The sequence below is a fragment of the Tachysurus vachellii genome, chromosome 14, assembly GCF_030014155.1.
Source record: "Tachysurus vachellii isolate PV-2020 chromosome 14, HZAU_Pvac_v1, whole genome shotgun sequence".
NCBI lineage: Eukaryota > Metazoa > Chordata > Actinopteri > Siluriformes > Bagridae > Tachysurus > Tachysurus vachellii.
The window spans coordinates 13788508-13860009 of record NC_083473.1 but is presented as its reverse complement, the minus strand read 5'-3'; the positions used below and the strand labels follow the sequence as shown (position 1 = coordinate 13860009).

Below are 71502 nucleotides of genomic sequence, written 5' to 3'. Positions count from 1 at the left end.
CAATCTTGCGTCTGGAAATGGATGGCAGTATCACATAAGGGTTGGCCCTAATTTGCATATTCATGTGAATTCATATGACTCCTCTGTTCTTTATGAAGGTAAAGGTATAGAAACATTCTGACTGTATGTTCTTGAAGATTAAAATAAGTTGATTAGGTATACACTCAGAATAATCTTTAATAGTAAAATTACATGTTCAGACTTGCTTTAAAAAATGTAGTGTTAAGGAGCTTTCTGCTTTGTGCTCTCTTTACTGCAGCACCAGCTGAAACTACTTGAGGCCCAAAAGAGGCAGCAAGAGCTCATACTGCGAAGGAAGACTGAGGAGGTAAAGCACTCTCTCTCTCTACACACACACACACACACACACACACACACCTACGCTTGTCTTACTATCCTCTTGAGGACCCTCTACTGATATCATTCAACTGAGTGATGCTATTGATACCTAAATTTAACCCCACTCTTAACCCTAAACTTAACCTTAGTAACCAGGAAATCTTGTGGTTTAAGTTGTGTTATGATAACAATAAAAATAATAATTCATTTATTTTAGGGATCTGACAAATTTGACCAGACACACAAACCAACACATGTAATAACTGGATGTTGTTGTGTGCTGTAGGTGACTGCTCTGAGGCGGCAGGCTCGGCCCATTTCAGGAAAGATGAACAGGAAGGTCCTCCTACCCGAGAGTGTACAGGACTCTGCTCACAGAATGTCCAGCACACGCGCACACACAGGATCAGGAGCTCCAAACGGAACCAGGTACGAGTTACCAGTCTGCATATACAGTTTGTGTGCAAATATGCATGTGTGAGTATGTGTTTTGAGGTGCTTATAGTAGCTGTTTGCATTCAGCAGACTGTACCATCGTAGACCCGTTGGGATTTATTCCACCCGTGTAGCACGCATTAAATGGCAGAGTCTGGAACGGCGTATGTCCGACATCATTATGCAGCGCATGACTATCTCCAACATGGAGGCAGATATGAATCGCCTTCTCAAGGTGAAATTTTGTTTTATATTTTTATCTTATGTTACAGCTATTTAGCAATTTGGCCTCTGTTCATAAATTCGGATGTAGATGTTTATTGTTATGTACTAAACTTGAAAATAAACTGGGTTAAATCATTAGAGCATACAGTATGTGGCAGTAAAGCATCCACTCTCATTGTGCCCATAGCAACGGGAGGATCTGACACGGCGGAGAGACAAGCTGTGCAGGAAGAAGGAGAAGATTGATGCAGAGGGCCCTGAAGCTGAAAAGGCCATCCAGACTCTGAACGAGGAATTGGAGTCCCTGTTGGCCAACATTGACTACATCAATGATAGCATTGCTGACTGTCAGGCCAACATCATGCAGATGGAGGAGGCGAAGGTGAGTTACCTCATTAGGAATCATTTTTTTTGTTTTCAAATAGACAAATGTTTCCACTATGAGGACAGGGATTATAGAGATATTTAGAAAAGCGTGTGTGCGTTTGTGTGTGTAGGAGGAGGGAGAGACGATGGATGTTTCAGCTGTGATCAGCTCCTGCACCCTTTCAGAAGCTCGTTTCCTCTTGGATCATTTTATGTCCATGGCTATCAATAAGGTACCAAACATTTGTATGAAATGATAAATGATACAGGAAATGATACAACACTGATACAACAATGATATTTAAAGAGCGATATTGACCTTGCAGTTTGGGTGAAGTATCATGGATATCTGTAAGCTCATGTATGTAGGGGAGATCAGTTAGTTCCTTACTGTGATAATGTATGAGCCTTAGGTTTGTGACATTTGTGCAGTGCCAAGATGACTGAGAGAAATGGGAAATCCATATATCTTATTGATGTATGAAATAAAATGTACCCCAATTGTTCAGTTGCCTGATGCAGATCCAATTGAGTTAAGCTTTTACAGATTCAACTACTTTTTCAACTGAATTAATATATTTACAGAAAAATATTGCATGTAATCAATACAGGCTAATTAAGATAGTACTTAAGGTTTCATGTCACAGATAATAAGTAGGTTACTGTACGTGTTCAATTCGTGAGCAAGATCCTTCAGCGTAATTTGTATTCTGCATCAACCAAATAAGCAAGCAATAATTTATTTTATACAATAAGTTCTTTATTCTAAGTATGCATTTAGAGTTGTACTGTTTCTTTTTTTTTGTAGAGTTTTTCAGCACTTTATTTGCAACCCAGGTTGCCAGTAAAATACTGTCAAGTCTAAGTCTGTATCCACTGTCTCAGGGGCTACATGCTGCCCAGAAGGAGTCTCAGATCAAGGTGATGGAGGGCCGGCTCAAGCAGACTGAGATCAACAGCGCCACTCAGAACCAGTTGCTATTCCACATGTTGAAGGAGAAGGCAGAGTTTAATCCAGAGCTGGATGCACTGCTTGGGAACGCACTCCAAGGTGAGTATCTTTGTTAATAAAGACTCAGAGAGATCCCTCATCTGCTCTGCCCAGCCCTGTAAACACGAAATTCTGGTTTTCTGCTCTGAAATTCTGATCTTTGCCATTGCATTGTGAACTATTACTTTCAGCAGGGCTGATCAGATCAACACACTGCATGACCTGATCACAAATGTTTTGAGTCTACTCCTGAACAGATGCTGAATTAATATTTAATTCAAAATGTGACATTAGTTGATTTGTTTATCAGCATCTCTTCAGCAGCATTAGGTTGCTGTGCTTTTTTGTGTTGGATTGGATTTGGTTATGTTTGTTACAGTTGGGGGAATGTGTTTTTGATTTGTGTGTTGCCTTTTTTTCTGTTCCTCCTATTTGCCTGAATTGAAACAGAGCTAGGTAACATGCCTGTGGGTAAGTACCGGATCCTCCCTGTACTGCCTTCTGAGAGCATGGGTCTCTAATGCTAAACTAACCACAGTCTAGCAGTTTCATCTGCAGGTGCATGAGGCATACTGCTATGAGGCTAAACTTCATCCCTCCACCCCTCCTTTCCTCCCTTCATGCCAGTGGCTCTTACGTGTGCATCATTCCACACAATAAATCACACATTAACCATTAGTACAAGCTGAAAGACCAAGCCCATGATAGGTTAAAGAGGAACCTTCCATATGAGCTGATTGACATTGTTGAACACCTAATGCATTGTATCTTTCACAAGACAACTTGTCCTAAAATTCCTTGCTCTGTAGCTTAGACATCATAGCTTCCTGACCCAGCTGGACAGTACGGATCCATGTTTCCAAGCTAAACAACAAGCATGGCAACACTGCGCTCATATTATCTTCATTTGCTTTTTCTGTGATATTAATACACAAACCAACAAAGATTTATGTACCAGTTCTCCTAACTCGAGATGAGAGTGACTATTGCATCTACTGAAATTCACTAAAACATCTGGAGTGACCAGAGTACTCAGACGTGTGTACATTTTAACCAACGTTTTGTTTTTGTCCTGTTCAGAGAATGAAGATGACAGTAGCAGTGATGAATCAACACAGAGTCCTGCAACAGACGGAAAGTAAGTCAACCATCAGGAGTTAGTTATTTTGTTGGTGTTTTTTTTATGCAAATCCTTTAATTTCACTCATTCACTTCATTGACGTGTTGCAGCACTATGGCCTCTGACCTCTTGAAGCTCTGTGGAGAGACCAAGTCCAGGAGTAAGGTAAGCTTTCTGGGTGTCTGCAAATACTTTCAGCCATCATAGTCACTGATTAGTCTAGAAGTAAGGCAAGGGAAATGGACCACTACTAGACCACTCCATTTTTTTTTTTTTAAATCTTTTTTTTTTTTATCCATCCATTCTCTATACTCCTATCTATCCTCATGTGCATTTACAGACAGTAATTTTAACAGAAAAACAATTTACATAAACTCACCTAAAATGGAAGTCTAAGAGCAGTTGAACTCTATCAATATACAAATACAAATGTATAAGGGCGAGGGTCCAGCGGTTAAGGTGCTGGGTTCCTGATCAGAAGATCGGGGTTCGAGCCCACAAGCTGCTTGTGGAACATTAACGTTGGGTCCTTCAAACCTGCTCTCTGACCCCATAACCTTGGATATGCGAAAGACCAGGGCAGTGGTGGCTCAACTGGTTAAGGCTCTGGGTTGTTGATCATAGGATCGGGGTTCAAGGCCCAGCACAGCCAAGCTGCCACTGCTGGGCCCTTGAGCAAGGCCCTCAACCCTCCCTGCTCCAGGGGCGCTGTATCATAGCTGCCATTGCACTCTGACCCCAACCTCCTCAGCTGGGGTATGTGAAGAAAAGAATTCCACTGTGCTGTAATGTATATGTATATGATTATAAAGGCTTCTATTCTACAAAGGCTGCCCATTCTATTCTATTATAACAGGAATTAAAAATTACTGCTTTTACACTCCAGCCTGGTTGTAATGAAAAAATTGCAACTACATTTTGCACAAGAAAAACGTCTTCTTTATTTTGACAGTCCTTGTGGATTTGTCTAGTGGATGAATCATCAAGCAGAAATGGAGGCACTTTTGTGTCTGTGTGTCATTTATCCTATCCCTAAAATATGGCTTATTCAAATGTAGTGGCTACTTTACAAATCAATTTAGAGTGAAGGTTTTTTATGAACTCAATCATAAGTGAGTTTCGAGTAAATGAGTTGTGTTTATTCCTCAGTATAGGAAAAACCATTAAAAGTCCTTGCTTGTTGTAATTGCGTAGATGCTACACTTGTGATTCGTAGAGATTAGACCGAAAACCACTGGAGTATTTGTTTGAAAATGAAATCAAATTATTTTTCTCTTTATTCAGTTGATGAGCCACCAGTTGATGATCTCATGTGAGTCCTTCTGCAGTATTTTCTATGACAGTTTAGATTTAAAAAAAAAAATGCCTTTGTTTACCCAGGCTCGCAGAAGAACCACCACACAAATGGAGTTGCTCTATGCAAACAGCTGTGAGCCTGACGCACCAAGTGGAGAATTCACCAGCCCTCTCCAGCCAATGGCTGAAACTCCTGAAGGTGGCACGGACGAGTCTTTGAGCAGTACTCTCAGGGACTACATGCTCCCTGCTGCTGCCTTATCCTCTAGAATGGGTGCCATGTAAGTCAGCTAGCAGTCTAACAAGTCAGCATGTGCATACACCAGGACCGCTGTTGCTTAGCCTTATGTTTGCTTGAAGCATTTGCCTAACATCTATGATTTTCTAGCACTTTTCTCAAGCTTATTTCCTCCATGGCATGATTTATTCCAGGAGTGCAGCAGCTAAAGTTTAGCAAGGGCTTGCTAATTTGCTAAAGAGTTTAATCAGGTATGAATCTAATTGTAAGTTCTACAGGACTGAAAGTCTATGTAATGATTTGGATCGCCATTATTGACTTTGATCATAATTTAACTTTGACTTAATAAGGAGCCTGAAATGATACTATAGCAAAAAAACAAAACTTCTGACATTCTGTAGTTGTGTGTGGGACTTTTTTTTTAGTTTTTTAATCTTTTTCCACAATTATTTTTGTTTGGATTTGCTTGTAACATTTTCTGACATCAGCCCAATACATTAGTAATTTATACCACCATGACCCTGAACAAGATCTAAGGGTTACTAAAGATGAAAGAATGAAAGCAGTAAATGCATATCACACGTTGTAGACACAGCATGTTGACTCTCTCATGTTAATGAGCATGATCTTTGTCATAAACTTCTGGTCAGAAGGAAGTGAACAAAATGTGCCTTTTTTTGTTGAGTCCCAAAGGATAATTCATTGGTCTGATTCAAAAGGGTTTGGATAAAGTAACATTCTTTACTAAATAAAACTCTTCCCTTCTACATTTTCAATATGTCAGTGGCCCTAAAAATGTATTTTATAGCAAGTAAGTTTGACGTTTATATAATAGTGGACAATTCAATTTTAAGCATCAAGTTATAATTTTAGGGGGGCACAGTGGCTTAGTGGTTAGCACGTTCGCCTCACACCTCCAAGGTCGGGGTTCGATTCCCGCCTCCACCTTGTGTGTGTGGAGTTTGCATGTTCTCCCCGTGCCTCGGGGGTTTCCTCCGGGTACTCCGGTTTCCTCCCCCGGTCCAAAGACATGCATGGTAGGTTGATTGGCATCTCTGGAAAATTGTCCGTAGTGTGTGATTGCGTGAGTGAATGAGTGTGTGTGTGTGCCCTGTGATGGGTTGGCACTCCGTCCAGGGTGTATCCTGCCTTGATGCCCGATGACGCCTGAGATAGGCACAGGCTCCCCGTGACCCGAGGTAGTTCGGATAAGCGGTAGAAGATGAATGAATGAATGAATGAAGTTATAATTTTATGTTGAGCTGTAAATCACAACATTTCTGTTTTGAAAACCAAGCATTTTCACTTAAAAGTCTACACACAGTCAACCTACAGATCACGATTTTATTTTATTTTTTGCTAAAGATCTTATTTGCTTCATAAGTTGCACACATGAATTCCTGGCTTCACTCAGCACCTTGCACCATCTGACTAATTTATAGGCATAACATGACAATTACTGACTCTTTTTTTAATCAGGTAACAGATTTGTGTGCTTGTTCTGTGTTGCATGCTAGCTTCCATGTCCCCTTTGTTTTTTTATGTTTAGTGGGTGCTTGTGTTTTATGTTATGTTTCTGTGTTTTACGCCATTAATGGAACTAAAACTAGAAACTCTGGCTCCAGACCTCCGTCAGGGCTGGAAAAGCGAGTGCCGGAAGCCTCCCCTCTTACCCGCAGGAAGACCTATGACAAGGGACAAGCATCAGCCGACAGGGCTAAAGTGCAAGATATCAAACAGTAAGCTCTAGAACCATCCTAGTGGCTGAAGGACAATCCTGCTCCTTCTGTCTGTGTGAACTAGATTTGGTGTAAATTACCTGCTGCATTTGGTGTTACGGAAAGCAGTGCACACAGCAGAATCTCAATTTGGATCTGAACGTTTTTTCTCCCTAACCATTTTCCCTTGCTTTTGAAGAAAGCATGCTGTTTTGCCTAGCCGATGTTGCCTGATATGAGCAGTCATGCACTGAATGTCTGACAACCTGAAATCAGAAAAAGGCTTATTTTCCAGATAGTGGGATATTGTGCCATGAATAGCACAGCGTGTTTTTAGGCCCAATTGGTGCCTGATTGGAGGCCAATTCATGCCCTTTATACACATGATCATGGAATATAAAGTGTGTCGCTCTGAATATTCAGTGTTCAACTTGCCCTTCAAGTCCAAACCAAATTTTCACCCATTTCTGATACATAATCCTGCAATAACACTCTGTAAAACGCACTATACATGATTCTCTGGATTTGTCCGGAACAGAGAGCTAGCTTGAGCTAAAGAAAAATGGCTGGACATGGAGGGTTTTTTTTTGTTTTGTTTTTTTTGTGAGAGTAGTTAGAAGTCATAGAGGATCTGAGTACGAGGTTCTACCTCATAGCTTGGATAATTAGACATTGCTAGTTAGCACGTGTGTGTCTGTGTGTTCCTGCTTGCTCAATTAGCACAGAGAGCAGGATATTTTCATCTGTCTGAAACAATGATTCATACGATCAGAGCTAGAGCACTACTTTAGTTAAACTGTATATCAATTAAAAATTAGAGTCTGAGTACTCCTGAGTGGCACAAAAGAAAAGCTTTCATCTCGCAAGATTATAAGTTATAATCCCAGTAATGACACAGCCATTCGAGGTCAGGAGTCCAAGAGTGCAAAACTGACCATGCTCCAAGTGGGAGGGGTGGCGTTTTGTCTGTCCTCTGTCAGACAGTGCAACATACCAGCCAATTACTCTATAAGAAGAGAGCAGTTAACATTGTGTTCAGCTGCACTGTGATGTAAAGTGAGTAACAGTATGAAAATAGTGGTGGTTGATTTTCTTCTGTCTGTGAGGAAGCATGTCCAGCCTTAGTTGGTAGCATGATAGGTAGGAGCTTTCTATTGTGAGATAACAGGACAAAAACACCTGAATCACTTGTTTGTAAATGTGAGGTACACTCATTTGTTTTGTCATAATGTAAACTGCAAACTGAGTATTTTGTTGGCATTACACAAAAAATTTACACCAAACATTAAAACCACTGACAGGTAAAGTTCATGTGTTGGAAGCAGGAAAAATGTGCAAGCATAAGGATCTGAGCGGCCGACAATGTCCAAATTGTGATGGCAGGAAACTGGGTCATTTACATATTTCGCATTTTGGCAGAGCATCTTATATTTATCTCTTTTATACAACTGAGCAGATGATGTTCAAGGGCCCAGCAGTGGAAGCTTGGGCCCTGGGATTTAAACTGACAACCTTCCAATCATCAGGTCAACAGCTTACCCACTGAACTACTAATGCCTCTGTCTGCCAGAGCATCTCCAAAATAGAAGGTCTCATGCCGTGTTCCTGGTTTGCAGTGGTTAATTCCTACCACAAGTGCTCCAAGGAAGGACAGCTGGTGAACACATGTTTTTCTGCCTTTTTAAATTTAGCATAGGATCTTTCTGGACCTGAGACACAGAGGTTGGCTCTTTTTCATGAGACGAAGGTCTGGTTTTAGTCATATCTTATTGTAAACCTGTCTGTTTTTATTTATTATTTTTTATTTATTTCTTTTGATTCCTTTTTCTTATGTTGCAGCATGTGGCTGAAATGCTGAACAGTGGTGCATGTTTATCCATGTATGCACTGTTATAGTGTTATCTTACAGATCACTATATTTAAATGATGGCTGCTGTTTGTGTGAAGAAACGCATGCAAAATGAATCACTTGCTGTGGATGAAATCAGCTGTGCTTCGTCCGCACTCACAGTCTGACTGTATGTATGTGTGATTCTTAGAGGAGTGATAAACCCAGTGCCTGTGTCGAAGAGCAATCGCGGAGGCACTCTGCAGTGTGTGCATGTGGCTGAAGGCCACAGCAAAGCCGTGCTGTGTGTGGACTCCACTGATGACCTCCTATTTACTGGATCTAAAGGTCTGACTCACTCATCTGGATTTGGTCCCAGTGACTGACTTTCACACCAACTCTGACTATCCTTTCATTTAACTTGATTTTATTGAAAACTCCTTTATATTCTCATCTCTTCGATTTTTTTGCTTTGTGTAGCTTCTGAGTTTGACATGATCAGATTACAAACTTTGTTCTCTCCCACAATGATTTAAATGAAATTATGAAGCAATTTTATATTTTATAGACAAATACAAATACATCTTTACGCTTAAAGAACCTTGAAGGAGAAATTGCTAAAATAAAATATATATAATACTAAAAATTATACTAAAGCACTTTCAAATAAGAATAAAGTATTTATAATTAACTAGAGCTTTCTTCCGTAAGATATTTACAGTGTGGGCAAAAATAAAAAATAAAAATGCACAATTAAATAAACAAAAATAAGGAAAATAATTATACTTTCTGAGCCATTTTTACACTTTAATTATATTGTTGTTGGGTTTTTTAACTTTGCACAGTGTTTTAAAATGTTATATATGTTTACTGAGACCCACCACTGTGCTGTTGTCATGTGTTTCCTATCAGACCGTACATGTAAGGTGTGGAATCTAGTGACTGGGCAGGAAATCATGTCTCTGGGTGGTCATCCTAACAACGTGGTGTCAGTACGCTACAGCTCCAGCATGGTGTTCACCGTCTCCACCTCCTACATCAAAGTGTGGGACATCCGTGAATCAGCAAAGTGCATCCGCACCCTCACGTGAGTTCTCTAAAGCCCTGCAGCACATACATTAATGCAGTGAGAGAGTAAATAGAGATTAGAGATATAGATCCAAAATAAAGTCCAATTCTAAATGAAGTCCAATACAGAAATCCATATCCAGCAAGGCTCAAGGAGAAACACAGCTCAGGGCTTACTGACTGAATCATCAAGTTTAAATAAGCTGCAGTAAACAAGGCTCACAGAGACAGTACCAGCACTGGGGCACGGGCTTGTCAGGGGATTACAACCTCTGCTGGATGAGTGGATCTGCTTGAATCAATCTTGATCAAACTGCTTTTAAATTCCCTTCTGGAAATTACTGGAACAGACACTACAGAAATCCATTACAAAAAAAGGTCACACTTTTTATTTATTTGTTTGTTTGTTTGTTTGTTTGTTTGTTTGTTTGTTTGTTTATAAGTAACAATGAAAAGCTAAAGAAGATTTCGTTGAGCTATACTGGAACTGTATTAGCACTATCATTTAATGGCTATGTAAATTATACAATGACATACTTAGATTTGATAACAATATACCATAAAATGATAACTGGGCCAGAAGGAATATGTGTATTTATGATGTGTTATTTACACTAATCACATTAATCTAATTCTAGGGGAGTTGAATACTTTAGTCCACTGTTTATGACCTTCAACAAGGAGAATTCAGGTTCTAAGTTTAAGTGATGCATGCTATATGAATGAACTGCACCAAAAACCAGACATCTTTATATAAATAATGCATCTTCATTTCTTTCTCAGATCCTCTGGGCAGGTGAGTGCGGGCGATGCGTGTGCCGCTAACACCAGCCGCACGGTGACTACAGCCTCTGGAGAAAACCAGATCAACCAGATCGCCCTCAACCCTACAGGCACAGTGCTTTACGTGGCAGCTGGCAACTCCGTCCGCATGTGGGACCTAAGAAGGTATGTGCTCTCAGATTATACGGCAACGCTGTTTATTTTATATGTTTGTATTAAAAATCTGCAGTAATATGTATGTATATACTATATGTCTTGATTATGCCTCAAGTTGGTGACAGGAATATAATACATTTTTTTTCTCTTTTGTTATCTTAAGGTTTGTCTCAACAGGAAAACTAACAGGTCATCTAGGCCCAGTCATGTGTTTGACTGTGGATCACTCTGGCAACAACCAAGATCTGGTCATCACCGGCTCTAAAGATCACTATATCAAGGTGTGTGTCTTGAAAGGATATGTGGTGTTTTAAACTACCTGAAAACCCTTTTAATACATACCGTGATCTATTAGGCATCTGCTGTTGGTCTGTTTTGATATTATACAACATTGAAAAATAAGAGCATTTGTATAAAAGTGCTATGGTGCTTATACTGTATGGTTTGCTCTACTGTACATAGTGATAATGCTGTACATAGTGAATAGAAATTAATGTGAAATTTTTCCGAAGTGTGTATTAGAGAGGCATTCACTAATAATATTTAGTATATTATTAGTTATATGACGTGAATGCATAATATAGCGCTGATGATGATTGTTGCGTTGCCTTTTTAAAATTTACTAACTGGGAATGTTTTTCATAGTGATGTTGTGCCACATGAAGTGGCGAAACATTTTTTAGAATTTGGATTATTTTGAACTGTTTGTAGATGTTTGATGTAACCGAAGGAGCTCTAGGCAGCATCATCCCTACGCATAACTTCGAGCCTCCGCACTATGATGGAATCGAGTCGGTGGTGGTCCAGGGAGACTGTCTGTTCAGTGGCTCCAGGGACAATGGAATCAAAAAATGGGACCTGGCTCGCAAAGACCTACTGCAGGTAAGCTCGATAAATCGAAAAGCCGCCTGCTGCATGCTAGAGAGATTATTGTTCTGTCATGCAGTAAGTGACTTCTGTCAAGGCTGCAGTGCTGCACGTACAATATAAAGCTGAATCAATAAAACAGCTGAGAGTGTTTTTGAGAGTGCACTCTTTGTATTAGTGTATGTATTGAATTGGAAAAGTGAAATGTGTGTGTGTGTTTGTGTTGTGTTTGAGCAGCAAGTCCCTAATGCTCATCGGGACTGGGTGTGTGCACTTGGGGTCGTGCCAGGTTCTCCTGCCCTGCTGAGCGGCTGTAGAGGAGGGGTGTTGAAGCTCTGGCACACAGACACACTGAGCGCGCTCGGAGAACTCAGGGGACACGAGAGCCCCATCAACAGCATCTCCACTAACAGCAACTTATTGTTTACTGCGTCTGAGTGAGTAATCAACATCAGCGCGCACACACACACACGCAAACACACGGGTTGTCAGAATTAATTTCATTGTTCGAATACTAATTGCAATTTATTAATATTTATGTATTCAAAAGCAATCATGAATCATGTCCAATTTTCTTTTTATTATTTACTTTATATATTCCCACAACATTATATAATATACACATTAATTACTATATATTTTAATATACATGCTATTTATTAAGTTATATTTTATATATAAAATAAAATAATGACCAAAGTCTGTAAGGAAAAAGAGTAGCCTATTTTAAAAAGGTGTTTATTGGAGACTCTCATTTACTGAGGTTAAATTCTAGATGTATTTTTATTGGGAATAATAAACACATACAGTAGATAGGAAGATCATACAGTGTATTAAGAATATTATAAACTGTAAACAGGAAGTTAGCTGAGTTTAGTCATAGTGATCTTGGAGTTCAAATTAAAAATAAAGAACCTCTGTAGCAAATATTGTGGATGGCAGAGTTGATTTTTTATTTCTTTTTACTTTGATGCTGAGTCATTTTCTGACTCATTTGCGTCAATAAAAGCAAATAAATAAATACAACTTTGCAATACGAAAGCTCATAATACAAATATAGTTTGTATTGTTAATTTTCTTTGCTTAGGAAAGTGACTCAATTCCACAGTTTATGTGAGGTGAATATTTGCTCTGTCTGGGGCAGAATTCAGTTAATATCACTATTTGTACTGGAGGTTTGTACTGGAATAGAATTAACACAGGACGACAGCTCTAAAACTCTTTTTTCTCCCTACACCTGTGCAGTGACCGAACAGTGAAGATCTGGCGTGCAAGAGGACGTCTGGACAGCACCGACATGACTGACGTTACAGATGAACCTGGCAGCAACTGACCGTCCTCTCGTGTATCGTGTGGCTAACTCCTCCTTGTACTCTGCCCTCACCCACTAAAACAGGAAGCCTGATGTATACCAACATAGAAGAATAATGCCTGAATAAAAGTGGATGTAAAACAGACTGGAATCCGTGACGTCCCCACAGCCACTGTTCCTGTGTGGCCTTGAAATGTGTCTTAAAATTGCATCAATGCTATGGAAGATAGCTAAAGCCAATCAATACAAAGTAAATCTCCTTTAGACTCTGCAGCTTCTCTGTATTGGTCCCTGTTTTAACTGTATTGTATTAACCTGGATGTGATGAGAGAAGGAACCGGACTGTCTGTAGCTGGCCTCAGTAGGCCGGTTCTCTGACCTTGTTTATAAACTAGTGCTTCTAGACCTTTGCACAAGCACTGGGCGCTTTACACACATGATGCATACTGAGTAGCCATAGCTTTGCATTAAGTGGACTAACTGGAATCACCATGCCTTTAAACTTTGTCTATATGTTTGAACCTGAAAATCATTGGTGACCAAAGTGTGGAGCTCAGCTGTACTACAATCATTAACTTATTAACAAGTCTAATAATAATAATAATAATAATAATAATAATAATAATAATAATAATAATAATAATAATGCATTCTGTAGATATAGTATTTCTTTTTCCTTCTGTTTTTGTCTTAAGACCTACTCTAGCTAGAATAGTTTTACTTGGGAAGGTACGCTAATGTATTTTTAGACTACTGTCAAGTTATCGTGATTACTCTACCATGAAGATCAAGATCGAGCATATTACCATCTGTGTTTTGTCAAACTTAGCTCTCCCACAGTCATGGTAGTTCTCTAGGTAATGTATTAACTATTCCTGGGAGAAGTGTGTGATCTTATTGTTATTTGGTTGCTGTCCCTGTGGCATTATTCTGATATGGACATCCAGGATATAACATGTCAATCCTTTCAGTGCTAATTATATGAAAATTACACAGTTGCTTTACCCTGACCATCAAAATCCCCTAAAACCACATTTATGAACCTACTTAAATAAATCAAGTCCAGGTTGCCTATTTTATCAAGCATTCACTAGCTTTTGTGTTAAATGTCTTCAAGTCTTCTTGATAACACCTGGCTGATGATGTGCTAGCTTTGACACACTTAACTAGTTCCTGTATGGTGTGTATATGTGGATATAAGAGGAGTGCAGTGGTCTCTGTGTGCTGATGTACTGCTTCTGTTTCAGTCACAAATATTCATATTCATCTTTGGCACAAATACATATATATCCTGAGTAGTGTTGATGTACATAGTTACAGTAAATAACTCCAGTATGTTGTGCAGTCATGTCTTAGCATGTAGCTAACTAACAAACAGCCTTGGATTATAATCAGAAACAGTAGACCAGGTTTTGAGAATGACTCTGCAGTGTATCTGTTTAAACTTTCTCTTTCTGAAGGACAGAACTGTGTAGTGACAGGTCGAGTTATTTTGCTCACTGGATGTGTTTGTGATGTTCTGGTCTTTTGTTGGGGTTGTAGCTGAATGACATGTTAGCAAGCTAAATGTCAGATGCCACATAAATTAAATGCCATCTGTCAAAATCCCACGCCACTATGTGTGTGTGTGTGTGTGTGTGTGTGCGTGCATGTGTAAGTTATTGTAAGGGCAAATATGTGGTGAAATATGACCCACTGGACACTGCAAATAGCTTCTGCCAAGCTGTTGTGGGAATTTGTGTGGCCCGAACCTTGTTTTTGCAGTGAAGTCGTGCCTAACCCTTGTGTGATCTCTGTAGCTGTAAAGCATTTTGTCCACTGGAGGGAGGTCTTGTACCTCTGTTCTTCTAACACTCTAAACGATCTTATTAAATAGATCCTTTATTTGTGTTTTTAAGTCTGGCTTATACTTGAAGAATCAGCCCTGTGGACACTTGTACTTTTGTAAAAATCTGTGTTTTTCATCAGCATACAGGTGCTTGTCTCCTGTCTCGCTTTGCTCTCAATATTATTATAATGTGGCTGCACCTGCGTTCAGGACAGTGTAGTGGCTGAATAAAAGGCTAGCCTGTCATTCTATGCCAGCTGCTCATTCTAAGGCATAGTCCTCATTACAAAAGCATGAACATCATGGAGAAGGTGAAATATTTATCACCTCGATGCACTTGTGACAAATTTATTCTCTTGGAAGATATTTTTTCATTCCTGTCTGAATGACAAGGTCAAAATGCACCTGACCCACCAACATGATTTTCCTCATCTGTGTAGGTGAATTATTTATGTCAAAAGTATAAAAGACATTTTCTCTGGTAGAAGTTCCTCCATGCTATCAAAGTTGTCTCATCTTCTCTGCATTTAAAAAAAAAAAAAATCTTCTGTGCATTCTTGTCATTTTGGCTTGTACTACTAGTACCAGTAGTTTTCTTTTGCAGTTCTGAATAAAACATGAAAAAACTAATAATCTATCCGTCTGTTCTATTAAATCCACAGCATTGGTATGCAAAGAATCTTTCTACTGTAAAATCTGGCAAGCTGTTCTTGCCTTTGGGTGACCACAGGCATCTCCCCACTGCCATTCATTAAAACTCATAAGCATGCATGTGAGCTATTTGGAACCCTAAACTCGTTCCTGAATGATTTTAGGCCAATGATCAAATTCTCATTTGTCTGATTACACTCAGTCGGAGTTTTTGCGTAACATTTCAATAAACTGCCAATGAATCCTTCATTAACATTTAGATTGCAGTTGCCATGCTAATCCTGGATCTGATTGCAACTGAACAGAAATCGGAAAGCTTAACTATGCTCATAACACATGGATGCCAAGAAGCCATCAGTGGCTTTGTGCAGGGCAGATGATGTCACCTGATGCCCATCGAGAAATGCTTTTCCTCAATGGTGACTACCAAGGGCATTCATGTTAACATTTTAAAATGTGTTAAGTTAAATATAGAATGTGGCCTCAGTATGTCATCAGACTTGCATGAGGGAAAGAAAGCACTGATGCATAGCAGGTCAGAGGCCAACTCTCTCTTTCTGGTGGAATTTAAGATGAGTCACACATCTTCTCATCTCTTGCATATTTCCTGTTTATTTTATTTCATTAATATCTTGTACAGCATGAGCAGGATCATTTCTCAATTTGAACCAAAAAACATAAAGATTTACACAACACAACATATTGGATGATAGTAAAAATTGTTTGTGGAGTTTGGTTGCACAGCTTGTCAGCTCCTCTCGACCCTGACCTTCAGTGTAAAAACCTCCATAAGACCACCACAGACTATCTAGATGGTGGATTCACCATAGCAGCCTTACTGACAGTGGCATCTTCTTCTTTTTGTAATTGTTGTTTTAATGTCATTGCTGGGGTGAGAAACTGTCAGTGGCAACCAAGCATATGTAACCAGCAAAGTGCTGTGGTCCATTAACTGACACTGACAGAGGATGGAGGATGATGCACATAAGGTCTATGACTGTAACCCTGTAAGAAGAGACTTAACTCCCTCTGCCATGACATTATGATTGCTTTATTAAAGTGGCTTATATATGTACACACATTTTCAGGAATAAAGTGCTTTTTCTTGTTAATGGGGTGGATTCTCACGGGTAGATGTTTTTTACCTTTCTTATGTATCTTTATGTCTTTAGAAAGCAGTGTATGATATATAATTGGGCCTTAAGGACCACTTACAGTATGCACCTTTAAAGTTCCATGCTAAAAGTACTTAAAGCACTTCCTCACATACAGTACAGATATACTTAGATACATACAAAGGTACAAAACATTTACCTTTGATGATATTACACCAGTGACAGGTAAAAGGTACCTTGATTTCAGAAGCGTGATAAAGTAAGTATTATGTTAGATATTCAGAGGACTTTTAATAAGGGGTCGTTGTCAAATTCCACACATTTTCACATTAATTCAGCTCAATTCAATTCAAGATTATTGATATAGGGCTTTTTATAATTGACATTGTCTCAAAGCAGCTTTACAGAACATAAACATAGAAGAAAATTTTATTATAAAGAATAAAATAAAATACAAAATTCAAGCTTAATATAAGATATATTTAAATGTGTTTGCATTTATCCCCAATGAGCAAGTCTGAGGTACAGTAACTCAGGTGAATGTGGGGAGGAAATACTCCCTTGTATGGTATAAGAAGAAACCTTGAGAGGAACCAGACTCAAAGGGGAACCCATCCTCATTTGGGTGACACTGGAGGGTATGATTATAAATATATATACAGTCTGATAAATGTTTTATTGATGAGGAGATTGTTGTCCTCAAACACCGCATGGAGTCGGCATCTCCTCTTTAGTAGAGAAGAGTCCAACTGCAGCTGGTAAATTTCTAGATGCCTCATGATTCTCACAGAGTTGGCCTCATCTCAGTGGAAGTCCAAAATCTTCATGGCACGGAAGACAATCAGAGCTGGTACAATTTCTGGATTGCTCGGGATGGGTAGAAAGAGAGAAGCAGTGGAGAGGAATTAACGTAGCTGCTGTTCATAATATTAGAAAGCAGTAGATGATTATATGCATTCATGTCATGAACTACAATTCACTAAAATGAACTACATATCATGTTCATATTCTAAATCTGAATGAGAGGGTGAGTGATTTACTACATGTGAGATTTTGTCAGCATGTTGCATTATACTGTATGGATACGTAAGCTGAATATCTTATGTTCATGACTTGTAAATGTCAGTTTATTGCACCATGTTGTAGCCCCATGCATGGAATTTGCAGGTTCTGGCTTTGCATTAGATTGTTTTAAGACATTATCTTGCAGCGACAATAATTACATTTTGGAGACAGTTTTTACATAAAAATAGTATTTGTATTTCTAATTTATGTGTTGTATCTGTAAGACAGTCACTTCCGAAGTCTGTGATAATAAAAACCTTATTTATACCCAATATCGACCCTAAAACCTTACCACGCCTATTATTGAGAGCAAAGCTGCAGAAGTCCATTATAAAATCCTTCACAAAATCTAGCCTGTTAACTCCTCCATTTCTAAACATTCTGACATTGATGAGACTTGCTCATTTTGTGGCCTTGTGAAAAAAACAGAAACAGCCGCCCATTTATTTTTTGATTGTAGCATTACTAATAGATTTTGGGTTGATTTAAGTTCTTATAATATTAATAGCCCTATATTATCATGAGAACCCAAAATATGTATATTTTGAGTATGTTCTAATTACTTAATTTTCTATGCAAAATTCTTTATCCACAAGCAAAAATTGTGTACGTCTTCTTCTTTTTTCCATTTTTTTTCTTACTGAATTTAAACTCTTGAATTTTATCCCTTAGGCTTATAAACAACAAAAAAAGCCCAAAAGTTTGTCTCCCTGTTTATGAGTTACATGTTCTGCAATAAAAGAGAGAGAGAGAGAGAGAGAGAGAGAGAGAGAGAGAGAGAGAGAATAGCTGCAGGGCCTGATACCCTCACACAAAACAACACAGATGCCAAGATGTCACCCAAATATCATCATCTGGTCAGCAATGATCCTCTGGAGCTCCTTTTCCAAAAAATAAAATAAAATAAATAAAAACAAACCAATGAGTGCAGATATAATGTAATGTAGGTGTACTGAGTGAACTACTAGCGTCTGAACGTTGATGCTTTACATTTTATATCGTGTTACACTAATCCTTAACCTGTATAAGGAAGAGTGCTCAATGCACACAACATCATCTCTCTCTCTCTCTCTCTCTCTCTCTCTCTCTCTCTGTCTCTCTCTCTCTCTCTCTTGCGCGCGCCTGAATTACCAGCTCGCTTGTGACGTAGCGCGCGTGTCCGCCGACCCACAGCGGCGCCGGGGATGGAAGAGAGCTCTCCTCACCAAAAGCTCTGCTAGTGTCACATGAAGCCATGTCTTCGACCAACAGTTTTCCGAATTTGGCGAGTATCGGCGACTGGGAGACTCTCATCTCTGCCATTCCCGCCACCAAAGTTGAGCTGACTGTGTCGTGCAGGTGAGTGAAACGCGCGCGCGCGCACGCCGGCTGGCTCTGTCTCAGGCGCACGAGGATTCATCTGGCAGGGAATTTGTCCTGAAACCAGAGGAAAGCAGTCTGAGGTGTCTTCTGATTACTGTCAGTGTTTTATGTGGTCTATATCAGCATGGATTTTCTGTTTTCTGCGTTCCTGAGCCTCCTTCCTGTGATGTAAGGTCTTATCACATCACAACATGTTTGCTGAATAGTGACTTGTGTTGATTTCTTTTCTGTGCAGCACCCAGTTGCTGTGCATTAAGAAGTTGCAGGTTGCAGTCATCGTCCAGGTCTATGAATTGGTTACGCATGCATGGTGGTTAGGCTGCTGCTGTTGTCATGATTATTAGTTATTACTGTTCCAAGAAGACAGCCTTCATATATCTTAATTAGTATTGCAAGATGCAAGTACTAGCTGATAATTGAGCAAATTAAGCATTCAGTTCAGCTTATTGAGGACTGAAGTACAACACTGCATAGAAGAACGAATCAGCTGACTTTTAGTGGGATAATAATTATGCAATACAGTCCTAATAGCAGAGATGTTTTTTTGTTTGCTTCAGTGCTTCCAGACAATTATTTTCGTCACTGCCTCTGGATTCATTTCCATCAGCTCCTTTGAATTCATTCCTGACTGGCTGAAATCTGAAACTGTTTTCACGCAGTGTTGTAATTTCCCCTGACATGATACCATCATCACTGGTTTGATTGAACATCCTGACTGAAATGACAAAGAATTAAAGAGCAATTTTTGATTATATTCTTTTTCTCCAATTATTGCAGTTTTACTTAACCAAAGTAATATATTTTTTAATATATTTAATATATTGACCTGCTCCCAGTGTTTGTTTATTCATAACTGAAATATTTAGATTTGAAATACGTGCGTTGGTTTTTGCTTTCACTCACCCATCAATCAGATACCCTTAATGGTAAGGTTCCACAACATGAATCTCTCTTCGTGTAAAAATATACCTATAATAAAAGACAAGTATAATGTCTTTTGTGGGGAAGAAAAATGATTGCATTTCACAGTTCAGTGGTCTGTGATAAAGTTGAACTTTGAATGAAAAAAAATCAGGTCGCTAAGGTTAGGTCATGGATTAACTAATACATTGACATTAGATGTTGCAAAAATGTTTTTTTTTTTTTTGTGTGTGTGTTTTTGTGTGTTTGAGAACAGAATTTTCACTTTATAAAGAATAGGCTATGAATTTAAAAACATTTGTTAATTAATCAGTTTTGTCCTTATGTATTGTATATTATATATATTTATGTTAAAAACAATTCCCATTTTTCCTTAAATAGTGTGTTACCTTTATTACCCATTGCATTGAATAAAAGAAATTTCTTTTAGAACGTAATTAAAATGAAACTGCTTTGAAATAAAATTGTGTTTTGATTTTGCAGAAAATTACATAACAGTAGTTACTTACATATCTTAATAGATCCTACATCCTCCGTCAGTTTTTACAGCCTCGTTCTGGCTGATAGCAGTTAGAATTTAGAATCAGTTAGAATCACCAGTGATTTAGATAGTTATAAAGGTTAATATTCATCCTTGGTGCTTAATTGAATGTAACATAATTGAATAGTGACTTGACTATTTAATGCCATTTAACACCCTACTAAGATAAAAGTATGATCTTGCTGTAATGTTTTTCAAAGATTTGTCAGAGATGTGATTCAAAGGTGAAGTCAGAAGTTATTTACAGCTTTAGCTGGCTCAAAATCGCGTCCACACACCCTCGTCCAGATTAGTTGAATGTTAGTGGTTCATATTGATTAATTTTTACAGAAATTATTGTGCAGATATTTTAGTGAAGCTGCCAGAATATTACAGGAACAGGACCAGATTTGAAAAAGGGTTCTGATCTAAAATCGCTGATCCCACCTTTAAGCCCGAAATTGCAGAATCTGCAGAACTATAGCATTGCTGCCAACCTGACACATGCTGCAAATGCACCAAAAATACCCTGATAAATTTATTACAAAAATGCATACGGTTTCATTACGCTTCATTCAATGACCTCAACTATTATAGTCCAAACAGTTCAGCTGCAGTGGCTCCTCGGGTTTAAGTTCATGTTATATGTATGCTAAATTCTTGAACTAAACTCTTGGATAGATTTATTAGGTGACAACAGAGCTATATTTATATTATCGTTACTTTTTAGTTCTTCTGTTAATAGTCAAAAATAAAGGACTTTATTGGCATGTTTGTCTGTTGTATATTGAAGACTGCAGCACTGTAGGAGTTCGGTCAATAAATGCAAACAGAGAAAAGAGAAAGGTGCCATGAATCACATTTTAAAGCTGTTTCCCCAAGTGCATAGTCACCAGCAGGACCTCGGGTTCCAAGATAATATTTTTCTGCTATCCAAACCCTGATTAATAATGTTTTCATTGGATGACATGAAACATTTACAATTTAAATACCTGTTAATACATGTCTGTGCTTGAAAGAAAGTACATTGTACAAATACCACCATCAACTTCAGTTGCATTTCTTACAGATATCTTGTTCATGTTAAAGCATCTGGGCCCTCAGCCTGTAATATTCAATGAAAATGGACCCTAGAATAAATCCGAACAGGCAGATGACAGTAATGGCTAATGCCTCTTTAATATGATTTGCACATTACCATTCTGTCACTGATGTCATCCTTAAGGCTACTATTCAAATGAGACAGCTTCCTGTTACCTGATCAGCCTGACATTATGGCACCGTTTCCGTAAATGAGTTTTTATCATTTTTCAAAGGTGGACAGAGAGAGCTATTTAACAACTCCGTTTAGCAAACAGCTCAACATTTTGAATAATTCATGAATTGTACATGTAAATTGGTTCAGTTTTGAATGACACAAGAATCTTATCTTAAATCTCATTTTGTCTTGGTGGTCGTGTGCAGTGTTTTAAACGAGATGCAAACAATTAACTTCCTGATGAGTTTTAAAAGGTCTAGTGGATGTGAGGGCCATAAGTGGCTTTGCCATTTATGGCCCTATACATCCTTACAGACTGAGTAGCTTCAGATTGACTGGTGGCTCAGTGGTTAAAGGCTCTGGGTTACTTTTCAGCACCATCAGGTTGCCACTAATGGGCCCCCTGAGCAAGGCCCTTAACCCTTTATCCTCCAGGGGCACTGTGTTATGGCTGCCTCTGCATACTAACCCCAGATTCCTAAGCTGCTGAGATATGTGAAGAAAAGACATTCAAATAGAATTTCAAAGAATATGTGTGATAAAATAAGTCTTCTTCTTCTTCTTCTTCTTCTTCTTCTTCTTCTTCTTCTTCTTCTTCTTCTTAGTTCTTGTTCTTCTACTATCAAGCAAACCGAAATATGGAGAAAATGAAAACTGAGAATGTATAAATGTGCATGAATTATGACTTGAGTCAGAAAGTTAGACAATATTTTATACTCAATATTGCCATTAATGATGTTTTAAAGATAACTGATCAGTAAATCAGGTTTACTCCTACAGATACCCATAGTGGTAAAAGCATGTGATCTAATGAAATCCTGACCAAATTGGAATCTATATACTTACGGTCTTAATGAGCCAGGGATATTAGCTTGTTTACGACTCTGTTACTCACAAACCTTTATGGATTAGTTGCACTGAAGATAACTTTCTGTCTTTATGGAAGATAATTGTATACCTCGTGATTTTTTTGTTTTTTTTACTATGAGCTCCTTTCAGTTAGAATAAGTAGAGACATCAACTCTTAAAAGTGAGCAGGTAACAAATGAAGGTGACATAAAGACAAGAGTACAGAAATAGCATTCATATATTCATCAGAACCCAATTGCAGGTGACAGCCAGCCTGTAACCCAGCTGGCTGACCTTATCTATCTGACTGTAAACAAATCACTTCCAGGAAGAATAGGTTCCGTCTCCCTTATGCCTCAGCTCGTCTCTGAATCCTAATCATGCCTCTGGTGTATATAACAGATCATTTATTTAAAAACCATGACTTTTCTATTCCTGTAACTCACAGAAGAGCATATATTATCTATGCCTGAGCTATTATACATCATCTGGACACAGTCTTATGAATACTGAACACAAATATAGTATTGACACCAAAGATTTGCACATTGAAACGCAACAGATTGACATCTATATGCCAAAAATGAACTCAACAGGCTATATCATTATTAATTCTGCTGTACATATAAGCATATCGTCATGAATACGGGTTTCATCTCATATGTTTTGAAATGGTAATCCTTATCCTTATGATAGCAGACTTTAAAGACGATTCCTCCTTTTCCTCAGAAGGCTCGAAGATAACGATAAAAACGATATGCAGATTTCTCCTGGCTGAAGTCGCTTTTAGAAGCACATTTACTGCTGCGTTAGTTTCTTTGTAAAAGCGCTTCTTTTGCTCTCAGGATTTAAATGTGCAAAAGTGACCATGACTATTTTTTCTCATCAGTACGGCATAATATACTTATTGAGAGTAATGGCAGGACAGCCAGTGACCTTTGTGTATAAGCAATTTGTTTTGACTAGTCATATTGAGGTGAAGTAAATCTGACGGATAATCTCAGTGTTAGAAGTAAATCTGAAATTTGTCAGAAGAATTCAGCTCGTGTTTATTATTGCAAATTAGTAGCAATTTTCACAGCAATATGTTTATTACAAATTGCATAGATTTCTTCCTAATTCATTTGGGTAGCACTGGAGAAAATCTAACATCAGACAAATGTCTCATGAAAGCAAGAAATAGTTAACAAAGCCTCTTGGCATATAACAAATAACAAATAACTGTACATGAGTACTTTTACATTAATTCTGGAATTGATACTTACTAATGATGAGTTACAGCATGTCTTTATCACAAACCAATAAAAAACTAACCTTATCTACAACAGGAATCTTATGATTTTCTGAGTGAATAACGACCATCTTAAATACATGTGTGTTAGTTAATGTATTAATCAACACATAAGGGTTAAACCTACCTAAATCCAAAAGAAATAATTGGAATAAAATTTGCATAATTTCTAATTGTTCAGTGGTTTGTGCCCAAGCCACCCAGAGCACGTACTAGTACTATAGTGGGATTTGAAGAGGAATGGATGAAGAACGATGCAAAATCAAGTTGGGATAAAATTATTACTGTTTTACATTTGTACATCTTTCTACATTGGATAGGGAGGATGAGTCTAAAATAGGAAAGTAATTCAGCGCCAGCCACAACGATGTTTGTGTTCGCAGCTGCGTATACTGTAGCAAATGATATCAATTCAAAATGATGCAATTCATATTATGTTTCATCAGGTTTAAAGTTGCTTGTTATTCACACATGAATTCTTAGGACTTATTGTCATAGTTAAGGTTTGCACTTCTTGATTAATACCTGCTTTAACTAAGCAGGATTTAATTCATAATGTCAGTGCATCATTATTACTGCCTGTTCTTTTTGTAGAGGTTCCTGCTATACTGGGTGAATATAGTATTTTGAATGGCATGGCAGGACTCTTCTGTTCTGGAAATTAAATGGAAATGTTCTGTTTTGTGGCAGGGCTTAAGAATAAATCTTTCATGAGAAAGATTCTAAGATGTTTTTTTTCTAAGTAGGGTCTGATAGGCTGAAATATAAGGTGTTGAAAGATCTATAAATGTGGAGTGTTCAAAGCTCTCAGTTCTCACTAGCCTCAATAGTATGCTGTTTGAACAGCTTTACGCTTGAGTTTGTTTAAGTAGCCTATATACAGTAATGTTTTGCAAATACTTTAATATTTAAGGTTATTGTGATTCGAAAATGCTTAAGAGTAGGCATTCAGATGATGATGGTTAAATTGCATCGTGTCCTGTGTCACCTCTTCATCCTCTTTTCAGTGACATCTCATGTAATCATTTGGCCTAAGATGGTGTAGCACACACACACACACACACCCACACACCCACTATGTCTAGAGTGGAGGAGCTGGCTATCACTTGTTATCCGTTTCCATGGTGTAATAGAGAAGTTATGCATGTGCACTGACAGCATTGCTATGGCCAATAACCTTTCTTATGCTCGTGTTCTAGATGCACGACTCCTCATCGGTCGCTCATGTAACCACATGCTGAACTCCATGATTCCTTTCAATAAGTTTGCATTAAGTTTCTATATTTTCCTAGAAATATTCTAAATTGTTCTGAAGGGCCTTGACTTTTACATGATTACTGAAATTTGATGGTGTTTTTAATGGGGCCTTAAATAAGTAATATTGTCTTTTCCTGTCTCTGAAAATGCATCTCAGCCAGAGAAATGGTCATGAAAGCTTTATGCTTTAATGTAAGTCTGTGGGAATTGAGGAGGGAGAGATGTCACATTCTGGGTCATTCTCATTCAACCTTGCATATTTGTCATATGGAGACTTTGTCCAGGGTCTATAAATTTTACATTATGTTACAGTAGACACTGTGTTTTCAAAGCATAATTAAAGCTGTCCTATTTATTAGGGGTTCATAGAGTTATTAGAGTTTATTAGAGTAAGATCCAAAATCTAAACAACTTGAATGCAACATTTTGAGAGTTTGTTCTAATTCCCTGCAGATTTGCAGGATTGCCTCTGTGAAATTAAATGCTCAATTAAACTACTCATACTCATGCGTAACTGTTTAAAACCGTACAATTGCGTAGCCCTGTAAGTATTTTCCCCTTCGATCTCTTATTCTCATCACTCACATGATGACAGGCTGATATGTTAAGCTGAGCCGCAGTGTGTACGAGTTGTTTGATATCACGGCTTCTGCTTGGAAGCTCATGCCCTTCTGTTTAGTCAAGAAGTAATGCACAGATAAAATCATGGGTGAAAACAAAAGGGAGAAACTTGCGTATAGCTGCATGCAGTCATTTTTACCAAATACGTAGTGTGGTGTATTGAAACATTCTATCCTTCTTTATTTTTACAGAAACCTTCTAGACAGAGACACTTTCTCCAAATCGGATCCAAGTAAGCTTTTCTCTTCTATATCATCCATATGTCTCACATAACATCACTGTATATATACTCTTGAGTGCTTGAGTGATCTTTAATGTGATTGCACCATTTCCCCCTGGAGCAGTATATAAAAAAATAATCCAAACGCTTCAGTTGTGACGTCATGCTTATTTCAGTCCTCACATGCCAAAAATAGCTCGGTGTAGTTGTTCGTTTGAGTGGACCGCAGCTACACTGTAGTCATCATTATTCACAGCAGTGAATGATATTTTATTCTGAAACCTCGCTGACAAAAGTGGAAAAAATAACAGATCTGAGTTTACCCACTGGGAGGCAAAATAATCTTACATTTGCAGAGCACACTAGCCTGAACATGTTATGTGTGAATGTGACAAGCATAGTTAATGCATCAACAGCATTTCAGATAATATTACACATGATTTGCCAAATTAGCATGCACGTTTGCATGGTATGTCATTCACTGCGAATTTCATGCATTTTATGTCATGCTCGCTTTTGCATGAATAGGCATGTTAGCCTGTACGGCATAATTATTGTCATAACAATAATAGGTGTGTAGGTGGGATTCCAAAATACAATCCCTCGCACTTGCAGCGTAGTCTTAGCACGTTTTGGGTTCAAATCAGAATGCAAATACAGCTGCAAATGTCTTGAGAAATAATCAGATGCAAAATCAGATAGTCGCATTGCAGTACACCTCTACACTTAAGCTCCCTTTTTTTCCACAATACATTGGTTTTAAAATGTTTTGCACCAGCACAATTAATAATTACTAAAGTCTTCCCAAATGCAAATAACATCACTGAACCTCTTTAACAAGATAGGAGAGACTTCTCCATGCAGAGCTTTTAAAGCTGTTATGTCTCATATCTGGAGACCAGGACTATTTATCACATCATATACCTTTAGTATACGTAGTATACTTTCTATATAATAGAATTGTGCTCATACAAATACTTTCTTTACTACTTTACTTACTACTCTACTTTTATGGCCCTGGTTGTGCTTAATGATATTTTAGTTGTAATAAAACTGAAAAGTCAACAATCATCTGTTTGGTCTTAAATGCTCCTTTCTTTTCATCATGCTGATAGAGAACATAAAGATTTTAGGTAAGAGCAGAACGGATCAGCAACAACAACAATTATTCTGTTTATTGACAGCAATTTCTTTGCATTCATTAAATATTTATACATTGCTGTTTTAATAATTCCTTTTAATAAAACCTAAGAAACTTTTTTCTAGAAGATTAGTTATCATTTCCGTCAATTGCCGCATGGAAATTTTTATTAAAATTTTTGTGTGTGGTGTTTATGCAATATGTTCGGCCTATTATTGTGAAGGGTACCAATAATTCCCAAACTGACTTTAAATTATTTGGTATAACGGTGTTGCCTAAAATAGGATGTTAGTAGGAGTTGGCTGTTATGAGTGTTTAGAGCTAGCAGAGCAGGGGGAATGTTGCTGAAAGTGCCGTTTAATATGTTTTATATCCTTTAATACTCAGTGTTGTTTAGTTTTACTGCAGATGCATTGTTAAAGTTTTACTCTTTGGGGGCACATACTGTGTAATCTCTTTTTATCTGTCTTTTTTTCCCTGTTGTTTCAGCAATCAATCAGAGCAGTCCTAAGGACCAAACGCTTGAAAATAGTTTAGCGAATTACATGATACTCCAGAAGATATTCTGCTAAATTATCTTTATATCACTTATCTTTACTTTGAGTAAGGTGGATATTAGGATATTGTATTTGTGAATATTACAGTGTTAGATTACATCTATATATAGGTGTCCATAATATATTCAGAGCACCACACCATCTAATACAAATTGTCTTTTTATTAGATATAGGATATTTAAAGAAATTATATTACAAAAAAACAAAAAACAAACAAACATTGTATTATTTTGCTATAGATGGTGCTGTTACTATTTTTGTGTAACCTTCTTTCTTAACAAAGTAGATAGAGCCCATGTCTTTCATGACATGAAATGCCACTGCAACTGGGTAGTCAGTTTGGGCTATTGTTCTCAAGCCATCGTTCCTTCTGTGTTAATAAGTAACGACAGATCAGCATGGCTGCACACAGCATCCAAAATAAACAAAACAAATCCTTTAAGTGATTTATGCAGTATATACACACGTATTAGCTTTAGATTAATCAACATAAAGACATATTTGTTTAAGAAAATGCTGACTATACAGTTCATAAATGTGTCAGCTGCCTAGATCGTTTCTAACAAAATATCAACGTTCGGGTGTCCACTATGGGCGTTCACTTTCCCACTTTTTCTGTCAAACATGCCAAGGTTGAAAATGATGTAAATTATGGCTTAAATGTAATGCAACCTTATATTTTACATACACTTGTTCATCACACCTGTACTTATTCCACGCCTTTTAAGTGATATTTGAACCTTTCTTTGCTGAGCGTTTTGATCGTAGGAGGCGTTTATCAAGAAGGCTGTATTTTTCCTTTGTTCATGTTGAAATGATTAAATAGCATTCACAGATTTCACATGAACATGTACATCTTTGATTTGAACATTTCTAAAATCACATCAATCACAGCAATCATTCGAATGAATCAGATTAATAATGAAACTCACCCAGCACTAACTCCAGTTGTGGACTCCTGGTCTCGTACCTTGCTGAGCGCTCTCCTAGTCTTTATGTTTTACGACCGGCCTTGGAACTGGAGAAGGCATTCTTTAGGTGAAGTGATCCATTTAATTGAGGGCCAGTGTCTCCTCCAGCTCTGGTAGCACTTTCTTTTTTCCCAAACATATACCGAGAGAATCTGATGGCTCATATACCCTAAAATGTTTCCGTCTCACATATCTGGCATAGGTAACACCATGTAAGAAATGTTTACATCTTCTAAAGGACACCTGCAGAGAGTGCGAGAGAGTGCAAGAGAGAGAGAAATAGAAAGAAGTCAGGCTACAAATAAAGAAATTGATAAAATGCAGCACTAAATATACCAATAACTTGTAAAAGGGGTACTGTAGCATTTCATAACCTTTCCTAATGTAGCTTATATAAGAAACGTGTACTATATGTCCAGAGGTCAGTGAACATCTGACCATTACATCCATATGTTGTTCTTCCTTGAATCTGTTGGAAGTTGAAAGCACACAGTTTTCAGGACGTAAGGCTCCATGACTTAGTGGAAGAACTCAAGCTTCCTGCACAGAGCCTTCACCTCAACCCAACTGAACACCTTTAGGATGGACTGGAATGCGATTGTGCTCAGGCCTCCTCACACAACATCAGTGTCTGACCTCACTAATGCTTTTGAGGATAAATGAGCACAAAAGCCCACAGCCATGCTCTGAAACCTGTGGAAAACCTTCACCGAAAAGAGGAATGAATTCTAACAGAATTCTAACAGAAATGAATTCTGCTGGCCATTGTAGATCTGATTAAGTTGTATAGAAATGAACTAACCACACACACACACACACACGACCTAATTTATAACAGCACTACATCTTAACTCAAAGCTTGTTTTTTTTATTTTGAGACCACTGACTGCTCATGAATATTCACAAACTGACATCAAATGAATTCATATTGATTACTTGATGAATGCTGCTTCTCAGACAAACTTTCATAGGCCAGTCTGGTGCAGAATATCAAGTAGAAGAAATATTCGAATGTGAGGGCTGCCGAGACCGAAATGATGACTTAATAGCTTGAATAATAAACCCACATTGAAATACTAGTCTGAACATTTTAGGATGCATCTCACCTGGTAGTGTATGAAGTCTGATCCATTTTATCAAAATTAAGATATACTACCATGAAAAACCTCATTTAACCTCACCTTAATTTTGATAAAACGGTTGAAACACGCATCTGCAGTTAAGTCAAATTTCTAAACCATCCCAATATTTTAAATGCTTCAACGAATGAAAGGTTTACTGTTTGCTAGTACATTTTTAAATATGTCCTGCTACTCTCAGCTGATTTTGCTTTTGGCTTTACACACATCATTCACAAACATCATATAATGCATCTCTTCCTCCATCTCTTTCTCCATCTCTTCCTCTTCCTCTCTCTCTCTCTCTCTCTCTCTCTCTCTCTCTCTCTCTCTCTCTCTCCCCTCTCTTTCTCTCACCTCTCACTCTTTCTCTCACTCTTTCCCTCTCTATTTTACTGTAACATATGAACATACTATGATTTCCACCTTCCCAACCTCCTTTCCATAAATTACTTGTAATCCATTATATGTCTGTCAAATTGATCAGTTCATCAAATTGGTACACTTTATTTAAAAAAAAATTAACTCAGGGCCTCAGGTTAGTGAGTTTATACTTAAACAGTGACTTATACAGAGTCAGCAAGGTAATATTAGGCCATACCATACAAGTTTTTCACAGTGTTGTTGCTGCTCCCTAATGTCGCAATACACAGTGATCCCAGTTTCAATATACCACCTACTGTAATATTAAAGGTACACAAGCCTGGGGAGGATTACTGAGCTGAGACGAGGAAGGTGCACTGAACAGAGACAGGAAACAGGGAAGATAACTGCAACAATTTTGAGGTTCAGATGGAACAAAACGATATATATTTATTACAGCCAAAGGCAAAAGCCTGACCTCTCCAGAACATATCAGAACATATATAAAAACAGCAACATTTTTTCTGAGATATAGCACCATATCAAAAAACTACATATATACACACACATGTATATATATATATATATATATATATATATATATATATATATATATATATATATATATATATATATATAGTATACACTGAATCATTCTAAAATATCATTAATATTAACAATTCAACTCAATTCAAATATTATTATCACACAGCAGTGAAATGCTGTCCATGTCATAAAAACAGAATAAATAGGAATCAAAAGAGAATAAAAGAACGCAATTACAATACAAATAAGAATTACTATACATGTGCGAAAGGCGAAGACTGTCTAAGGAAATGACATGAATGCAGATCAGTGGTAGAACAGTATGACTATTATGAATCAAGTGCAGATGTGCATTTACAGTTGTAATGCAAATAGGAAAAAAGTGCTGTAGATGTAGTGTGTGTTGTGTAGACAAGTCCAGAAAACTTCATATTATAGGTGTTGTACTGGTTAAGGGACTGAATGACCAGAGGGAAACAGCTCCTTCTTATTATCTTTGTGTTTGCCTATAAGGAACAGAAGAGCTTCCCTGAAGAGCTCAGAGCAAATGGGACACAGCTGATCGCACCACTCTCCTGATTTGGTGCTCTTCCCAAACTCTGTTGTAATGATGCTTCCTTTCAGGATGTTTTCAGTCATTCAGTTGTGAAAGTTTCTTGCCCCTTAGTGGACAGTTTTAAGACCCTTTGTATTCCAAGGCGGTAAAGACGCTGCTGAGCCGTCCTCGCAAGATAACAAGAAGTGTTATTTGAAGTAAGGCATGTGATTTAGATGATATTAATGTATTTTTTTTGAGTAAGAAAGACATTTATTGTTGTGTATAAAGCTAGCATCACTGTGTTATGTCACATAATGTTTATATGGACTGTATTAACAGTGGCACATCATTCAGGGATAACCAGGGAAGCTGTCCTATAGCTAAGTTAAATGGGAAGCTGAGTGTTTGGGCTAGGTCTATGCCTCATTTGCAACTTACATGGAAAAATGGTTGGGTCTGCTGCATTTTCCATGACTTTTGTGACTAAGATATTTTCTCATTTGTTGGGGGTTTACGGATATTATTTGCTTTTATTTATGCCAAAAAAAAAAAAGAGAGAAAAGTTAAAAAAAAAAAGGAAGATGGCCTGGTTAACTCAAGTTCTTTAAATGATTGAATATTGCATTAGTATGAGTTCTAGTTTCAATGTGTTACAGCCTTTTACATTTTGCATGTTATGCATGCGTGTGAGTTCCTTTGAAACAGTTTGTCTCCAGTATGCACTGCACGTCTGGTGACAAGCTTCAGTTAGGCTCTTTATAGAATGCATTGTAGTGCATTTAGCTCAGAGTGCAGGTGAAGGTGTGCAGATTAAAACGCCATAGTTTTTCATGCAGTCTACTTCATAAAAGCGTGTATCACGCCTGCTGTGTGTTTGCCTGTATGTATTTATTGTTCCAGCTGATGACGAACCTCTTACACTCAAAGCGTTAATGAACATACAGATGTGTGTGACTACAGGCTTCTCATTATTCACTCACACAGCATGGCTGATTTCACTCACTCACTCCCTCTTTTCTCTCACTCACTTAACACACCCTCCGCCGCCCCTAACCCACACACACACAGAGACACACACACACTCACTATCTGTCCTTGCAGCTGAGACTTTCCATTATATATGTTGTAATATTCAGCTATTTAAGCTGCAAACTGCTCCTTTTTTCAAAATTCTAAATTCTAAAGTAAAAAGTTTTTAGTGATGGTGGGATGAAGAGCATTTTTTGGCATGAGTAAAGGAGAAAGATAGTATGATGGAAAGTAGAGAGTGGTAAAGATGAAACTGTATTACATTCTCTCTCTCTCTCTCTCTCTCTCTCTCTCTCTCTCTCTCTTGTCTTCCTACCTTTTCTCTTGCACACACACATTCTTTCCCTGCTTCTGGGCATTTGTGGGATTTACAGGGTAGTGTACTGCAGCAGTAGTGTGCTGGTAGAAGCTTCAGCGTCTTGCCTTTCTCTCTTGCACCCAGGCACTTGTGCTGACTCCATCCCTTAGCCTTGCTGACGTGATTGGTCCAGTCGCACACGATTACAGCGCCTGACTACACACTCCGGCCAAAAGACACGAAATTCAGGGTTCCAGCATGCTAAATATAGATCTATTCTCATGCTGGGCAGCCGGAGCTGTGTGTGGTTGGTGTGTCTGTGTGTGTCCATGAATGTATCATTGAATTGTCTGCAAATAATAGACTATGGAGTGGAAGGATCTTTGCAGTGTGTGCAGATTCAGGCTAGCGCATTACACGGTACTACTCAGCTGAAGTTATATTTCACGCACACACACACACACATGCACACACACACACACCCTTAACTACCCAGGCAAGATTGTTCCAGAGCTTAATAAAGCAGCACATTGTAAACTCCTGAGCCCTATAGGGTCCAGTTCCACTGGCAGGCAAGAGATTATCACACACTCGGAGGATGATAATGCTTCTTTTTAATTAGACATATTTTTAGAAGCACCCTGATAGAAGAACAGCCCAGCAAATGGACAGAACAAGAGAGAAGGTCCAAATTATTTCAGACCCCTGTCAAGCACCCCACTGAGAAAATCAGCTTATAACACCAAGACTGATTTTTCCAGCGAGGATTTGTTAGTGGCTATGTAAGACTTATCAAGGGGTTGATTTTATTTTTTTGCAATTGGGCATTTTAATATGAATTAGAATGAATTAGCATGTGTTGTTGGTGATGATGTTTTTGGGGTGTATTTATTCTAAAACTAAGAGGGACAGAAAACTGGTTTTCACCCTAATGTTAACGATTTTAAATTCTTTTTAAAACTCTCTGACAGTGACAAATATCACAGGAATGGTTTCTGCTGATCTGTTAAGAAATTGCCTGGATGTCGTAACACCACACCAACCTCTGAGTGAACTGCAAAAAAGCTTTTTTATGCAGCCTAAGCCTCTAGGCTCAGTATGCAGTTGTACAGTTTTCTAATTATATATAAATATTAGAGTGAATGTCCAAAGGTATATACAGTACAATATGTTGGTTGACAGAAAGTGCAGGGATAAAATCAGCAGAATTACTGAACAAATAGCAGTCAAGCAGTTCATTCATACCTGGAAATCAGGTAAAATCAAGTACTTGATGTTAATGATTTTGACATCATTTTTGACTGCAAACAAATCTAGTCCTAGTTTGTATGTCTGAAGTCCCCATAAAATTGAATCTATGTTTAAAACCTAGAAAACCTGTGTTTAGCCTTCATCTAATAAGAGAACCAAACATTTCACTAGTCTGCATACACATACTGTGCATACACATACAGGGACTGATTGAATGGCATTTCCTTTATTGTGGACTTAGTTTATTAGTCCCTAGTGTGTGTATATGTTCATGAAGACGTTGTGACATAGTGTTTGGTCCTCTGCACGTAAAACTACATTCTGTTCTACTACAGAGAATTTCCACTAGGACTTGTGAGTGTTTGCCTTTCAGATATAAGCTCTGCAGACGTGTCGCTGTTACAGAAACTGCTTTTCGTTTTGCATAATTGTGTTTGGCGTCTTCATTGAGCTGACAAGCAAACACTAAAAACGTCACCCCTCTGCACGGAGGATCACACACCTGCCATTTTTCTGTCTCTCTTTATTCTTTCTCCTGTGTTTCTGCAGTTTGCGTGCTTTACACTCAAACAGTGGCAAGCAGGGAGTGGAGAGAGGTGAGTGTGAGAGTGTGTGTTTGGAATCTAAACGAAATTGCCTCATCGCTCTTCTAATGGGGATTAAATGCTTACTGGGTGCTGAACTTTAACACTTCTCTTTTAACATACTTTAGAGTCCCTAAAGGTAGAATATGCAGTGACAGCTCATTGAATACATCAGTTCAACAAATGCTCAGCATCAAACCCATACATTTTAATATCAATGATATGAATACATATGATAGTGATCAAAAAAGTTTCTTTTTGCCCATCAGATGGTGTTTCATGTATTTGCTCTAAAACCTTATTAGATAGTAGTGTATGTGTATGATACTCTCTCAAATTAACTTGGTTTTAGGCCAAATCATTATTTATTATTAATGCCATTCCAATGACAAACCAAAATCTATTATCATGAGCTGCTAATGAGAATATAGCTAAGAAATTTTAAGAAAATGTATAGAATGCTGTACACATGCTAATAAGAGACACAAATAATTGATATTATTTTTATGATACCAAATGAAGTTATAAAATATGAAACAGGACCTTTCAGCATGGGTGGAGAGCATTTGCATGTTCTTAGTGGTATTTTGTTGCACATTTGATATTGTATGCTTTTTTCATGCAGTTTGGGAGAACCGAGGCCATCAGTAACACCCTGAACCCAGATTTTGTTCGAAAATTCATCCTTGATTACTTTTTTGAAGAGAGGCAGAACCTACGCTTTGACCTGTAAGTATCAACAGGGAGTATGAATGTAATTGTGTTTAACACCCTTAAAGAAATTTACTATGACCAATCTGTGGTTTTAATATATAGAATTGGTCTGTAATAGCTTAACTGTTACTTCTTACACTGTCTGAACTTGTGAGTTCCCGGTATATCCACTGTGGTGTGGCGGCGGCACTTTTAATGTTTCATATAAGGAATTCATTTGATTAGATTTTTTTATGTTGTTTCTTAATGCAAGAACAAATCGTTTATTAAATACTACTATACTGACCACATTTTTTAAATCAAACGTTATACGTAAAACAAAACTTAAACACAATTGAATGTTTGTGAAGTTCAGTATCTGATGATCTCATGAATAAGGACTAAATAAAATAAAACAGCAGCTCCTGAAGTGTTTTTTTTTCTTTTTATACAAAAAACATGAATTTTCCATCAATCACAATATTATATTTATTAAAGAATGACATGCTGTTCAATAGAGCTGTTTATAGTAGCATTTTTGCTGTGGAGTGTCCACAAGACAAGTTACTTCCTGTTATAACTTACTTTAAAATAGCCATTAACTGTTGTACTATCACCAGCTACACTTATTTCTACCTTGACGTTTCTCTGAAGGCTTTCTAGTGTCAAAAGATTTTACTGAATAATCGCTAACACCCAAGAATTTCATAAATGTTTAATAAACGTATCCTTACAGAAAAAATATTTTACTTATGTGACACTTATACGTTTATAAGTAATCTTAGATTAATTAATTCTTTCTTTCTTTCTTTCTTTCTTTCTTTCTTGACGAACACAATATAAACAACACTACTTAAAGGTTGCTAATTAAAAAGTGCACTAGACACATATACACACATACACAAGTGTAATTTACAATTAACAGTCTTGGATGATATGTGGAATTGATTAGTTTATGTCTTCTCTTGACAAGCAAGACTGAATCAGAATATGGTATAAGACAAAGGAGAGAGGATATAAATAGCAGAAAGTAGTTGTATGTGACCCAGCGAAAATGTGTTACAGTTGTAGAAGAGTGCAAAGCCCAGTAAATGTGTGCTTTCTTCCTGCTTTCCAGTGTTGAGCGCAGGAAGAGTGCACTGATAGCTAAGGGTGTGTTATATTGGTAGACTGAGTAAACATAATCTGCAATAAACTTTCTTATCTCTCCCTGCAGGTACGACCTTGACTCAAAGAGTGAAAACCTGTCCAAACATGTAAGTGAGTGACGGTACCATATAATCTGTGTTACGTGTCTGGCAGTCTGGAAAAATCCATTAGTTTTCAGTGTGACAAAATGTCTCTTGCACTCAGTATACTTTAGTAACATCATATAAATATACTTCACCTGTGTGCATGAATTTTGCATGTTCACACTGTGCTTCAGAGGTTTCCTCTCCCAGTGCAAAGACATGCGTTGTCGGTTGATTGGAATCTCTAAGTCGTCCATAGTGTATGAATACGTGTGTGATTGTGTGATGTGATGGGTCGGCACCCTGTCCATCATGTCCCATGTTTTGTGCCCAAAATGGAGCTGTCTCCCGGGAATGACTCCATTTTTTTTCCAACCATGTATTTAATAAGCTGTATAGAAAATTGTTGGATGGACATGGAAATGTTTTATGGCTTATATTTTTATATGATTAAATAGTTTTTAAAGGTTCTTTAACAAATTCTATGGCAAAACAGGCAGTCTACCTAAAGATATCTAAATGCTCATTTGCTCACATGATAAATAGCAGCCTTTGATCAGGATGTTGCTCAGCTATGTGGACCAGGAATTTGGAAATAATCTTTATTTGGTTTGGAATCAGGGGGGCACGGTGGCTTAGTGGTTAGCACGTTTGCCTCACACCTCCAGGGTCGGGGTTCGATTCCCGCCTCCACCTTGTGTGTGTGGAGTTTGCATGTTCTCCCCGTGCCTCGGGGGTTTCCTCCGGGTACTCCGGTTTCCTCCCCCGGTCCAAAGACATGCATGGTAGGTTGATTGGCATCTCTGGAAAATTGTCCCTAGTGTGTGATTGCGTGAGTGAATGAGTGTGTGTGTGTGTGCCCTGCGATGGGTTGGCACTCCGTCCAGGGTGTATCCTGCCTTGATGCCCAATGACGCCTGAGATAGGCACAGGCTCCCCGTGACCCGAGGTAGTTCGGATAAGCGGTAGAAGATGAATGAATGAATGAATGGTTTGGAATCAGATACAATTGTTGATGCTGCACTGTGATTCATGAATGAATGGAATCATTCAATGCCATTTTCTCTGCTTTAACTTAGACCTAAATTACAGTATAATGCTGCTTCTAGTTAAGAACATATTTAAAAATCTATATAACATATAACAATATTATATTTAAAAATATTTGCAGAATGTTCCAAGACAGAATTTCTTCTTTTCCCTTGTTTCTGAAGTGACAGGTTTATTGCACTGCCTATATATCTGCCTACATATGTATCTGGGGATGTGGTAGCCTAGTAGTTAAGGTATTGGACTACCAATAGTTTGAGCCCAGGACCACCAAGCTACCATCACTGGGCCCCTGAACAAGGCCCTTAAGCCTCATCTGCTCAGTTGTACAGTATAAGCAATGAGATAAAAAATGTAAGTCGCTCTGGATAAAGGCACCTGTCAAATGCTGGAAATGTAAATATCATCTAAACACTGTGAACTACAGTTATACGTTTTTTTTTAAACACAAATCATGTCTTGGAGAACAATATTCACAAAGACATACCAAATACACTTTACACAGGAACTGCAGAAAGTACAGGATTTGCAGTGAGTAATGGGCAACCCTTCGGGCTGTTACTCCTGCTCAGCTCAGGGAGACATTATGTGTGTCAGCGGAAAGGAGTCTGGCATATAGTTGTTTGTAAATACTTTTTTATTGTTCTGGGCTTTTTTAAATAACACCCTTGTGTTTAGAGCAGTTCTGAATAATTTATGTGTTGCTTTTGCAGCTATATTACAGTGTGGCAGAATCATAAAGCTGGCTTGCTTATTGCTGCTTTGTGGACTGAGAAGTGTGTCCTTGGGGAGAGCAGCTTTACCTGCTGTGTGTTTCCCCTCCTCACTCGAGTGAAGCTCCGGGCCCAGTGCTCTGCATTAAGGAGCTGACTCAGTGGAAATAATTGCCAAGGTTTCCACATTCTGCTGTTACACATCCGCAATCAAAGGCTAATGTGAATCATCGGTTGTACGAAAGATTGAGTTGATGAAGCAATGATCTTGAATAATTATCCAGATGAACGGAAAGCATTAGACTCTCAGTGTCCCATGTGAGTAGCAATTAATTTCAAATGCAATGAGCAAAAGCAAGTGGAGAAGTTGAGCCTGCTGGCATGTTTAATGTGTGTACTAAGGTTAAGGTAAGAAGGTTAAGGTATTGTTTCACCTAAACATAGACATTTCTTAAATGTGTTGGGGTTTTTTTTCTATTTCTGAATACAACCAGTTTGGGAGAGATGTTTAACACTACATTATAATCATACACAGCAAATTATAATTATTATAAGTATATTATCTTTTCTGTTTGTACACACAGTGTGTGTTTGTACACTCACTCACTCACTCTCACTCATTTTCTACCGCTTTATCCAAAATACCTCGGGTCACGGGGAGCCTGTGCCTCTCAGGTGTCATTGGGCATCAAGGCAGGATACACCCTGGACGGAGTGCCAACCCATCGCAGGGCACACACACTCTCATTCACTCACGCAATCACACACTACGGACAATTTTTCCAGAAACGCCAATCAACCTACCATGCGTGTCTTTGGAACGGGGGAGGAAACCGGAGTACCCATAGGAAACCCCCGAGGCACGGGGAGAACATGCAAACTCCACACACACAAGGCGGAGGCGGGAATCGAACCCCCAACACTGGAGGTGTGAGGCGAACGTGCCAACCACTAAGCCACCGTACCCCCCTGTGTTTATACACTGTCCAAAATATGCATGTCATTAGGAAACTGTTTGAACAAACTGGCCTGTCGATTATTGCACCCAAAACCTAAAAAATACCTTAGACAAATATATTGGATTTTTTTCAGCAGGAAAAGATTTTCCACAGTCTCATCATCGGCCGCTTCATCCTGGGGTTTCGTCCTGGATTTCGTTAAGGCCTAGCTCAACCGTCATTTTTTTTCAGATTTGTATTCTGAGCTGTTGGGAGTATATTAGCCATGCACCAGTGACACACACATTTTGGAAAAATCTCTCTTGAGTTAAGGCCACACCTAATTTGGGATTAAATCCATATACAGATACAAATATTTGAAGCACAAAACAGATACAAATGCGTTGGATATATTCCTAAAACATACCCACACTGCACTATGCATTTTAATGTGTGTAAATTGATGGACACATCCTGGTGTGTAAAATATCCATGATATTAAGTGTGTGTGTGTGTGTGTGTGTGTGTTATCAGGATTTTCTGGGCCAGATGTACTGTACTCTTGGAGAGATTGTTGGCTCCCCAGGTAGTCGTATGGAGAGAACACTCATGTGAGTATTGCTTTTCAGCTCTCACTTCACCCCTTCCATTCCTGTGAGCTCTCAAACCTGAGATCCTATCCCTCTCTGAGATGATGTACCTGCCTCGCACTTCGATTCCTGAAGACTGCATTCAAGTCTCATTAATATACTGTTTGTTCCTTGAGTTTGTCTGTCCGTTTAATAATGCATGCTTATTTTCATTTGTGTATAGATCGTGTGCGCATTGTTGCATCAGAAAATGCGTGAATATTTTATGGGCATGAGTGTGTGCATGTAGACAAACGAATTATAGATGATGATGTATGAAAGTACCCCTAATAAGGAGTTACATAAGCAGAGATTGAGTTATTCTTTCATCTTTTCATTCATCATAACTGTCAAATAAGATTTTTTTTATTGCGAATACATGTGAGAAAAGTTCATCATTGGTTTAAAAAAAAGGGTTTCAGTGTTTTACAAATGTCTTGATTTCTTAAAAAACTACTTGATTACACAATCTAAACTATGCAATGACAAGAATAATATGTCGCTTTTATAAATATATTAATTCGCTTTACTCTGGTCATAGTTGTGGTGGATCCAAAGCCTACACCTACACCTACACACCTAGGGTGCAATTTCTGCAATTAATAAACAATAACCTCTGACAGTAACCTTTAAATATTTGAAATACACAACTGTTACACTCTAGCATTAAGACTCTGAGATGAAACAAGCAGAAAAGTCATTAAAATTGAATTTTATCCACCAAACACCGGAGCAAAACAATAAAAATTCTTTTCAGGTTATTGTCCTTTTCCAGAAGGCACTGTGGTATGTACAGTATGTGCAATCAGACCTACACAACTATGTGTTACTCTTAAGTACATATTTTTCTCACTTAAAACTCAGATGAAAACTATTGGCATATTCCTTTATCATAGCTTGAAAATATCCTATAAAACATAAATCACAATTATATCTTGAGGACACAACACTGCTTTCATTTACCTCTTTTCTCTAACTCATGCTGACTCTATTCCTTAAGATGTAGTGTGTGTGCGTGTGTGTGCGTGTGTGTGAGTGTGTGTGTGTGTGTTTATCCATTCATTTTTGGCTACATCCTATCCCATCAGAATTTATTTAAAGATCTGTCAAAAATAAATAAGTATTCGATCTGTCACTATGTTAGATTTTTTAATATCTAGCCTCATTAACTAGATGGAGATCATTAACTGCGGATGTAAAGCTGTGTTTTTAGAGTATGGATACAAACTGAAATCAAATCATCTCACAACAACACAACTGTTAAAAACTATTGCAACAGCTTTGTCAAATTCAACCAGGTTTATGAGAGCAGAGAGCCTGTTTGAATAAGCCTGTAATTAATTTATGTACATTTATATCCATCGCATGATTGGTTTATGTAACTGTTTTGTGATCTTATGGAATAAAGTATTACCCAGTGTTTTATAATGTGTTTTATAGAGGTATCCCTGGTAAAAATTGTGGGACCATTATTGTTAAAGCAGAGGAACTTGGAAATTGTCGGGTAAGTCCTCTGTTTGTTTCATTTGCTGATCCATTTTCTGTTAGAAAGTCTTCACAGCTGTAATATGCTGCCCCTGTGCTTCGGGCCTGTTCATAAAAACATAAAAAAAAATTCTGTTGAATAAATAAAATACAGTACGCTCAAATGCTCACACAAACACACACACACGCTCAAGGCCCACTGTTTAGCTGTTTATGTTTTGTTTGTTAGGAATCAGTATTGCTGCAATTTTGTGGAAACAACCTGGATAAGAAGGACTTTTTTGGCAAGTCAGACCCATTCCTTGTCTTCTCCCGCAGCAATGAAGATGGAACGTGAGTGTTTCAAAGACCTCAAATTCTCTATTGGTTAAAAAACCTCCTATGTAGTGTTTTGAATATCAACAACATTTGGATAGACACTCACTGTCCACTTTATTAGGAATACCTACTAAGAGATTCATGTGGGAGCAGAGTAATGCATAAACTCATGCAGTTACAGGTCACAAGCTTCAGCTGATGTTCACATAAAGCATCAGCATGGTGAAAATGTGATCCATGTGACTTTAACTGTGGCGTGGTTCTTGGTGCCAGGTGGGCTGGTTTGAGTGTTTCGTAAACTGCTGACCTCCTGGGAATATTCACACACAACAGACGCTCGAGATTACACATAATGGTGCAATAAAGAAAAAACATTGAGCGAGTGACGGTGTGCACGTCTCAGCATGCACAAAACATCAAACCTTGAGGTCAATAGGCAACACGAGCAGAAGACCGGAGTGGAACCTGATGTGATCTACTGTTGTTTCCCATTCAATGCAAGGTTTGATGCTTTTCTAAATAAATAGTGATGATTTGAGTTTCTGTATCCTTCCTGGCATCTCAAAGCAATCTGACCATTTTCTTCTGACGTCACTAATAAAACAGAATTTTTGGGCAGATATGTTCACATTTGTTCAGATTTGATGTGAACATTAACTGAAGCTCTTGATAATTGGCATATTGGAAGACTACATAAATAAGCAGGTATAAAGATGTTCCTGGGGGGGCATGGTGGCTTAGTGGTTAGCATGTTTGCCTCACGCCTCCAGGGTTGGGGGTTCGATTCCCGCCTCCGCCTTGTGTGTGGAGTTTGCATGTTCTCCCCGTGCCTCGGGGGTTTCCTCCGGGTACTCCGGTTTCCTCCCCCAGTCCAAAGACATGCATGGTAGGTTAATTGGCATCTCTGGAAAATTGTCCGTAGTGTGTGAGTGCGTGAGTGAATGAGAGAGTGTGTGTGTCCTGCGATGGGTTGGCACTCCGTCCAGGGTGTATCCTGCCTTGATGCCCGATGACGCCTGAGATAGGCACTCTCTCCCTGTGACCTGAGACGTTCGGATAAGCGGTAGAAAATGAATGAATGAATGAATGAAAGATGTTCCTAATAAAGTGTATAATAATTGTATGCTTTTTCTGGATAAATTGAGAAATTCGTCTGTGTCCAATGCATGATGTTGTACAGATACACCATTTGCCATAAGACTGAAGTGATAAAGAACACACTGGACCCTGTGTGGCAAGCCTTTAAAATCCCAGTTAGAGCGCTGTGCAATGGAGACTCTGACAGGTAAGTACACAGGTCTGAAGGAGTCTAAAGTTTGTCTACATTTAAACATTGTTTGTGAGCACAGAAAAATATTTCAAACATGTGACGTAACACTTACAGGTTTTGAATTGTTTTCTCATTAAGCAAAATGTGGGTAAATACTGAAATAGTTAAAAACATACAGCAAAAACTACATAAAGACAATTTGCAAATGTTGCAGTGTAATCACAGAGATGCGTGGAAGAATTAACAGGAAGAATTAACAGGTTAACAGTCAAAAGGCAAATATTACAACTGAGAGTATCCAAGAGCTTTTCTGAAGATCTTAAAGATAAGAGAGACAGTTCTAGTTCAAGGATACACAGTGTAGTTGCGAGATTTACTTTTTTTTTAATTGCATGGTTGCTTGCTTGTGTGAAAATGTAAGCCATTTTATTATAGCATTTTAACACTAACAGCTGAGTACATGGTGTTCCAGCAATGCCTTCATTGGGATGCCAAGACTTAACAGGTTGTTTTTTATCCTCTCGCGCTGTACCTGCAGAAAGATATCGTATGTCAAGATGAATGGGCAAAGATTAGTCATCATTCACACTAACAGACTTTTTATAAGAATTTTTTTTCTGAACTAAAAAGTTCATTTAATTCCAAAAGCTGATGAACTGAATTGACTGTTTTTACAGGGCAATTAGGATAGAGGTGTATGACTGGGACAGAGATGGAGGGTGAGATATTTAAGATTCACAAAATTCACACCACAGTTAATATGCACATCTAAAGGGGAAAGCATAATGCTGTGTGATCATTTGTTTTTGCATAGGCATGACTATATCGGAGAGTTCAACACCAGCTATAGGGAACTGTCCAAAGGCCAGTCTCAGTTTAGTGTTTGGGAGGTAAGGCTATTCTCTCTCTCACACACACACACACACACACACCACAGTTCTATAATATATACAGAGACTGTCTCAAATACGTTGAAACTGATACTGTGTTATTTGTATTATAATGTATTTTCAGGATTAAATAAGGAACCCTAAGGACACTGAATATCTAATCTTATATATGCTATAAACATTTCATGAAAGCACAAGGATTTGGATGCTCTTTCTTTAAGGATTTCTGTTTTTCATTCTGGCTAATTGCATACACAGGCAGCACAATCTATAACAAGCACATGTTTCCTGGTTTTATTAAAAACCAATGCAGTACACAAACCAAAGGGCTAAACAATTCTACAGAATGTGAAGCAGGCAAATGCTCAGATGAACAGCAAACAGATAGAAACTAAAAAAAGACTAACTCATTAAAAGTGACATAGGTTATAGTCTAACGATAATAAAAACAGGAAGCTGACAAATGCTTGGACTTATCACAGATGCAATGCTTCACAAAGGATCAGTAGAGTAGTGAGGTCAGCTGACTGAGCAGTGATATGTGATTTGATCATGGGAATTGTAGGGTCTTGTGTTGTCTTTAGGGTCTGTGAGACTCCCTTTTTCATGATACTCAGGTTTTGAAAATAATTCACTATGAAATGACTACAAGCTGGGGGGCATGGTGGCTTAGTGGTTTGCACGTTCGCCTCACACCTCCAGGGTTGGGATTTTGATTCCCGCCTCCGCCTTGTGTGTGTGGAGTTTGCATGTTCTCCCCGTGCCTCGGGGGGTTTCCTCCGGGTACTCCGGTTTCCTCCCCCGGTCCAAAGACATGCATGGTAGGTTGATTGGCATCTCTGGAAAATTGTCCGTAGTGTGTGATTGCGTGAGTGAATGAGAGTGTGTGTGTGCCCTGCGATGGGTTGGCACTCCGTCCAGGGTGTATCCTGCCTTGATGCCCGATGACGCCTGAGATAGGCACAGGCTCCCCGTGACCCGAGGTAGTTCGGATAAGCGGTAGAAAATGAATGAATGAATGAATGACTACAAGCTAGTATGTAAGCATAGGTTTCTTTATGAGACACTTTTCTTTATCCGGGTATGTCATAGTTGGCAATTGTAGCTCCCGGATTTAGATCTTCTCTTTCAAAATTCTACTTTTTCATATCGATTTCATTTCATTAATAGTTGAACTTTCTTCAGGTATTAAACATGAAGAAAAAGAAAAAGAAGAAGAAGAAATACCAGAATTCAGGAACTGTGAGTAAATTCTGTTTTTAATATTTCTTTTTTTTTTTATTTCAAAGTACTTGTTGAAGAATAAAAGACAGGCCACATTAATGTTCTAATAAATGTCATTATTGGTAAGACTTCTTATTGTAGGTCCTGCATTATATCTTCATAAGCAATGCACAACAACACCTTCATAAACTGAACATTGGCATTCATAAATGACATGTATATCACTTTACATAGACATAACACTCTCTTATATTTGAGGAAAAAATCCTGGGGCCATGCTGTTATAGGAAAATAATCAGCAACATTGTGTAGCATGATGCTGATTTACTAACCATGATGATTTTTTTAAGTCTCTTTTCATCTTGTGGTACAACAATGTGCCAGTGACTTCGATTCTATTGTGTGTTAAAGAACAAAATGTCTAATCAGTTCTAGTTATGCTTATTGTTTTTGAAGTTTAACTCTGACTGACAAATTGCTGAAACATGAGACTCATCCGGTGTTTAATAAAAGGTCACATCAATTACTTGTTTTTGATTATGTGGAGTGTTTGCTGTACACTTTCTAATGAAGTAGTGTGCATTGATATAATATAATATAATATAATATAATATAATATAATATATGGCATTCAATGATGATTTCCATTCTATTAAAATATTAACAAAATACTTATGTATATTGTATTTTGTGATATTATGAAACATATATGATTTTTTTAGCTATGATTAATTTCTATGATGTTTATGAATAAAGTGTGCATTGCTTATTGAATGTATAATGGTGTGTTTAAGGGCTGTAAATAGGAAGTGTTACCAAACGTTTGTCTTAACAGGTGACCCTGCTGTCATGCCTCATAGATGTTGAAGTCACCTTTTTGGACTATATTAAAGGAGGGTGAGCATGAGATTATGCACATGGGGTTTCATTTTGCGACTGTGTGTGTGTGTGTGTTTGTGTTTGTGTGTGTGGTATGATAGATTTTTGCCTTTCTCTTTGTCTACTCATAATGCCTTTACCTAATCGATGTCTTTGACCCTGTAACCATCAATCACACTGCGCCAAGTAGAGCTATTTTTATTTCGCTCTGCTTTTCTCCTCCCTATATTGTCAGAAGACTTGCACTGATAAAAGGCTTTGCTACATTAGAGATGCCATAACAACCCAAGCTAAAAATAGCCTGGTCTATTCTTATCACAGGATCTGCTTCTTAAACAGCAGAACAAACACTGGAAGAATTCAATTTGCATATATATCTTTATACAGTAGTATTTAACATTTACTGTGGCTGAGGTGCCTCATTAAATTTAGCACGAATGTAGTATTTTTTTTTTTTTACAGAAAAGATTTCGTTTGAAATATCTGTAGAAAATGCACATAGTACACGTTTATGCTAATTAGCTTTTATCAAGAACAAAGGTTCTTATGCAGCCTGTCACTTTGTATTCTTTTGCAGTACTGAGATTAATTTCACGGTGGCAATCGATTTTACCGCATCAAATGGTGAGCTTATCTTTCCAGAAGATTATTCTATAATTAAATGCTTTCATGTGATGATTCCATGTTATCGTATTTTTCAAAGACTCTGGGTTTTCTCTGTATTTGTTCAGCACAACTGAAATAAACTTCTCAACCTTCTCTTCCTCAATCCACTTTTATCCATTTGCATAATACACACTATAAAATGAAAAAGCATGAAAATGTTCATGCCTGACTGGATAAGAAACAGCAAAAATCATTGTGTATCTACTCTAATACACCACTTACACATAAGTTCATGCACATACAGTGAATTCTCATTATCTAAAGTGCCAAAGATCAAGTTTTTTATTCTTTGTATTCTTTTCTATTTGTGGACAGGAAACCCATCCCAACCTACCTCTCTTCACTACATGAACCCATACCAGCTCAATGCCTATGCCATGGCTTTAAGAGCTGTGGGTGAGATCATTCAGGACTATGACAGTGATAAGATGTTTCCTGCACTGGGATTTGGAGCAAAGCTGCCTCCTCATGGGAGAGTATCGCATGAGTTTGCTCTGGTAAGCAAATCATTGGGAATGGTATCAACTATAAAGAACTACTAGGATCTCTTAAAGAAATTAGTGTTACAGTATTTAAGTATGAAAAACAATTACTACTGATGCACAGAGCGTGTATTCAGACTGTGCTGTGAATTCAATGGAGGAAGAGTCACAAAGAACAAGCATATAACAAGTGAATATTTACACCTGTGTAAGGTTAAAATTAAAAATATATTCACAGGCTGTTTCTGTTACAGCGAGTGTGTTTGTCCTGCGATAACGAACAGACAAACAGCAAAACCTTTGAGTTTGCTTTTTGTTTTGAGTTTTAATGAATTATTTCAGTTCATAGGAGCACTGTTGTTGTCGATCTTGATGGTGAACTGATGGAGGCTGACAAGATTCTTTATAACTTATTCCATGGTATTGACTTTTTCCACTCCATTGTAAAGTATCTTCCTCACTCCCAGATTAGAGCGCCACTGTAAAACCCTGTGTAACCACTTACTCTGCCGATTCACGGCTAGCAATTAACCGCACCCTCATGGACACAATAACTTAAAAAAATTAATAAACAAAACAGAACCTAGCACAAATGATTTAGACAAAAGTGTAGTGTATGAAGTATTTGTCCATAATGATCATAGAATTTCAGAAATAACTTTAAACAAAACTTTGACTAATTTTCTGTGTTTAGAGAAAACTCCATGCAGCAGATCTGGATTGCGTTTTTTTTTGTCGAGCTCTTAAAATTTTTCATTTACAAAACTGCTCCAGCCAATCCGAGCTGCTCAGGTCTTGCAGTCCTGCTCCAAGTCTGGACTTTGCGATTGTGTAGTCCAGTGGTCCAAGGTTAAATGAATGACAACCCTATTTAATATTTTTTTCATTGTTGTCTTTTATTTTGCTCTTTGCTTATAAGGGGAAGATGAACGAATGTTTTCTTTCATTTTAACTTTGCAAATAACATTAACCTCTAAAATGCTTTCTTTAAGATAAACAAGTATTAGGAAACTTTGATCGGGTGATCAAAAGAGAAGAATACAAATGTGCTTTTGTTCTCTTAAGGTTGAAGTTTCATTTCTGGGCACTTTCTGTATGCACACAGCCACCTGCATCCTGTATATGGGATATATATTGTGATAAGTCTGTAACAATCTATATTCTATATGGATCCTTGGCAGATGCCATGCCCACGGCCCACAGCTGCTGACTGTTTGCTAACACAGCTTTCTTCAGGGCATAGCATTGCACAATAGCTCCATATGCTATTGGCTGAGCATGAAGTATTTAGATTTACTTGAATAAGCAGCTCTGATGTAAGGATGTTTCATACAGGCTAGCAGTAATGCTTTTTGGAGGTATCTGGTATAGCTCACAAAACCTTGAATGCTTTATTGTCCTTTTTCTGTTTGATATGCATGGATTATGATGTCATATTAGAATATTATGAGATCACAAATGGTTTATTGGTTTTATCAGCAGTATCTGTTTCCTTTAGAACTGTCTGTAAAATAGATATAATCTGTCTACCTATAAATGTTCTAGTTTCTATAAATCTCTTCAGGGTTCAATACGTTGTACTAAATTATGTCTTAAGATCATCAACAGTAGTGCAAGCCTTCTTCATAAAAAAGAGGGAAGTTGGGAGGGGAGTGTTTACTCTATTTTTACATGATTCTTAAATATATTATGATATTTTATATTGTTATTCTGTGTGTGTTGTGTGATTAGAATGGGAACCCAGAAAACCCATACTGCAGTGGTATTGAAGGAGTAATAGAGGCATATTACCAGAGTTTGAAGAATGTCCGTCTCTACGGTCCAACATATTTCTCACCCGTTATTAATCATGTTGCAAGGTGGGTAACAGAACAAGCAACCACAGAGACCAGTCACAAAATAAACCACCCCTCACCTTACTACACACTGTCAGAACACTGACCACACTGTAAAAGCCTGCATACTGTTGGTAATTATAGACAGATCTGGAAGCTCTATATGTTGTACATATAGAGTTTATATATATATGTATATATGTAAATGCGGGGCACGGTGGCTTAGTGGTTAGCACGTTCGCCTCACACCTCCAGGGTCGGGGTTCGATTCCCACCTCCACCTTGTGTGTGTGGAGTTTGCATGTTCTCCCCGTGCCTCGGGGGTTTCCTCCGGGTACTCCGGTTTCCTCCCCCGGTCCAAAGACATGCATGGTAGGTTGATTGGTATCTCTGGAAAATTGTCCGTAGTGTGTGATTGTGTGAGTGAATGAGAGTGTGTGTGTGTGTGTGCCCTGCGATGGGTTGGCACTCCGTCCAGGGTGTATCCTGCCTTGATGCCCGATGACGCCTGAGATAGGCACAGGCTCCCTGTGACCCGAGGTAGTTCGGATAAGCGGTAGAAAATGAATGATGAATGAATGTAAATGCTATGTTATACAATGTATCGCTGTGTTTCAGTTGGATTCTGTATTCTGCATCCATTCAACCCTCTCTCTCTTTTTCTCTCTCAGGTATGCATCATTAATAAAGGATGGCTCAGAGTACTTCATTCTCCTCATCATTTCCGATGGCGTTATCTCAGACATGGCTCAGACCAAGGAAGCCATTGTAAATGTATGCACCCAAAAATGTAGTACTACATTTATATTTAAACCTATAAGGGAACATGCTGTTATATTAATCTGACTACATAACTTTGCTGACAAGCTAGATGTTTAGTAAAAGTGCTTACACTAAAAAAAAAAAAAAAAAAAAGATCAACTTGTTTAATTGTCTTGACGGTAAATTTGATGACATTCCAGATGAAAAATGAGGTTGTGTGAATAGCTGAATTGGGTTAGAAATCACTCCTACTCAGGAACAGTATGAGTGCCTTGAAGGATAAAATACAGAAAATAATATGAATCACAAAGAAAGCAAAAACAAATGAGATAAAAATTGCATTCATTTATCACTGCCTCTAAACATATGACAATTAAGAGACTGAAATGTGATTTTCAGACCACATAATGATTTCAGTTTCGACCCTTCCAGCTCTGACAAAGAGTCATTTATAATGTGTCAGCATGTCCTTATCTCTTCCAGTACTGTCTGAGAGCTGCTCATCCTTTTAGTTTTATGAGCACGCTTTGTATTTTGGCTCTTATCATTACCACACAGTCTAGCCATGTCCTGTATCTCTATGTTACATGCAACACAATGTTATCTAATTAGCCTTTTTTTCTGAGGCTTTCACATTGTTCTAATGCTTTTTTCTCCCTGCAAATGACATATTATGGTGGGAAAGTTCCTACTGTAATTTTGTGATTTCATCTTTTTTTCTGCTTGAAGGCTTCCTGTCTTCCAATGTCAATAATAATAGTGGGAGTTGGTTCAGCTGAATTTGATGGTAAGAGAATCATCAGGTGTAATGCTTTGGAATGCTACAACAGTACGTATAATAGTGTTTGTATGTATGAAACCTCCCACTTCACTAAGGTCTGGATATTAATGTTTATACGAATTAAAGTCTTGGGGAATCTGTGATGCAGTCATTCAAAAGCTTCAATAACCTGCAACTAAAGCCCTTTTTTAATATCTTTTTTTTGTTTGTTTGTTTAACAGAAATGGTTGAATTGGATGGGGATGAAGTCAGGATCTCCTCAAGAGGAAGGTTTGCAGAGAGAGATATTGTACAGGTAGGATGTGATGCCATTGATGTTTTCTTCAAATTCTTATACTTTTTGTTTTATTACAGTTTATGCTCGATTAACACCAAAACAAATAGTATATATCAGTAAAATTATAGAAATATTAATAAGGAAACCAAAGATCAACATTTTTTAAGATCCTTTAAACTGACAATTTCTAATGGGACTGTAATTAGTGCTTTATTACAGACAGGGCCACATGGATGATAAATAAATTAATATCAGCTGTAATCAGGAGTTAATTGGGGGGGGGGCGCTCAGGGGAGCGGATATCCTGCAACCTTCGTAAACAGCAAGTAGAAGATGGAAGCATTTAATAATCATAGCATGGCATAATCATGAGAGAAGTGATTAATTAATACAGTTTCACAATCATTTATATAAAAATCCTGTTATTTTGAAATTATGAAAATGAGATTTTACAGTGCATAAATGTATAAATATATTTTATATTTATTGCCCAAAGGTGGTATAACACTTCTGAAAACTGCCAATAGATGTAACCTCATACAAATTATTTCCTCTTCAAAATATTTCTGTATATATATATATATATTATATTATATTATGCAATATCTATATATTGCAGTTTGTTCCTTTCCGAGACTACATTGACCCAAGAGGGAATCACATCCTCAGCATGGCTCGTCTGGCCAAAGACGTCCTGGCTGAAATTCCAGATCAGTTCCTATACTACATGAGAACCAGAGGCATCAAACCGAGCTTGACCCCTTCTGCTTACTCTTCCAAACCACTGACAGCACTGTCCTATTCTGCAGAGTCATTACAGACGCAGATCTGAAGAGGACCGTGGTGGTTTTCTGCACTTTGTCGAGTATTAGGTTTTCTGAGTTATACAATAACAGAGTTAGAAAGCCAACAGAGACCTTGAATTTAAAGCCTGAATATGGCATTTACTAGCATTGCTCTCATATATGAATTTCATTACGAGAGAGGTTAAAGCAGTCATCATTATATGCCTCATACTTTATGTCTTTTATTTCAAGTGACTGGCTGAGCTATGAACAAAATGTTTACAGTGTTTGTGATTTATACAAGCAATTAATTACATACCTCATGCATACTGAAGGAGCTGAAACTTTTTGTAATGTACCACAAAATTGGTTGTGGTGACTTTATATTGAAAGGAGAGAGAGCATGCTTTAAAGATAGTGTTCAGTCTCTTCAGTTTGTATTACTAACCATTGTGGTTTCTTCCACTCCACTGCCACACTGTGTTTCTGAAAAAGTCTTAGAGCTGCTGGAAAAACAGGCCTTATTCTTGGTTACACTTTACAAAAACACTTTATTAACACGTAATTAAATCTTTACTGACTTAGAAGTAAGTAATCAAGTGTTATCATAGTAGTTCTTTAATAATTATTCATACTGTTAAACTCATTAACTAATGTTAAATTACTACGCTGACAAAATCATGAAGAAATGTGCTATCTGCAATAGTGCATTAATGTTATACACTTCCATACTCATATTTTCATGCACTTACTTGTATTTTATACACTTGCTTTCATACACTTACATAACACTTGGTGTTACAGAAGCATTGATTACTGATACATCAGTCAGTGCCCTTAACCCTTACTATTAAATCACTAGCGATTATTATCCAAAATTGGATAACAAGTCATAACAGTTTTTTTTAGCAAAGTAGTGATTATTTAGTGTCCACAGTTGTTTATAATTAGCTTTTGAATTGTTATTTACTATAAGCATTGCTGTTACATTCAAGAGAAATTAATTGAGAATTAATAGGAGAAAAAGCCTACTTTTCTTTACTAAGTAAGTAAACTTAGTCATTACTTAAAAAGCTCATCAAAGCTGGGTAAAAATAATATTTTTTAAAAAATTTTAATATATCAGTATTTCATGCTTCTGTAATGACAAAGCAAGCACAATGTATGACAAGTGAAGCCATTATGGTTTTAAAATCATTACTGTAGCTGTCAACATGGTTGTATCTTCTGTTGATTAGTTTTTACTGAACATCTGCTATAGTAACACTGCTACATCAGCATTGAATAAGGAACTGGATTGTAAAGGGTTACACAATATAACACAGCAGCAGCACTACAACAGCTTTTGCATACATGAGTATTAAAATAATGCTAGCCAGGAATTTACTGTAGCTATAGAAGCATGGAATTGCATGCGCTTTTAAAGTGGACTGTGGAGTTGAAGAGTTATGAAGTTGATGGTGTATGGAACGTAGGTGCTTTAGAGCAAGAACACTTACTGATGTGTAGTACTGCACTTTATGATTGTGGAAATATAAGAGCACAACTAAGTTTTTAAAGTTCTTGTTTAAATTTAATCAGGTTCACTTTTGAAGTGTACTGTTCATCAACAAACAATTTTATCCTCCATTTAAATACCAGCTGTGGTCTTAAAATAAGATCAAAGGGAAAGATGTAGGGTTTTGAATACAATTTTTAACTTCTTTCCAATACATAAATGCTTTTAGATAATGATTTATTCCCATACACAGCCAAGAAACATAGAAATTCATCTACTCAACATGGTAAGATACCAATTTAAAACATACACCCACACATGCTGGCTGACATACTGAATTATCCTTATTAAACATGCATAAACTACATCAAAACTTAAAACCTGCCCAAAGAAATTACTTATCCCTCATCCATTCGTCACATATTTTGAGGCGTGATACAACTCATGCAGTTCTGTTATGAGATCTGTTATGTCACTGCCTTAATTTTCTGAGTAATTCATATAGGTAAAACAAAGAACAGTATTTTCTCACATCACATCTGTTGGTTGAATAATACATAAAATACCACTATGTCTGTGGAAAGGAAATGAATTAAAGATGGAAACTCTAGTACGTCTACATATTAAAAAAAAGAAATTAATGAATGAATGAAGGGAGTAAACAAAATGTGAACAGATGGTAGAAATGTTGTGTGCCCATCTGTTAAAGCTTACTACAGGGTTAATGTGACTGATACAGTGATAACATACATTGTACTGAAATGTCTCAGGTTGGAATGTCCTTTGCTGATTGCAATAACAGTGAATATGCTGATCCTGTTCAGTTTGATATGTGCACCGGATGCTTCAATTGAATTTTCAGGTTTTCTGCCATAGAATTTTGTCAAAAATAATTTCTATTACACTGTAGCATTCATCTGGAAAATAAGTAAATTTTTGCTTTATTCATATGTTTATTAATTTACTAATATAATAGCACTACTTTTTGTTAATCAACTTATTACTTTGTTACGTCATAATTATTACTGTTGCATGCATCATATTCGCATGTGCATTGCGGTGAAAAGTGATGAACCTTTTGTATTTATCTCATATTTTTATACCCGCTATTTTTTACAGTATCATAGAGTTTGCCTTAATATATCACTGAATTCTTTGATTTATGCCATGCCTTCACTGTATGTTTGTTGATTAAGTATATACTTTGAACAGTATTTGCTTTAAGATACAATTTACTTACTATAGTTACATAGTATAGTTGCATGATCCCAGCTGAATGAAGCTGACCAGTGTCTAATGGCTGTCTAATACAAAAAGTGCATAGGATCTAATACATTGATGTTACCTATTTCATAATTATTTGCATCTGTTATTAAAAATAGAAAGGTACCATATGTGATAGTATATTTAGTCTGTGGTATGTAAGATTTAATTAGCACTGACTATAAAATCACGAAGGCAAGGTTTTTAAAGTCTTAAAATATCTTAATTTCCATGTGCTATATATTAATATATAGTACAAATGGCAGGTTATAAAACATTATTTTAAAAATAAACATTTCTAAAAATATTTAATCATGTTTGAGCATTTATTATGATGTTTACTATTACATTTTTCCTGCTGTAACTGTGGTTTGAAATTTCCTTTTCTGCACATTGCACATGAAACCCGGACAAACCTCTTAAACTCAGATTGCTGTGGAAAAACTGCAGACTCTCTTTACGCAATTATCTGCTTTTGTGTTAAATACAGAGTGCATCTGATCTGATATTTATAGAGCAGAAAATGTGCAGTCTAGAATGAATAGGAAATAGCCCGTATCAGGTAAGGTGGCAATGGGACTGATGGTAATATCACCACTCAATATATGGCACAAGTTTGTCATAGACCAAAAAGGTATAAAATGTATTTGCATCACATGTTGTTTTGTCTATTTGGTTACATTTTGGTATAGTAAAGCATCAGTACAAAACTGTTACCATTATTGTCATTCTGCTTCAGAAATGAGATTTTATTACGTCTTTCCATATTAAGTGCCTAATTATGAGCTGTTGAAGACTCAACTCAGGTTATGCGGAATCCTTTACTGCCCTCTACTGTTTGTTTAGGATTGTGGCATGTCTGAAGAGTCATTTATTTATATACAGAACAAAGATTAACCAATGATATATTGCCAGTTTTGCTAGATAACATTTTGCAATCTTTCAGTGAGCTGCATAATTCCTTGTCTTCTTTATCGGCGAAAAACTGTCTGGATGGAACAAGTGGAAGTCTGACGGCGCAGGGTCAGGTGTGTGCGGTGGGTATAGCAACACATCCCATCCAAGCTCCAATCATTTTTGACGGGTGATCAAACTTGTGTGATCCTTTACGTTTAACGAGCTCTGGACGTTTCTGGATGATGGATTCGTTCAAAGCGTCTAATTGCCGACAGCACACATTCATTGATTGGATAGGAGCACCTTTAAAATCCCACCACAACGAGAGCATAACCTTCCTTTCGATGTCGTTTGATCACCATCATCACGTCAGGACCAAGACCGTTTGTGCACCACGTTGTAAACAATCCACTTCTCATCACCAGATATCAGTCGCTTTAATGAACATTAAAGAACACCTCGTGATTAATGGATGTTTAATGTTTCTGCTCTCTCTCGTGTCGTGTAACGTCAGTTTGACTCGATCGATGCCTTTATTTGGTCGTCATTAACCTCAGTGTTCATCCCTGACCGAGATCAAAATCACCAGCACAGAATTTCTTGAAGCATCTTTGGCACTGAAGTTCTTGTAGAACTTTGTGACCATAAACTGTACACAACTGTTTATAAGATTGACGCCAGTTCATGCGCAGTTTGGTCTTCTGTCTTCAACTTGTAAAATCTCCAAAACTTAACCAAACCACTCAAACTGTGAGCTGAAAAATGACATGGCAATAACAGACCCAATGACTCCAGCACTTGAACCGAACTAGCGCCATCTATTGCTCAAAATATGTAATGACAACCCAATATATCTTTGTTACGTCCGTTATGTTATGTTATGTTATGTTATGTTGTCTGAAATAAAGATCTGTTTTATTATGTTATGTATAACGTGTTTGGAGTCATACTAACATTTCTATAGCTATATATATAAAAAAAAAACTGGTTCCAGCCTTTGAACAGAAGCTTTTCTCTTAAGCTTTGTATTTCTGGTGAATCACACACTGCTTTTTCGTGGTGAAGACGGCAATATATGTTTTTTAAACTCGTGCATTGTTATGTTATGTTAATCATAATTATACAATTCTAGCCGCACAATAATCCTGCAGGGGCGACAACGAACAAGAGTCGTCTGTTTCCGTCAACTTTTAACGTCACTTCCGTCTACAGTACGTGAAAACGGAGGCTAGCATGTTGCAGTGGTAAAGCTGAGCTGAGCTAACAGTGACTGTGGCGAAATTTCTTCTGGGTCAGTGAACTGGAAAAAAGGTTCACAAGGTACCTTTCGAGGACTTAGATTTATTTACTGCTTTACTTTAAGGCATCCTGAGTGACAGAATGAGCGGAGGGACGCCGTACATCGGGAGTAAAATCAGTCTAATTTCCAAGGCCGAGATTCGCTATGAGGGAATTCTGTATACTATCGATACCGAGAACTCCACTGTGGCACTCGCCAAAGGTGAGATGCTAACGTGCTAACATGCTAATTTGCTAACATGCTAACTCCTGCTAAAATCCGCTCAAGTCGTTAACAAACAGCTGTGTGACGCAAACAAACAATTAAGCGACTAATTTACGATCAAACCCGTTAAGAAATTTGCACCATAGCAGACTGGCTAGTTTTTAATTAGCTTGTATTCTATTAATATAACAATCTTGTTGGGTAAAGACACTTGTTAATGACAACATTGGAGCTTTGTAGGCGGCTAGCTGCTTAAATAGCAACCAACCCTTTGTTTTTGTTTGTTTTTCCTTTCAAAATAAATATTTCAGTCAGAAGTTGTTTATTTAGATGTCAGTTAGTAGCAGAAACGTACTAATTTGTTAGAAACGCACAGTTCATTTAAATCTAAGTGCACTGTTGCAGGTATGCACATAATTATTCATGTAACAATAGCCAAATACTTTGTTGTCTTGTCATATAATTACTCACTCTGCAACGCAAAGTAATTGATAGCTTGAAGCACGCATGACTGTAATTATTACTGGGAGTAAGTTAAATGAGGTGAATATTGTATCTTGTATACTTACTACAGTACTTGTCTGTTCTTCTTACTAATGAATGCTTGATTGATACCTTGTCTTTAGTGCGCTCGTTTGGAACTGAGGATCGCCCTACTGACAGGCCGATCTTACCCCGGGATGAGACCTATGAGTACATCATCTTCAGAGGGAGTGATATTAAGGACCTGACTGTTTGTGAACCTCCCAAGCCATCTTTGCCTCAGGACCCTGCAATTGTACAGGTACTGGATACATACTCCTCCTCAAGCTTATTTGTAATCACGTTTGGCTCATGTGGCATGTAAAATCTGGCCACTGATTGCATTTTACTTTTCAGTCGTCTTTGGGATCTGCTGCTCCACCCTCGGCTTTCCAGAGTGGAAACTCGTATGGTCTGTTTAAACAAGCTCCAGTGTCCCCATACAGCCAGTTCACTGCCACTTCATTGGTCTCTCCATCGTTTGGGACTGTTGGAGTCAAGGGTTTGTTTCTTTATTAAAATGATATTCATCTATGTGGATTTTATGCATTTTGCAGTTTTAGTTTATAGTCACAAATACTTTTTTCCAAAAATGATTTACATCGGAAAACGTTATTAGACTTCTGCATTAATATCTTTGTAGCCCAACTCAACATATGAAGACTCAACATATTGCCTTATCCACATGAAATTTTGTGATTAAAACTCACACATGTCCGTGTCTGTAGGTCGCAGCAGTCCTGCCCTCGATCCCTTGCAGAAGAGTCCACCTGTGGAGCCATCGGCACCATTGGCATCGTCAATCAGCAGTACTGCACCTGTGCCTGTGAGCCGCAGGAGCCCCATCACAGCACGACTCGGCACAGCCGGTGCCCCAGACGCCCCTGAACAAAGGCGGGGTGAGGGACGGTCTAGACTACGCCCAGGACTAGGGCATGCAGCACCGGATGCTAATGTTCGCTCAGGTTTTTCGTCAGCAGGTGAGGGTTGAGCAAAACTGATCATTTTTCTGTTTAATATACACAAGTGCTAGCTATTGTATAATTGTACAGCTGCAAGATACTGAAGTATCTTGTGTACACTAAAACAATTCAAACTCGACAGAAAGAAATTGAGACCCAGTGAACTTCTGTGAATAGGGTTTATGGAAGAAATAATATGGGAAAGTCTAAATTGGTGTATATACTTTCTCAGGCATTGATGCACCTAAAGTGACTGAACGACCAGAGTCCGATCAATCCAGAGGTGAAAGTAAGGAAGCCCCTAAGCGGCATGCAGGTTGTTGTATATCTGCTTTAACGGTCTTCCACTCAGCCATGCTCTCAGACCAAAACTGCATGCCATATTGCATTGTTTTACATCCAGACTTTCATTTAGACTTTCATAACTGTTCATTTATATTGTATATCACAGAAGGTCCATGGTAGAATGCACAGTTGCCTTTTTTTGTGGGGACAACATAAATTTGCATGTGTTGTCTCATTGGTATCGGTAATTGAAAAAGCAATGTGGATCAATGGAAAATATCTATTAAAGATATTAATAAGATATTTAAGATAAGATATAAGATAATTAAAGATTAATAAAATAATGGTTGGCTAGGCCAGGGAGTTAACCTCAGGCCAGTAAAGCTATTTATGGATACTGCTGCCTATGAAATGCAAACAGGACTGATGTGAAAGTTGTGTGGATTCTTGAAATAATCTGCCATTAATGAGACACAACTTTTTATATATCAGCCTAAAGCTACATGAAATAACCTTTTTTAACCTATGGAATTTACCATTTTCATCGATTAGCTTACATTTTGCTTCCTCAGTAAACTTTTCTGACATGCCATCTTCCAGTTATTTCATTGCATATGATGTATATGATAATCTAGGGTTCTTTGTCGTTTAGCTGCCGGACCTGTTGGGCAACCTGGTCAGCGTCGCGGTCGTGGTGGAGGGCATCGTGGCAGAGGCCGTTACCCTGTGAGAAGAGACGGACCTATGAAATTTGAGAAAGATTTTGATTTTGAGAGTGCCAATGCCCAATTTAACAAAGAGGAGATTGACAAGGAGTTCCAGAGCAAACTCAAGCTTAAAGGTAAAGCTAGAGCTATTTTCAAAGCTGCATGTTTCTATGTAGATAAAAATTTGCTGTAAATCAGTTATGTTCCTTTTTAAATCGTGTCACAGTCTATATATTTTGGGAATTGTAGGACATTTGGTTTTCGTGTAATTAATTATATTATGCCAATCACATGGTACTTACATTTATGCCATTGGATGCCCTTATCAAGAGTGATTTTCTCTCCTTTTATACATCTGAGCAATTGATGGCTAAGGGCCTTGCACATGGGACCCAGCAGTGGCAGCTTGGTGGACCTGGGAGTCGATCTCACAACCTTCCGTTCAATCACGTGCAACGGATTTCTATAGCATTTATGACTACAGTAATATCTGATGTAGTATGATATTTTTGAATTTTGTATGTATTTTATGTTTAGATGAGAAACCAGAGAAGGCTTTGAATGGGGAGGATAAAGGTGACTCAGGGGTAGAGACTCAAAACAGTGAGGGTAATCCTGACGAGGAAGATCCACTGGGACCCAAATGCTACTACGACAAGTCCAAGTCTTTCTTTGACAACATCTCATGTGATGACCTTAGGTTGGTACTAATTTTCTGATTTGTAAAAATGTCCAACAAGTTTCAGGTCACAAAAACATTTATAATCTCTCTTATTTTTATTTTTGTAGGTATTTTTTCGGTATCAAACAAAATGAACACCTGGTTATTTTATGTTATTAAAAGACTGTGTGAAACCAAAGAAAACCAAAGGGCTTTTTAATTTAATGGACAAAATAAAAAAATTATGGTGTGCATGCAAGATTGGCTTAAAATATTTAAATGTTTTACAGAGAAAGGAGACAGACGTGGGCAGAGGAGAGGCGAATGAACGCTGAGACGTTCGGGATCCCGTTCCGCCAGAACAGAAACCGAGGTGGATATCGGGGCCGTGGGGCTATGGGCTTCCGAGGAGGACGTGGTCGCGGAGCCAGCCGGGGGTCATTTGGAACACAACATTCAGGGGGCAGTGGATACAGAGGGAGTTACAGAGGAAGCCAAGGGGGACGGGAGTTTGCCAATTTTGAATACAGGGTAATGTATGCTCCTCATTTGGTGTCTTAATTTTACTTGTCTGTCAAACAAAGTTTAAAAAAAAAGGGCTTCTGTTTTTATATATAGTGGAATTTCTGATATTTGCATGGTATTTGTTTTTACAATTTGTTATTGTAATAATGGAGTAAAATGATGTATTGCATGTTGGTCTGAATTTGTTTATGTATCCTTTACCCAGAAGGACAACAAAGTTGCTGCGTAGTGCAAGTGGAACCTGGAGCCACAGGACGGTGTAACTAATGGGTATCTGTGTTTCATCACTACTTTTGACAAGAGGAATGAAGTAAAAATTTACGAGATGTTTACTTGTCACCAGCACTGGCATAGACCACTACGAGTGGATACAAATGCAATTTCTTTTCCATATCTTCTACAAGTGGAAATCTTTCAGCCTTTTAAAATGTTGACCTGACAAGAATATTTCCTGATGGGGTAATTTGTTATGAGCATATTTTAGAGCAACTAATTTTTTTTCCTTCAATACTAAACTTGTATTTAATAACCAGTTAGCTGTAAACAAGCAGTGTATGTGTGTGTGTATGTATATGTGTAATATATATATATATATATATATATATATATATATATATATATATATATATATATATATATATATATATATATATACACACACACACCTTTGAACACTGAAATAGCTATTATTTTGAATATCTTTTTTCCGTTCCAACTTTTTACTGTATTTTTCTACTTACATGCTTGAAGTTTGTTGGTAGAAATAGTAATTATTTTTGTTTGATTTATCTAGCATGTGGTTGGATTTTCTTAGACTTTCCAGACAACTCTGGTACATGAAATGGCTGTATTTAATTTCCCTGCTTAAGGAAACATCTAATTAGTCTGACCAGTAAGCCTGGATCCTGACAAGTGAGAAAAAGATCTTTTAAAAAAACAAATCATGCTAAAATCTTAAAACTTCATATGGCACCAAACAGTAGGAACTCCGTCAGCCGTAGATGCCGCACCTGCCTTGTAGCTGTACTACATAAGGAGTTATGGCATATGGCTTCGTACATTTGTTAACATTTACAGACACAGGAGGCTAAAGGATATCAAGTGTGATCATGGAGAATAGCACTGGCTCTGTCACATGGAGAAGTCCCGATATTCTGCACTTGAATTAGTTGTGGTATGTCACTGATGACGTAATTGTTTATTGAATGGAACGTTGTATATGATCAAATGCGTCCTGTGCATTAGCATGTATAACCACGTTTTTAACGTTTGATGTCAACGCTGACACCAGTGTATGTGGGTTTTGAACAGTGCGGTATGGTAGAGTTCAGCTGTACGGCAAGTGAATATAATATGGCCACCGTGTGTGTTATGTAGCACTTATTCCTTACATTAATCTGCCGAGTAATAGTGTTCCTGCACTATTTACCAGTGTAGCGAGTAGGTAAACGTACAGGTGAGGCCGTAGATCATTAATGATTTGTGCTATCCTCGAGTGCAGAAGGCTGTTTACTTCAGTTAGTTCCTCTTGCGTTGTCTACCCCACTGTATGGATTGATGTTTATAACGTTAGATATAGAGCCAATTAATATTCCTTGATCTGGTTTCAAAAGCATGTTCATTGGATGAAAAGTGATTTGTATGTGTTCAGAGTGTATATGCACAATGTAAGCTCCTATCTATACTGGTGCATATGAGCCCTATTCATCACTTCATTTCTGGTTCTGTTTTGTGTTTTTACTGCATATGTGAACTTCTCAAAGACTCGCTAGTAGTCAGTGCAAGTCTTCAAATCTTTACATTTGTTTGAAGTCTCTGATCTAACTGGTAGAATGTTTAAAAATGTAAGCAGAATGCAGATGCTTATGATAGAAATAGCTATTTTGACTGATTTGTTAATATCTCACAAGTATCTATATCAAATCTAGCAATTTTGCCTCATTAAATTAAGCCTTTTGAATTATTGAGCTTTTTCTACCTCACATTGATTATGATAAGATGAAAAAGAAACCTTTTATGTATGATCTTTACACTACACTCACCATGAAAACCTATACACGGATAAATTATTTCACCGCTGTTGTTACAAGAAACTCGTACTCAGTAAAAGTTGGACTGACTAAAGAATTTAAGTTGTCGATTTCTCAGATGCATTTGAGAAGCTTCTTGCATTGATACAATCCCAAAGTTTATTTAAAAGTAGCTTGTAAATAAGTTCTAGACAGCAAACCAATAACACTCAATAAATACCAGCATTAGATCTTTTCATTTCTCTCAAGTCTTTTTGTTCTTCTTCTTCTTCTTCTTTGAAAGCCCCAATTACATGTTTAACAAGATATTTTATTCAGCAATTCAGGTTTTAGTTGGTTTTTGGAAACATTTGATTTGTGGCTCCATCCTAAAATGATCAGTTTTTCCTCCTTCAGTCAGTGCTTATTTAATCTCTTATTAGATAAAAGTGTGATGGAACAAAATCTCTGTGTTGCTTATTGTTGGACCTTTTTATTTAATCACTAAATGATTTGCAGGATATGTGTAAAAATACCAAATAATATTGCAATAGTGTTAGATTTTTGTTTTTGTCAGTCTTTAGCTAGAAGTGTTACACTGCTAGATTGTAAAGTTTTGTCATTATTTTCAATTAGACTTTCTATTAACTGAAAAGTTTGTCCGGTGTATATTTTGTCAAAACTGTTAGCATTAGCAATAAAGTTTTGTTGATTGTTTAAATGTATTTCACTACCTGGGAGCTTACTAATTATTTTGGGTGCTATATATCACCATGGCATTGTAAAGGACAAGTAGCTACTCTTAAAGTAAACTGCTTTGCATTGAGCAAACTAAATTTGCACTTTTGCACTTAATCTCTTTTATCCCATTCTCAATTTCCAGTGGTTTGTTTCTCTCTGCAGTGAAAATTTATAAAGGAATACTCAGAATATTGTTTAAGATTTTTCCTTAAGTCTTAAGACGATTAAGACTATAACTGTATAGATGGCATCTTTATGAAACGTTCCATGCTACATCGAGATCTAATATCTGGATATCCATTAAGAGCATAGAAGAACTTTATGATCATATTTAAGAGGATTTTTATTTCTGATTCTTTTTCCCTTTTCATCTATTTCGTTCCAGGTTGTGTTCTGTGCTATACCTGTTAGTTTTCAGGGCAATATGTGAAATACAGGGTTTATTTAGACTTAAAATATTGTTCTGTCATTTGTCAACACCATTTTTTTCTGATTTAATCATTCATGATCACTCTTAGATGTGTTTTATTCACCTTGAGCAGTCACTGCATGCTGGTGTTGCCACAAAACCCATGACAAAATGTACGGCAATGCTTGTGAGGCAGATACTGTTACAGAAATATTGTACGAGTGTGAGACTGAATACCACTTCCTTCAGTAAGGTTTAACGTTACATTATTGTCTTTCATGCATGAGGGGTGTAGCTCAGTGTAAAGGGATTTTTACTCTGAAACTACAATAAACTGTTAATCATTACCTGCTTCCTGGTGAATTTAGTCTTGTTATTGTTTATCTTTAGCAGAATTTTTCTCCAGCTAATTTTTATACAGAACAATTATGTAGAAAATGTTAAAAGATTCATTAAACATTTTAACAGCTCCTAACTAACTAAAATAATTTCAGTCCATCCCCGACAATAACCCTCAATGTTCAAATTTCCTTTGCCCATTTTGATCTGCTGTATATCTGTTGTATAAATGATCCATTCCCCTTATGAATGTAACGTACACTCGGGACACTTTATCAAAGCGGGATCAGTTCTTTGTGGTATGGATTTTGACAAGATGTTGGAACTGTTTCTTTGAGATTCCAGTACACGTTGACATGATCGTATGATAATTCCTGCAGCTCTTTCAGGTGTGAATTCAGATCAAGTTCCTGGGAAAACCACCGAACAACATTCGCTTTGTAATATTACAGTATCATGCTGGAAATGACTTGGAAGATGGGAAAATTGTGGCCAAGAATGGAAGCACATGACCAGGAACAATACACAAACAGGCTGTGGCATTAAATGATAGATGTTTATGATTGACATCAACAGTGCCATAATGAACTAAGAAACACAATTCCTACACCGTTACACCACGTTGATCACCCTAGATCCAACATCTATGCCATGATGAAATCACACTTTTCCCCCATTATGGTGTTTGAAGTCAATATAATCTAAAGCTTTTGACTCCTTTGACTCATACATGCCTGTATGATTTGTGCTGCTCCCACGTGACTGACTGATTACAGAACTGCATGAATGTACATGTGCTCCTAATAAAAGTCCAATCTTAGTGTAGCTCTAATAAGCTAAAGCCTTTTTTTCTGTCGTTGAAACGTATGTGAAAAGTTATAATCAAACATTTCCTACCTCCTGCAACAAGAAAGCTGTTCAATCATATGATCTTGCTTCCTTTTCTTTTTGTACGCATGCGTTTGTGTTCATTTGTTTACATTATAGTGTCTGCACATATATGATGTATATAATTTCTTACCTGTGTTTTAATAAACGACAAATAAAACAGCCACTTAAAAGCCGTCACTGGGGTTAAATGTTAACTGGATGTGTTTTATTAATACAAGTGCGCTTAATGTATAAGGTGGGAAATAACAGTTACGCGCATTACGTAGTCTACTGGATGTCCAATCAGGGACCAATGTGTAGGCCTAGTGGGCGTGGTCTAATGAGGGTTCACTGTTGAAGTGACTTCATCAGCTACTTCCTACTGAAGCTCCTCTGTTACACTGACCTCTCTGTCAGCTTTAACATCCGATTGACTTTAGATAGAATCTCTCCACGAATCTCCTCATCATGGGGCTGACAAAGGATCCTAACTACAAGAAACTGGAGCAATGGTACAAATCAAACGCCGGAACCTTGAACATGAGAGAGATGTTTGATGAAGACAAGGACAGGTTCTCAAAATTCAGGTAAATACAAGCATAGTGTTTAGTAACTCTCATTCTACTTTGTTAGACTGAAATGTGTATCCGAGGTAAAGGTGGGAGTTTATTAAAAGGACCCGGTGCGCATGGAGCCTCCATGTTTCTTCTACTTCACCTTTGGATTGATGTTGCACAGGATTGCGCCACAGGGCCGATAGTGCAATCATGTTGGCTCAGATCTGACTAACGATTCCGACACCGCGTTGCAATAACTACGTTTATGTAGAAATAAGTGTGTGTGTGTGTGTCCGTATGTGTCTCCATCTGTGCAGTCATTACGCAGCGCTAGCAGACGCTAAGCTAGAAGGACAACATGTAGCTTTACTGTGTACAAGGTCACAAGGCTCGTGCATCGCTACATATGTAGCGTGGAACAGCTGAACATCATGTATACTGTTTAACACGTGAGCAGACATCTAACTGCGGTGCTTTTAAAGAGGTTTAAATGGAAGAAAGCGCAACACGTCGTGTCATTGGTGTGTGTGTGTGAGTGTGTGTGTGTGAGAGAGAGAGAGCTACGTGTGAACCTGCACGCAGCCGGGATTTAGTCATCATGACACTTGTGAACATTTTCGACATAGTTTTTCAGAGTTAAATCTACTCTGTGTTTTGCGCACAAACTGACTAAAAGCCAACATCAATCACTGGTGAGATTGTGATACACGTGAGGTACGAAAACTGTCCTGAGCTTAATCATTTTGGCTTTGTGCATCTTTCCTCCTTTCTGTTTCACTGACCTCTTATTTCCAGACAAGCCACTGGGCCACCTCTGCTTATACCGTCATGAGATCATGCTATGTGGCTTTAGGATGTAACTAGGCACCTTAATAAATGATCTTTACCTCATAAGAGGGTATGTCCATATGAGGACATTTTCACAATGTATAATGTGGCTTAGGTTTTGCTAACAGTGTCAAAACGACGAATCTTGCTATCCCATACCATGAGGCAGATATCCATAAGGGCATGCACACACGTTTGTATCTGGGCCGATTTATAATATCCAATTCACCTATTGGCAAGTTTCTGGGAGGTGAGAGAGAAAAAACAGAAGAAACCTATGGAAATGAGGTGCGAATCTTGAACCCTGGAGCTGTTAGACACCCACAATCAAAATTAATTTGAATAAATTTAGCAAGTGATGGACTGGCATCACATCCAGGTTGTATTCCTACTTCGTGTCCTCTGAAAGGCTTTGGATTCCCGCAACCCTGAACAGGAGAAAGCACCAAAATCTGATTGATAACCATGATTCTCAAATATAAAGTATATCATGATGTTAATATGATTTTAAATTATTTTATGTGCTCTATTTTAGAGTTCCTTTCATATTTTATATCTAAAACATAAGGTTGTGGTTTTTATTCTGCTCTGCTCTTTTTCTTAGTGTAACCCTTGAGACTGATGACGGTGACTTACTTTTGGATTATTCAAAGAATCTCATCAATGAAGATGTTCTGAATTTGCTGCTGGACATGGTACAGTCCACTTCCAATGAATGCTCACAAGTCTATATTTTTATCTGTAATGTATTGAAAATGTAATGTATGTGATTTGTTGTTTAAGTGATTTGGCATCACTTGGAATCTCAAATGAATTATTCTGCTGCAGTGGTATGGTGGCATTTTGGAGTGCTAAAGGGCACGGTTTTGTTTATATAGACTTGTCAGAACTGATCAGTCTTAAACCCGTCCACTAGTCACTGCGCCAAGGATCTTGTGCTTAATTCCCCCAGATTTTGGTTTATTCCCAATAGATCTTTATACACGGATACATTACTGGATAAATGTCATGCAGTTTCATATAACATTCACATAAATGTAATAAAACATTGGAGGTTGCAACATTGCGTTATAGTTAGTTTTGTTATACTGATACGTAGTTACACTGTGCTTGTGTATCTAGTAACTATTCACCATCATTGATAGCCTAATGCAGTTTGTTAGCTAATTCTGATCACATTATTGTGCTTGGGGAGGGGATTACAAAATTTACAAAACTTCGGAATCCCTGCAGACTAGAACTGGGAACTGGAGCGTAAAGTGTTCATATAATACTTCCCTTTTAGTATCCAAATTGAGGAAGAATAAGGCTTTTAAGGCTCAGACATGGATTTATATGGCTATTAACTACAGTCATCGCCATAATGATTGCAATATTAATTTTTCTCATTTTCTTGAAGCATCTTCATTTTCAATAAATTCTATCACATAAAAAATGATACTGCATTTTTTTTTCTGCAAACATTTTTAAATGGTCATCAACCCTGCAATTAATATTTTTTTTTTCTTTGCCATCAGTGAGAATTTCAGCATCAAAGCTTATAGATGAACCACTTCTCATTTTCTTTGAGAAATGTTTAAGCAATTAGAGTGCTTCATGTTCCAATATCCCTTTGACAGTCTGTAGCTTTTTCTACATGTGTTAATAAACTAGAAACTATAGAATAAACTATTATTTAAAAACAGTCTAAACAAATATTACTGGAAGAAAATGACGTTTCTTTCATTAAGTTGTATCATTTGTATAAACTCTTCCAATTGCTTGCAGAATCATTTATGTCTGTTGCATTTACAGTATATTTGATTTGTGAACAAAAATGAATGTATAAAAAAGTAAATAAATGTTTTCCCCTCCTGTTCATTGTCAGGCGAGGTCACTGGGAGTGGAGGCAGCCAGGGAGCGCATGTTTGCTGGAGAAAAGATCAACTTTACTGAGGTAGTGTCAAAGATTTAGCTGCATATCCATCAGAGAAATCTACAATTACAATTAATCTACGACATCCTCAAAAGTTCTCATTTTACCTCAGATAAAATGTTATGCCTCTTTAGGACTGGTGGTTTTCCTGGTGAAGCTCAGCAAGATGTCAATTTTCATATGCTTCCAGTTATAACATTTTATTATACAAAACATGGAAAACATCAGGCATTGTAGTCTGCCATTGCAGTGTGCCTGTCTGTAATGTCTGTAAAGTAATAAATATTATAACAATCTGTTAATTAGGTAAAGAATATTCTAACCTTGCTCACATTTTGGCTACAGATGCTGAATGAACAGGCAAGAAGTCACGTTAGTTTCTGTGGGATGAAAAGAGCAGCTGATTTAAGCAGCTGATTGATTCTGATTGGTAGCAATGAGGTCACTTGGCTCAAATATAGTCCCGCTTAGAAACGGGCAATATAAAAAAGAGGCAGACGTATCTTATTTTTAAAAAATAAAAAAGACATTGTTCTGTTTTTTTCTGTGGTTGTAAATTTAGCACAAAAGCTAAAGATAACAATTAGATGCAAATTATGAAAATAGCTGAGCTTTGATTTCCCCTCTTAGTAAATGATCTTTCTGTAACTCTTCTTTACTCGTTTTGTTGTGCTTGAGGAAATCCAAATTCTTACAAAGCACAGTGAGTATAAGTTAATACTGAGGTGTGTGTGTGCATGCAGGGCCGAGCTGTTCTTCATGTTGCCCTGAGGAACCGCAGTAACACCCCAGTCCTGGTGGATGGGAAAGATGTCATGTCTGAGGTGAACAGAGTCCTGGAGAAAATGAAGGGGTTCTGCCATGTGAGGAATTTCTCATTGTACTCTTTTTGCATAATGCAAAGAACACAAGTGTCCGTGGTGTTAACGTGTCTGTATATTTGCAGAGAGTGCGCAGTGGAGCATGGAAAGGCTTCAGTGGTAAAGCCATCACTGATGTTGTGAACATTGGCATTGGTGGATCTGACCTGGTGAGTGTAGCTGATTGTGATTAATGTGATTTTTTTTTTTTTTATTAATCTGATCTGCTGACTGTTCTTAATCAAATATAGTTTACTTCAACAGTATGGGTTTATGAGTAATGTGGACCACATTTGTGTGCAGGGTCCGTTGATGGTGACCGAGGCTCTGAAGCCTTATTCTAAAGGTGGCCCAAATGTCTGGTTCGTGTCCAACATTGATGGGACACACATGGCTAAGACTTTAGCTCAGCTGAATGCAGAAACCACCCTCTTTATTATTGCATCCAAGGTTGGTCTTAATACCTCTTACACCTGGGGCGTAGGACATGCTTTTGTGCATCTTGTTGATAATCTGCGTTTTGACATCTCTAGCACAGTGAACACAGACTCAGGTATACAGACAAAAGACTGGCAGAAACCTGAAGCACTGGTTGTACAGCCTGTAACTTGTCGAAACATCATTGTTCATGAAGCAAAAACCTTTAATGTAAATAAACTGACAATATACTTGAACTAATAGGCTTATACCTTCTATTACTGATCTGTTTATAATGTTAACTGCATAGTTTGATTTAAAGGTGAGATCAACTATTTTAATTCCTCAGCTGTCTGTCATCTGGGCAGGTGACAGGCAGCCAGTCAGAAAGCTCCAGCGCTCACATTCAGTTTGAGCCTAAGTGTGCTTTGTGGCTGTGGCTTTGGAGGGAACAGTAAAGGAAGATGGTGAAGAAATGGACGTTTTTAGTTTCAACACTGAAAAAACAAGTTTCAAAACTTGTTGAAGCTTGAAACTAAGTAACACGCTTCCTCCATTCTGACTGGACAGGTTACTTTCCTTTTTGTTCAACTTCTTTTATATATCGTATGTGACAGACGTGTAAAGAGTTAAGAAGTCAAATTAATATTCTTTTTACTGACATTTCAAGAAGTCAGGAGCTCTGCATACAGGGAGTGCAGAATTATTAGGGAAGTTGTATTTTTGAGGATTAATTTTATTATTGAACAACAACCATGTTCTCAATGAACCCAAAAAACTCATTAATAGCAAAGCGGAATATTTTTGGAAGTAGTTTTTTAGTTTGTTTGTAGTTTTAGCTATTTTAGGAGGATATCTGTGTGTGCAGGTGACTATTACTGTGCATAATTATTAGGCAACTTAACAAAAAACAAATATATACCCATTTCAATTATTTATTTTCACCAGTGAAACCAATATTACATCTCAACATTCACTACTATACACTTCTGACATTCAAAAACAAAACAAAAACAAATCAGTGACCAATATAGCCACCTTTCTTTGCAAGGACACTCAAAAGCCTGCCATCCATGGATTCTGTCAGTGTTTTGATCTGTTCACCGTCAACATTGCGTGCAGCAGCAACCACAGCCTCCCAGACACTCTTCAGAGAGGTGTACTGTTTTCCCTCCTTGTAAATCTCACATTTGATGATGGACCACAGGTTCTCTATGGGGTTCAGATCAGGTGAACAAGGAGGCCATGTCATTAGTTTTTCTTCTTTTAGACCCTTTCTTGCCAGCCACGCTGTGGAGTACTTGGACGCGTGTGATGGAGCATTGTCCTGCATGAAAATCATGTTTTTCTTGAAGGATGCAGACTTCTTCCTGTACCACTGCTTGAAGAAGGTGTCTTCCAGAAACTGGCAGTAGGACTGGGAGTTGAGCTTGACCCCATCCTCAACCCGAAAAGGCCCCACAAGCTCATCTTTGATGATACCAGCCCAAACCAGTACTCCACCTCCACCTTGCTGGCGTCTCAGTCGGACTGGAGCTCTCTGCCCTTTACCGATCCAGCCACGAGCCCATCCATCTGGCCCATCAAGACTCACTCTCATTTCATCAGTCCATAAAACCTTAGAAAAATCAGTCTTCAGATATTTCTTGGCCCAGTCTTGACGTTTCAGCTTGTGTGTCTTGTTCAGTGGTGGTCGTTTTTCAGCCTTTCTTACCTTGGCCATGTCTCTGAGTATTGCACACCTTGTGCTTTTGGGCACTCCAGTGATGTTGCAGCTCTGAAATATGGCAAAACTGGTGGCAAGTGGCATCTTGGCAGCTGCACGCTTGACTTTTCTCAGTTCATGGGCAGTTATTTTGCGCCTTGGTTTTTCCACACGCTTCTTGCGACCCTGTTGACTATTTTGAATGAAACGCTTGATTGTTCGATGATCACGCTTCAGAAGCTTGGCAATTTTAAGAGTGCTGCATCCCTCTGCAAGATATCTCACTATTTTTGACTTTTCGGAGCCTGTCAAGTCCTTCTTTTGACCCATTTTGCCAAAGGAAAGGAAGTTGCCTAATAATTATGCACACCTGATATAGGGTGTAGATGTCATTAGACCACACCCCTTCTCATTACAGAGATGCACATCACCTAATATGCTTAATTGGTTGTAGGCTTTCGAGCCTATACAGCTTGGAGTAAGACAACATGCATAAAGAGGATGATGTGGTCAAAATACTCATTTGCCTAATAATTCTGCACTCCCTGTAGTTTCGTGGTAGTTTTTTTTTTTTTTCCCCCCCTCTTTTCTTGACTTCTTTTGTTTCACTGAGTCAGTCATTTGATGTTCTTGAGGAATTAGCAGAGGTCGACGTATAGAAATTTGATCCATTTTATTGCTATGCTCCTATGCCTACACAGCATATCAGCATGGAAAAAAATACCAAGAAAGTGTCCCATTTTACTTACTATTCATACTAAATAGTATCCTGGATCAGAATTAATGTGCCCCAAACTTTAATAGGTTGAATTTAGTTTCCTAAAGGTTTCCAATTATTAAAATGTTGATCTGTGAAAACTTTCATCCAAAGTTGCCCACTTTTTGTTGCATAATGGAGGAGTTTTGTGACTGCTTCCTTTGTGAAAAAATAAATCAAGAGAATGGTTAATTAATTTATACAGTATAAGTTATATAAGGGGTAATGAATGAAGCAAAGCAGAAATACAACAAGGAGGTGAAGGT

General features: G+C 37.7%; 4 protein-coding genes across 12 annotated transcripts in view; all 4 read left to right on the top strand.

The window, feature by feature from the left end:
- Positions 1-15174, top strand: part of kif21a (kinesin family member 21A) — a 37404-nt gene extending 22230 nt beyond the window's left edge. Inside the window, exons 18-35 of one of the 3 annotated variants that reach the window (XM_060886437.1) lie at positions 260-328; positions 626-768; positions 862-1009; positions 1187-1381; positions 1497-1598; positions 2251-2416; positions 2807-2827; positions 3437-3494; positions 3587-3641; positions 4857-5053; positions 6621-6749; positions 8768-8904; positions 9469-9643; positions 10408-10572; positions 10727-10844; positions 11275-11445; positions 11668-11867; positions 12676-15174. In XM_060886437.1, coding sequence (XP_060742420.1) covers positions 260-328; positions 626-768; positions 862-1009; positions 1187-1381; positions 1497-1598; positions 2251-2416; positions 2807-2827; positions 3437-3494; positions 3587-3641; positions 4857-5053; positions 6621-6749; positions 8768-8904; positions 9469-9643; positions 10408-10572; positions 10727-10844; positions 11275-11445; positions 11668-11867; positions 12676-12763 — 2337 coding nt within the window. In that variant the 3' untranslated portion in view covers positions 12764-15174. The remainder of the gene's footprint in view (positions 1-259; positions 329-625; positions 769-861; positions 1010-1186; positions 1382-1496; positions 1599-2250; positions 2417-2806; positions 2828-3436; positions 3495-3586; positions 3642-4856; positions 5054-6620; positions 6750-8767; positions 8905-9468; positions 9644-10407; positions 10573-10726; positions 10845-11274; positions 11446-11667; positions 11868-12675) is intronic. The other 2 variants (XM_060886439.1, XM_060886438.1) reach the window with 2 other exon arrangements.
- Positions 15175-18583: 3409 nt separating this feature from the next.
- Positions 18584-54279, top strand: cpne8 (copine VIII). 3 transcript variants are annotated; one of them, XM_060886530.1, is made up of 20 exons: positions 18584-18739; positions 25672-25712; positions 34062-34108; positions 34722-34825; positions 36006-36045; positions 39257-39333; positions 40792-40855; positions 41066-41169; positions 42335-42439; positions 43102-43143; positions 43239-43314; positions 44500-44556; positions 45374-45435; positions 45995-46041; positions 46399-46580; positions 48297-48424; positions 49072-49174; positions 49892-49949; positions 50165-50238; positions 50840-54279. In XM_060886530.1, exons 1-20 carry the CDS (start codon positions 18636-18638, stop codon positions 51050-51052), a joined length of 1728 nt encoding a protein of 575 aa, XP_060742513.1. In that variant the 5' UTR covers positions 18584-18635; the 3' UTR covers positions 51053-54279. The 3 variants fall into 3 exon arrangements, with proteins under 3 accessions (XP_060742513.1, XP_060742514.1, XP_060742515.1); XM_060886531.1 differs by lacking the exons at positions 50165-50238; positions 50840-54279 and having other exon boundaries at positions 49848-49927; XM_060886532.1 differs by lacking the exons at positions 18584-18739; positions 25672-25712; positions 34062-34108; ... (3 more) ...; positions 40792-40855; positions 41066-41169 and adding an exon at positions 41832-41859.
- A 1587-nt stretch (positions 54280-55866) lies between these two features.
- lsm14aa (LSM14A mRNA processing body assembly factor a) lies at positions 55867-63335 on the top strand. Of its 5 annotated transcripts, none has more exons than XM_060886535.1 (9): positions 55867-56164; positions 56794-56951; positions 57047-57191; positions 57418-57669; positions 57884-57967; positions 58589-58777; positions 59181-59343; positions 59595-59835; positions 60038-63335. In XM_060886535.1, exons 1-9 carry the CDS (start codon positions 56044-56046, stop codon positions 60056-60058), a joined length of 1374 nt encoding a protein of 457 aa, XP_060742518.1. In that variant the 5' UTR covers positions 55867-56043; the 3' UTR covers positions 60059-63335. The 5 variants fall into 5 exon arrangements, with proteins under 5 accessions (XP_060742518.1, XP_060742521.1, XP_060742519.1 ...); XM_060886538.1 differs by having other exon boundaries at positions 55868-56164; positions 57884-57934; positions 60035-63335; XM_060886536.1 differs by having other exon boundaries at positions 55868-56164; positions 57884-57940; positions 60035-63335.
- Positions 63336-64567: 1232 nt separating this feature from the next.
- The window catches only part of gpia (glucose-6-phosphate isomerase a), a 12340-nt gene continuing 5405 nt past the window's right edge, over positions 64568-71502 (top strand). Inside the window, exons 1-6 of the mRNA XM_060886533.1 lie at positions 64568-64784; positions 66187-66277; positions 67450-67518; positions 68241-68360; positions 68444-68527; positions 68661-68807. Coding sequence (XP_060742516.1) covers positions 64666-64784; positions 66187-66277; positions 67450-67518; positions 68241-68360; positions 68444-68527; positions 68661-68807 — 630 coding nt within the window. The 5' untranslated portion in view covers positions 64568-64665. The remainder of the gene's footprint in view (positions 64785-66186; positions 66278-67449; positions 67519-68240; positions 68361-68443; positions 68528-68660; positions 68808-71502) is intronic.

Excerpts from the sequence above, each read along its gene's own strand:
- cpne8 (XM_060886530.1), top strand. The coding sequence starts at position 18,636 with ATGTCTTCGACCAACAGTTTTCCGAATTTGGCGAGTATCGGCGACTGG. Across the intron at positions 46,042-46,398 it reads CGATTTTACCGCATCAAATG|GAAACCCATCCCAACCTACC; the intron begins GTGAGCTTATCT and ends ATTTGTGGACAG. Across the intron at positions 49,950-50,164 it reads TGGTTCAGCTGAATTTGATG|AAATGGTTGAATTGGATGGG; the intron begins GTAAGAGAATCA and ends TTTGTTTAACAG.
- lsm14aa (XM_060886534.1), top strand. The coding sequence starts at position 56,044 with ATGAGCGGAGGGACGCCGTACATCGGGAGTAAAATCAGTCTAATTTCC. Across the intron at positions 57,968-58,588 it reads AGCCCCTAAGCGGCATGCAG|CTGCCGGACCTGTTGGGCAA; the intron begins GTTGTTGTATAT and ends TTTGTCGTTTAG. Across the intron at positions 59,836-60,034 it reads TTGCCAATTTTGAATACAGG|AAGGACAACAAAGTTGCTGC; the intron begins GTAATGTATGCT and ends TCCTTTACCCAG.